Raw genomic sequence first — 71,807 nt, 5'->3', positions numbered from 1 at the left:
ATCTAGCGTTGAATTTCCCATTTCCTTGTTTGTTCCTGGGTAATCGCAACGGCCTAGGCACTGCAGTATTTGGGAAAAAGTCTCTCTCTCAGAAATACGCAGAGTCCACAACTTGGAATTAAAGGCGGCTCTGTATTAAACTGCTAGATCTGAAGACGACCTGACTTTAGGAGAGATCCAAATACATTTTTACTCCACATGCGGATTGGTTGACAAACCGTGCATTTCACCCTTATCTTTATTACAGGCTGCACCGTTGTGCACATTCTAAGCTTGAACTAAGCCTGAACTTTGAGTTATTCGACACACGAAAGCTAACTGCGTGACTAGGGCCTATCTGCGCTCCCAGGGCACAGAGCTGTTGACCATGGCACTAATAGCCTTCAGGGTAAAGGAGTTTATGCTGAAGCTACCTCCAACAAGATGCTTTTCAAGAAACTGTCAGCCTTTCTGTGTTGAACGCCCCCAGTGCTTACTGACTTTGCGCTGAGGTAAAACTAAGTTATCCAAACTATTCCTGCAACCTTTAACCAATCTGTTGGCCACATTGCTACATAAATCAGTTAAAAGTACATCCAGGGCACTAGGAACACTAACTGCCTGAAGAAGACGTTGCCTCACACCTACCTCAGCTAGGATCTGCCTATGCACAAGATCACATATCAGACATTCACTGCAGAGCATTTTTTTACGTCCTGCTGCCCAGTGCAAGGATCTTGAGCTAACTTAGGAATAAACCACTCTAAAGGCAACAAAAATACTTAGAACTAGTAAATGCTGACAACTTTTGAAGCTTCCATTCAATCTTCATAGATTCCTAGTGACTATGTATAGGATGGGCAGAGTTGTACAGTTTCTCATCACCTCAGGGATTTTGCCATGCCTTTGTGCTTAGGTCTGCTTAGGTACAAAATAGAGCTTTGGAAAGTTTGGATGATTTTGGCATAGTGTGTTTTATACTGTATGACTCTGCTCCATATCCAGAGATACTCAGAAATATTTGAGACACCACAGGTCTTGGGGATATATAATAGACACAATTACAACATTTAAAATGACTGATAACCTATGTTTAGAGTTGGAAGTTCAAACTATGCAAGTTAGTAAAGCATAACTTAGATCACATGGAATATTCAGACAGAGAAGGAATATTTATGAAAACATTCATGGCCCCTGCTAATTATGTTAATATCTTCCCAAACAGTTGCTTATCTATTAAAATTTGCAGCAAGAAAGACTGGTTAATTATTCTCGGTTTCTCTTTAAAAAAATCTGCAGGCTCCCTCCAGTCAGGGAGAAAGAAACTGTGCCATATGGTTTGAGCAACAACAGAGAAAGAAGAGCAAGTAGTAAATAACAGCGAGCAGTTTTTAGATTGCAAGGGATGTTATGATTTGGAAGTACAGTCAAATGATTCATCAGGAAAGAAAACATAACCAATGTTAGCTGGTTATGTATGACCAATTCTAATTAATATCCAGTGAGTAAAAAAAAAAAAAAAAAACACTAAGAGCTGCATTTGTGAGGGAATCAATGAATGGGTAAATGTATGGAAGGCTGGCATTAATCCTTGATGAACAGACTACTACATACTGATATTCAGGAAAAAAAAAAGGAAAAAAGAAGAAAAGAAAAAGCCACAGATATCACAGAAGTGAGAGCTTTTAGCTTTTAGCTAAAAATATATGAAGGGACACAAACAAAGTACTTTGAGAAGGTATATATGGCAATACTAAAATTGACTTCTGGTGTGAGAGAACAGGGACAACTAAAGAAAGGTTGTGCAGAACACAGCTCTGGATCTGGGTAGAATATAAGTCACTGTGAGCCTTCAACTTGGGAAGAGTAAATGACTCCGCAATTAGTAAACTTTCATCATGTCTGATTAGATAATTGAGAGCTACAAATTGCTACAGCATTACTCACATTGTTATATCAATTTTAACAAAAAAAAGCCATTAAATTAATTGCTTATAAGTTTGATTTCTTTAGCTACAAGCAATAACTATTTCAACAAAGGGGCACATCGTGCCATTCGACTTCTTTACAATACCAGTGCAATAACGTAACATTCTTTTTCTAAGAATTTCCTGGTAGTGTGACATTTGAAAGTCCTATTAATATGCAGAGAGGGCTGAACTAATATACTGAAGCACCATGGAAAGCCAGCTGGGATGCGAGTGCTGGCAGCAGAAAGAGTTTGTGCTCCTGAACTGATCATTCTCAGAATCATTAATTTTGGGGTGTTGTTTTAAAAAACAGCTTTTTTTCTGAAAGAAGGCAGCATGAAATTTCAATGCTAAATAACCTCCACTTACATATCAGTACATTTGAGTCATTTTTATATAAGAAGCTTTTTGTTTCCAAATAGAGGAATGAATGAGTAAGTCTCTAAGCTCATGCTGGAAAGCACAAGCTGACAACATGCCTCCAGTGCTTAATTATTCAGTACAACATTTGGTAATTTGGTCATGCCCAGTGCTAATATTCACTGTCACTTTGACAGGGAGAGATTGATGACATTAATAATACGGTGATCAAGGAGATAGTGTAAAATTTATCTTCACTAGGCAGTTCAGCTTTGAGTAGTTCTTTAAATTTCCCTCTTGTATTTTCTAATAGCACAGATACAGCACCAACCTACTGCAATAAATCAGAGTGCTATTTGGGCATTAACAGTGTGACAGCAGCCTTCCCCCCACCCTGCGCGCATGCACACACTCCCCCAAAATTTCCAACTAGGGAAAAACAAGTAAATAGGTTAGGATCTATAATAAAACCTTGCAAAAGCACAGCCTGGAACACTGCCACACTCCAGGACAGCCATACTATGAGAAATTGTGTCACCAATGGCAAATCAGAGGCAGTAGTAAAAATAGAACTTAATTCTGCTGTTGAACTTTTCGCACAAAAGCCTCCTGTCTTTTTCTAGGCCAGTGAAACCTTAACAGTTGAGCTGACAGCATCGAAGCAGCCAAGAGGAAACAGAAGCATCGTGCAAGGAGCACTGTGGGGTCTGCAGGGAGAAGGCTCCAAAGACCATCTGAGTGACCAGTGTGCTCTAATATGATTTAATCATCACATAGACCACCAAAATATCCACATAGACCCACACTGCCAGTCAAGCAGGGCTCCGAGGCCACGCTGAAGCTGTCCTGCCTGACATCGCAGTGGTTGCACGCAAACAGCTCAGCTATGCTGCCGGCTACCTGACAACTTACTGTGCAGAGTCACTTGAGAAAACTAGCGGAGGTTGATACCGAGTGTGGGGCAGCTCAGGAAACCCCAGCCAGCGCTTAACGAGTGGCCAAATGTCCCTGGGACATGCTCTGGGCAAATGCCCATCTCTCACGTATTCTGTGCAAACTGCACTCATCAGCTACCTCTTCCGTCGCCCTTGCAGTGTGCCTTTTCTCTAGCGGGGGGCTAAGCCTGCTACAGATTTCATGAAGGGGGTCACCATTACACCATTGTATTCCTATGGCATCACTGACTGAAAGGATTTAGGCCTGCCTAAACTATGAAGTTGATTTTGAAATCATTCAGTCATGTATGTGCTGCACGTCTGCCAAACATCGGATTATAGGGAAGTTACTCCTGGAAAAAAAAAAAAAAAAAAAAGTTCTGTAAAAAAATAGGCAGTCGCCCTCTCTGTCTTGCAATGTGTAATGAACAAAATTCCTGTATACATTTTGAACCTGAAAGTGCCTGGTGCAGAACAGGCGTTCGGTGGCACCCAGCGCATGTGCTCCGCAGTGCGAGCTGCACCTCTCCTGGTCAGCACGCCGAGCGCCTCCTTATTCAAGTGGCATCTTGTGCCCCTTCACAAAGTTGATTTTGATTCTGGGCTTGACTGAATAGTAACACTGTTGTCTGAATTCACATTGGCATAAAAAAAAAAAAAAAAAAAGGGGGCAAAAAGTTCTCGTTTATAGGTATTCCTTTGAAATTTAGTCTGCACAAGTAAACGCAATTGGATACACATGGGTTTCTTTAAAGAACAGCAATGTGAGGATGAAGTTAGGAAAATTCCAAAGAATGGTTTTCAGTGCACTTCATATAGGACGTAGGGACTATTGTTCCCCTTTCCAGAGATACGTAATGTGAGCCGTCACACTGGTTTGACCAAGTTCAGACAGTGAACCTTTACAAAATTTAGGGATATAGCAGAGCTGTCCTATTTTATGGGCTGTGCTGACCATGCTAAATTGGCTGCTGCTTGCCCGTTTTTGCAAGGCAATGATTTATTGTATTTAAGTTAGCCAAACTGCATGTGGATTTTGTGCATCAAACATCTGTAAAGCCTTCAGGGACACTGGGGCTACGAAGCAGCAACGTAATAGATTTGAGACATGCCAGCACTGGTTATGAGGTGGAAAAAAATAAACTATTTTTTAAAGCCTAATTTATAACAATTGTATAAAATCAGTGGTTACTCATGGGTCTACACATTCATAGGCTGTTCTGGGCAACGATGAGCAGAACGTGCCCCCTGCTCCATCGCCCTTCTGCAGGACCCTGCTGCTTGTACCAGGCGCGCCGCACAGGCCAGGACTGCGGGCAGCGCAGGGAACTGCTCCGTCCTGCTAGCAGGAGCTGCAGTTACACTCCTTTGCTTCGTGACAACTACTTAGTGATTGAAAACCTGTTATCAACACCAGCAGACAGTAAAATAGAACTTCACTAGCAGCTGCATTTTATGTGCCTAATAAGGAGTAAATACAGTTGAATTAGTGCCAGAGTTATCTCGATGCAATCACAGAGAAAGGGGTCACAGCTTAAAAAACAAGGAAAATAGTGTTTGATTCAGCATTTTGACTCTACAGGCACACACCGACACTCTTCTATATTATACAAGAGTAAGAGAAAGCTACGAATATAGAAGTACTACCTGAAACAAGTCAAATCAGAAAACACACAGAGAATAAAACCAGGAGGAATTAAGTAAAAGGTCTCATTAAAGAAATTACAGATTAAAGTCGAATAAAGTATGATTTTACAGCCCTTCTATGTGTTGGCATTATCCTGAAGTAAATCTTACAAAGGCATAAATAACAGAGACAGAGTGATCTCTTGATGATTAAAGTGATACAACTCTGAGTTCAGATACAGGGTGCTTTGGTTTGGGGAAAAGAGGTCAGTAATATCTGGGAGCACATGGAGAGTTCGTCCTCACCTGACGCAGGAAAGGTCACAGGATTAGGAGGATTAGGATTAAGATCATGCGTGAGCAAGACTGCAACCACGCTCTCCTAACAGCACATGAACGAGGGCACCTGAGCACCATGGTCTGAGCACTGCAGAACACTTCATCTGCTGACGGCTCATATGTGTCTTCTTCAGCACCTGCTTTATACACCCCTTACCTCTTCTGGCATTTCCAAGGCATGAGCATATCCGAGAAATGTAGAATATGTGTGAATATATGTAACAAATTGGAAACAACACTTATTTTTTACATGCAGTGGATATTTTTAAAGGATTAGTCCTCTAAACCCTCCACTGAGGAAACCAAAACACTATCACATTTGGAGAACATCATAACTCAGATAAGTGCTAGGTCCTGAAACTGAGATCCAGTTTAAAAATGAGCAGCATTTTCTCCTAAATTCCCCTTCATCCTGGACCTTTCTGGAGACAACCCATGCCGAGAAGTTCTCACCCCACTCCAAACATTCATCACCTTTGGCAAGAGGACAAGGAACACAACTGCATCCCTGTGTTGTGACTGTATGCCAACACACCTTTTGGGCTGGTCTTCACTAGCCGGTGAAGCACTGAAAGGACATAACATGCTCAGCACCAAGAAGAACTGCTGTGCCCCTGCACGGGCCCTTGTCCTCCTGGTAGTGCTCACAGGGACTGTCTGTAAAGAAAAAATGTGGGCTTAATATATTAAACTTCCATGCTTATGGCAACTTGGGGAAAACTAAACATTGTTTAGATCACCTTGGAAATCACTGTTCTCTGTGAAAAAAAAAAATATATCTGTACTTGGTTTACTGCATTTGGGTTGTTTTTAAAGGTGTTTTTTCACATCTGTGTCTCTAGTTTAGACAAAAGTCTGGAATTCTAAATCACCCACTATAATTGGCACCGCTTGTCAAGACCTCAAGGCTGTTTCCTCCTGGAAGATGAATCTAAAAGATTACAAAACCCAACTGCATAGTAGATTGAATCAACTCCTTTTTGAGAAAAAAAGAAAAAAAAAAAACACTGAGAATTAACATTTAAGAAACTTATTTTGATGATAGTAATAAAACATTAAATTCATATCTCCTTATTCTTTCCCATATGAGGAATACCAGATTTTATAGCAAGACTAAGTGTCCTGTGACTATGTTAAAGAACAAAGTTACTGAAGAAAAAAAAAGATACCCTGGTCTCTCTTTACTTCTGTCTGTCTGCAGTTTGCAACATCGATAGATGACACTCCTTAGAATTGTTCTACCCAGCCCGTTCTCAGTCCACAGCCCTGCAGGCAGCAGCCGCCAAGGCAGCGGTGATGCCATGGAGAGAGGGGTTGTTGTTAATCAAGGGAACACCCAGCTTTCAGCCCGAGCTTAGAGGCTGATCAGTGCTATTCTGCAAACATCCACAGACTCATGCAATGCGGTAGGGAGTACACCCCATCACCCTCGTTTAGCAGGTTTTAATATTGATATTCAATATTTGTGTTTAGTAAGTATCTTTCATCTGGAGGAATGCTAAACACCCAAGCGCCTCATCCTAAGACACTGCCTGATCTTCCAACGTGCTGAAAAGCAGGGCTTCCAAAGCACCACTGGGTGTCACAGGGAGCCTTGAGGGAACTGGTGGATGTCCTGACTTTTGTTTGCTAGTCAGGGGTAAAAGAAAAATTAGTTTTCACAAAAAAAAAAAAAAAAAAAAACCTAAGATTTCAGTGTTTGTTTTGTTCAAACGAAGTCTGAAAGATTTACAAGCTCAGATTCCAGAATGTAATCTTAGATTTACTACTAAAAATGGAGATTTTCCATGGTGCAACTAACAATTTCTTAAATTTTACACCAACACTGTGGCTTCCAAGAAATGCTTCTTGTCTACAGAACCCAGCCTTGCTTTAGGAAATACATATGTGCTCTAGGAACACGGGGACAGACTCGTGTGGGTGCAGAACAAGTAACCTTTGTGCCTGCCGTGGAGCAGCACGCGCACACGCGACACGGCGGGCTGGAGGAGGAACTGAGCATTCCGACACCTCCTTGAAAATCAGCCAGTGAAACCACAAACTGGCCATTTCAAGAAAGAGTTGCTGTATTTCAACAAGGTCTCTTTTAACAGAACACAGCAAAGCTGGTGCCAGGGAAGGGAGAGGCCAATTAGCAGGTGATTCTCCTGCTTAGCTAAACTTTTTGCATCCCCTGAAAATTCTGCTTCATCTCCTGCCAGTTGTCCCTCCCCTGTGAGGGCTGCAGTCCCAGTGAACAGCTTATCCATTCCCGGCCATTGCCAGCAGGTCACCCACACGCTCCGACGGAGCCGCCGCCGTAACCCCTGCACCCTGTCCCCTTTGCCTTCATCCCGTGTTGTGGCGCATGCAACGCAGACCTTGATCTTCGAACGGTTGCATCAGATTACGATCAAAGTTTAGAGGCATCAGAACCTCTAACCACAAGCAAGAGACCTTTTCATCCTTGAAAAGCTGCACGCCTGCTTGTGGTGCCATATAACTAAAGCATAGTTATGGTTGGACCTGTGATGATGACTAAGGGAGATGAAGGCCACCAGCGTGGCGGTGCCCATAGTGCCAGGGCTCCTCACCCGCGCCCAGTGACGCCTCCCGACCTGCTTTGTTTTTTCCATCGAGAACTAAGATTCCAAAATGTGACAGTACGAGTCAGCTGTGACAGCCGGCACCACCGAACAAGCGCGTGTCCATGGAAAGGGGATGGATATTTTAGTAACTGGGAGCTGGGGTGGCTCACCCCATGTCACGGACACTGGTCACGACGACTGCCCCTCTCCACAGCGGGCTCACGGATCACGTCCACGTGCCCGGTACATGTAGCCGGCGGCTCGCAGGCGGTGCTGGCCAGGACCGCTTCTCCTTGCCATTGGCGCTGTGTTCCAAAGCCAGTTATTTTAAGGCACATCTAAACAAGGAATTAGCTGCTTAACATCGGCCTTTCTCTCCTACAGCAAGTTCAATTATATGCAGCACATGTTAACTAGAAAGCAAAATTACATCCCTCTCACTTGAGCCGAACTCCTATTGGCTTTAGCAGGTGTCGGCTCCAGCTTAAGTGGCGAATTAAGAGCACGGTAGGGGATGAGTAAAACCTCGGGGGCGCTCGCAGGGCGCCTGTTTCTGCACGGCGACACAGCAGAGCTCCTGTCGAGCGCTGCTCTCGCCACTAATGACCAACAGCCCGGCCCAAAGGGAGATCCGTGACTCAGCACCGCGTTTTGTACCCTCGGCCCTGCAACGCGCTGCCGCTGCGGGGCATCTGCCCCAGCTCCAGGTCATCCCCTAAGCAAAACAAAGGCAATAGGACAACAAAATAACTCGTCACGGGACTCCTCTCACTCCACAGCGTGCCCCGATGCCAGTATCTCACACCTCCGATCCGCGTTTGCTGCCCGGCTCATCACGCACGTAATGGCAGCGTGTCGTACCAGCACCCGTGCCAGCGCCTTGCGTCAGCTGCATCGACACAATCAAAGCAGAGGCTAAAAACACCACTGCAGTCAAGGTCTTAGAAAGATGAGATTTTCAAATGAGAACAGAACAAAATGCTGTTAACATGGCTGCATTTTTTTCCGTGAAGCTAATTTATATATTTTTATCCATCACTAGGCTATAGACTGTTATTACACGTTAAATGAAAAGACTTACACATTGAAATAGAAAGATGTACCATCGTATTTTCTAACAGGCAAAGCTCAAATTTTCTTTTTCTCGGGCACAACTTGGGCAGACTTAATTGAATCAGTGGTTAGGGTGACAGGGAGCCGCCAACAAGCCTCTCTCCCGTAGATGCGGCCCGTGAAGGTCTGTTGGGCAGCGCGAGGCCGGGCCCTGCTCTCCGCAGCGCGAGCCGCGGCAGCGCGGGGCAGCCCTGTCCTCCCCCAGGCGCCGGGGTAGCTCTGTTCCCACCGGCCGGGTGCCAGCCCCACTCCGTACCCACATACCTGCCGAGTTCAGGCGAGCTGAGGTGATCCCACGCGTCCGATCCCATCCGCGGTCGCGCTCCAGGGCTCCGCGCCCTCCCGGCGGCCCCACATCCAAGGTGGTGGCGCCGCCGCGGCCTGCCCGGGCCCTAGTGCGGCCTGAGCCCCGGCTCTCCTCACGCTCCCGGAGAGATTTCTCAAGTGATTCAGGTTAGAAAAATAAACAAAATGCGCCTTGCCCTCAGGGAGGAGGCATGAGCAACAGGTTAGGAGGGAGAATACCAGGAGCCTGTAGTCACAGCCCAGGACCGTCATCACATTAGATTACTTATAATTAAGGCTGTCTGCAGTTAGGCATCTTTTAATTAATTTATTCAATCCCCACTCACTTGCTCTTATCAGAGGGGAAGGATCTGAAGGCAGCTCGAGTCGCAGCACTGGCTCAACACATTCAGCTGCACGTGGGCTCCAGACCGGCTCTCCTCGGTTCGGAGCGAAAGCTCCAGTGCAGGCTCCAGGCTAGTCCCTCATGCTTGTCCTTATGTGCCAAGGTTTATTTGAAACTGGTCATCAACATTTGAATCTTGTGAGGAATCTGACAGAAATCCAAGGGGTTTTGGGGGGTTGTGCATATTTACATTTCAAAAGACTTCACTTAATTGTATTAATATTGCTGTACTTAGCAAAACACCCTTGAGAGCCCAGGCATGCCCTGGAAAGTCAAGGAGGAGGTGGAGCAAAGCCACAATTAATTATAAGAAAGCTGATGGAATTAATTTAAATTTACAGCAGAAAGCCCTTCCCTTTAGTATTATTAAATTTGAACTGGGACTGAGCAGAACAACGGTCGCCCTTGGACTGCATTAAACAGCACCGAGCGAGTCGCTAACTGCCTTACAAGAGAACTAAGAAAGCCTAGAAAAATCCATCATTCAAAATCCCTAAGAGCTGAGCAGAAATTGGCTGGAGTTATATCACTTTACTCCATATGCACTTATGCATCCCTGTGCCGATAGCTACAATGCTTGGAGCCTCTCACCAAAACTTAGCGGATGCTGCACAGTCCTTGTGAAGCATGACCAGAACCTGATGTTCAAATCCTTTTTTATTTTAAATTTTTAGAATCTAATAAAAGATTCATACAACCCTGCTGTAGGCATATCATGTTTTAGCTGGGCTCAGATGCTGTTTCAATTATAACACTTAATATTTGATAAATTAAAACAATGTATTTGTAGTGAATACACAACTGAAAGCTATTGTTCTGTAAGAGATTTAATTGAAAGTTACCCAAATTAATAATGCCAAGGAAACAATAGCAGTATTGGCATTACATCAAAAGTCAGTCTTGGTATATTAAAAAGGGACATTTCGTGCTCATAGAAGATCAAGTTGTATGGAGGGCTGGCTGGGTGCTGCTTCTTTGCTGTTTGCTCAGTTTCTAACAAGCCGGGCAGCGGGGTTGCCGCTCCGGGTGGGAGCCGAGAGCTCCAGCCCCGCTCAGGACCGCGGCTCGGCGCAGAGGGGGAAGCGGAGCCGCGGCTGCGGCGCGGGCTGCTCGCGGACACGCGGCCCGGCCTGGCTGCACATCCAGCACCCACGGCCCATGGGTCCCTCTTACACTCCGATTCAGCTTCCTTTTTTTAAGGCAAGCGATCTACAGCAGAGCTGTCCACGCGCCCTTCCCGAGGACAGCGGGTTTGCCTTCAAATTAAGCCAAAGCCACTGGCCTGTAGCCCACGCAGACCCCTGCCCGCCAATGTCCACCCCTGGCTCAGCCCCGTTTTCACCCCAGCCGGTGCCTGGGCAGCAGGTGACTCCATGGGCACTCCGTCCCTCCCATGACAAGTGCCATGTGGACACCTTCCTGGGGAGGTCGAGCTGGGGTGGCAAAGGAGGCTGGAGACATCACACCCAACGGCTGCAGCTTTGAGGAGCACCCTCCTCTCAGCACAGAGCTCCCGTTACAGCCCCTGGCAAATGCCAGTTTGTGTCAGGCAGAGAAGCTGCTTTACATTAGAAGGCGTCGCGAGGGCCCTGTGACACATCCCTTCTCTGAAAGTAGAAGATTTTTTGATGCAACCATGCAAAAAATGCAGCAGAATATGAATAGCAACTTCAAACAGAACGAGACATCTTCATGCCATACTCCAGCTACTCCAGCTCTTACTGTCTTACTGTGCTATGAAATCCTACACACAAAGACAGGGATAAAGCCAAGCAATAGTAGAGTATCCTTATAAAACTGGAAAAGATGCATCGCATGGCAACTTTAACAAAACATTAGCAAAAAGTACCTTCTTTCCTTTTTTTGCCACTATTCTACCTTCTACCAGCCTTTTTAAAGATTGATTTTTAGATATGGGGATTTCCAGGTGCTGCAGGGTAACTGGGAAAACTGGCCTGTGCCACAGCTGGGCCAGGCAGCGGGAGCAGCAGGCCTAGGTACCCAGTGAGGCTTGTGGCAATTTGCAGCTGTGCAAGACTGGGAAGTGATAATAACACTGTGGCCAAAGAGGTCAACGGAAACACTGTGTGCGAGGGCCCCGTCCAAGTCCCAAGGCAATAAATTAATAAACTCTGATTTGCTTATTGCAAAATGATCAACCTTTAAACACATTTGTGAGTCCCAGGTTCCCGTATGACAACTCGCAGTCCTGACTGCTAGAGCATCATTCAGGCTACTACATCAGGCACTGTCTTACCTTGGTAGGAGGTCTAAAGTCAGCAGAAGATCTATTTTTCCATTTGTGTTTGTCTTTGAATGAATGAGGAAAGTTCTTGCATCTTCTGTGCTTTTAATTGCAGTTCTCTTGAGTGATTTTCTCAATAGTGACTTTTCCCAAGGTTATTACAACTTTTTAATACAGTGAATTAGAATGGCTTGAAGATCTGCATTCTCACTGGCTTTGCACCAAAACGTTCCAATCCACCATACCTAAGTTCTCGGTTTTCTTCAGTAGTATATATTTTCTCAACAGTTTCTAAAACATCTGGAGTCATACGGGACTACTGGAGTGATGTGAAATCTCCAAGCGCTTTGCTCCAAAACATGCAATCTGGTGACTGCTAAATTTTGCCTCACGTAAAAGTACAAAAAGCTTCGTGCATCAACCCCAGGATTTCATGCTCTAAACTGGGGGAGTAAAATCTTCTCAGGTTTTCCAAGCCCTTCCCCTTGGCATTACATGTTTTAAAAGTCAGATGCCTTTCAGCTTTCCCTGCTGTTCCTTTGATTCCAAGCAGATTTCAATTAGCTGAATTAGGTGTATTTAAGAGTCGCCATACAGCAATGGAAAAGACACACTGCTTTGCACTTATTTCTGCAATGTTTCTAAGGGTTGGTCCTTTAAATGCAGAGGGAGCTTGGTCACTGAGCACAATCCCAAACCTGAGGATAGCGGGTGAGGTAAATTTTGGACACATCATCTTTTTTCCCCCCTCCCCAGATTACATATGCACCAGGGTAAAAAATACTGAAAGTTACAATATGTGGTAAGTAAATACTATAAAACTGAAGAAGTAAATTCCCAGGTACCACTCCACTTCTCATTTAAGGATGATGCCTAATGTAGGGGGGCAAATGGAGATACTTCTTCCATAGCTGCTGTTCGGATTTGGTGAGAGGTGGGGTGCCAGTGCTCAGTATCCCACGCTGCCTTTTCAATGTACCTCGACACATTCAGCCCACATTAGCTCCTCAAAAGTACCAAGCAATATTTGGGTTTGGCTGTCATTACTGTTGCTTATGGCTATAACTTCAACGTGGCTTCCTTCTCCATAACTCCCAGCTGTCCTGTCCCCACATTATATGTCCCGACATCACCGTGTACAGGATATGCCGCAATTCAAGTGCCAAAAGTTGCTAAAGCGCTTATGCAAGTTAATTACTGTGCCGGCGTAATCCCGCGTAATGCAGATTAGCGCTGTCAAACACCGCCCGAGAGCGGCGGGTGCAGCGGGCAGGCTGCTCTCGTCGGGCCTGCGGGGAGGGAAGCCGCGGCCCCGAAGGACAGCGAGGGAGCAGGGAGCAGAACCCGGGCGCGCCGTTCCCTGCCGGGACCCTGCGGAGAGCCGGGCTTGAGGGAGGTGCTGGAGCCCTCGCTTCAAAACAAAAAGGGTGCTCGATTATTACCTGCCATCCCATGCCCCGCTTTTGAATGCCTGGATGAAAAACTTCTAGTTGAAGTTACAAAGAGTGGTCCTATGGATGATGTTCAGAACTTCAGAGTGACACCAGAGTGACAGTCAAATCTTTAGTCACCATTGTCATACTGAACAACTGCATATACACCCATTTCCATCAAAGTGAAAACACGAAGGCCAGTGAAAGCAGTTTAATTTCAAGGGCAAGTCATCCCTTACAGGATGGTGGAAAGGTAGAGGTCTGACTTGGAACCCCAGTTTCTCACACTTTGGTGAAATCTAATTAGTTTAATTTGCAATCATCATTCACATAAAATGCCCTTTTACACCATAGTATGTGTCACCATCATGCCTGCCCATTCCTCAAAAGTCTGCAGATACCATGTGAGGAGATGCATGACTTCAGAAATCAGCGAGATACAGTATGTCAGGACTTCCCCTGATGGTTTCCTGCTCTCGAAGGGCAAATACTACCAGTCATCTTGGGTTGTGCCCGGTAACCAGAACTGCAGCATTGCGTATGACAGCGCAGAAAACTCAGCTGCCATCAGCGCTGCCCATTTCCCCATCCCGTGTGCTGCAGGACAGCCAAGCAAACATCACCCCCACAGCTGACTTTTCTTACAGTCAAGTTATTATTAAGGTATAAACCTTTCCATCTCACAGCTGACAAAGCGTTGATGGAGGAAGTTAATGATGACCCAGTGCAACGATACACGCGATGGCTCTGCCACTGGGTGCAAATCAAGGCAGAGGGGAGCAAACCTCCGTACTTCTACAAGCATTTTTTGTTTCACATGGCTAAGTTACAGCTGCTAAGTAAAACTGACTTACTGCTAATAAAAAAAAAAAGTAACTACACCTGAATCATATAAATATACTGTTTGCGTTAGCAACCCAGGTTAAAAGATGAAACAGAGCCTAGAAATGTTTCTCTGCTCTAGGGGAGGCTTCACCAGCACGCGGGCACCCCAGCCCTGCACCAGGGATCTGCTGCCTGCCCCCTGCTCCCGCTCCAGCCCCACGGGAGGTCCCCTCTGACCTCGCTGGAAGCGCGGCACATGCCGGGAAGGAAAGCAAACCTATCAGCCAAGGGGTGGCAGGGCAGCTCAGCAGACCTGAAATCAAGAATGAGCAGAATAAAAATAATGGAACATAAGCAAGTTTTCAACTTGTAGTACTGAAGGATCTCAAATATTTTTCATAGTTTTTTTTTTTTCCTGAAGTTCAAAAAGCAGTGACTCATTTCAAATAGCTTGTGGAATAGCAGGAGTGGGGCTACCTCTTTTCTTCACCCCATCTCCTGCTCCCGGCCTTAGCACCCTCCCTCAGCAAGAAAGGAGTCAAGCTACAAAGTCAAGCTCAGCAACCTGGAATACTTGTTCGAACTCTAATGATAAGCACTAAAAAAAAAAAAAAAAAAAAAGGCAGCACCATTTTGAAAATTTATCCACAGACGTGGGAAGCCAAACAATGCCAGACTCTTAAAAAAGGCTGAATTCTAGGCCTTAATTTTCCCAGCTCCTGAAGAGTAACACCTTCCTTTGGTTTCAGATGCAGTTTTTACAGTCAGCACTTCTGAAAATCCACCTTGCACACACACCTCTAAAACACACACTGACAAAGAGGTGGCCAAAACATTGGGAACTTGCTCTGGAGCCTGGGATCTCAGTCCTTCACAACCACTTTGGTGTTGCACGTCTGCCCAGGTACCCAGCTGAGGGACCTGAAGCACATGCCACGTGATGCACCTCTGCCAGCAACGGTTATATGGCCATAACACACATTGCTTTACTGCATGCTGCAAGAGGTTGGACAAACATAGCTTGAAAATATTAAGCTTTCTTATAGGATACCAAACAAAAGAACCACCACCACGGATTTATACCTTTTGCACTCCTTGGGATGGATTAGGTGTGTAATTCCACTCACTTCCCCCACCCGCGGAACACAATGGCGTTATTTGCGTTTCTTCCAAGGCTGCAGGGCGCAGGGCAAACACCCCCCGAGCAGAGCCCGCGGGGCGGCCTCCCTCCCTCCCTCCCTCCCTCCCTCCGCGGCCCTCCCGTCCCCGCGGTGCCCACGCTCCCGGCTCTGCCCCTCCAAACGCCGTTTTTACGTTATTAGTGAGTAAATGAAGTCACGTGTTGGCGCGCGGCCCCGCGGGCCCGGCGCGGCGGCGCCACCTCGCGGCGCGGCCCTGCGCAGCAGCGTGGCCCCGCTCGGCTCGGCTCGGCCCCTGCCAGGCGCTTTCTAGACCTCCTGAAACCGCCTCAGAAGGCACCGCTGCCTCTCGGGGAAACTGCTCCTTATGTAGCACCCTGTGTCATGAGAGCACCTGCATGCTCGGAGGTGAAGGGCCCGCGCCAGCCCGCCCCTCCTCGCACATCACTTGGCTCGTCTGCTGCGAGGGAGGCAGGACACGGAGCTCTGCTTGGGGTACCTGGGCGTGTTGTTCAGACAGGCCCTTACGGGGCAGGAGCAGGGAGGACATGGTGCAGGAAGCTCTTGGTGTGCTTATCCCCTGGAAGGCTGCACTTTCTTCCCTTTATAAGCCATGCAAAATGCTTGCTTTTACTTGAAAAAATAGATTTTACGTATTCTTTATGCAAGAATAATTTAGAGGAACATCACAAATCTTACAAAACCATTAGGCTCTCTTTTAGCATAGACTTCTACTTCATGCATTCTAAAGCACATATGTCCACATTAGTATATCTAAAAATTAGTAAGATCTTTTTTTCTGGGCAGTCTTTGCTGTACAGATAGAGAATGCCGCGTTTCCACTCAATGAACTTACTCTTCCTATTCAATACTGGCTGTCGACTGCAGCAAGGAAACAACAGACCATTCCTGATTCATGTTAGCAGCAAAACAAAAGCTTACAAGCAACTTACAGGGCTTTGAGTTCCTTAGTCTGTCACAGTGGGTTATTAAATTTAAGCCTAACCATTCAAAAAGCAGGACTCCATTCACATCAGTAAGGCGTTTAACAGAAAATAATTTGTGCGAAAAGAAGGTCTTGGCTGTCATTTTTTGCTGTGACTGCTGTCCAAGGCCGAGAAGCCGTGGGGCTGCCTGGCAGCCTGCAGCTGAGCACCCACGGACAAGGGGCACTTCTGGAGCCCAGCACACGTCAGGGAGCACCTCTTCCTTTCTGCGCTGCAAAGGCCACCTCAGGAACACTTTCTGCTGGCATCCGCAGGTTCGATGACTAAATTGATACTCACCTGAAGAAACATCAGATGGAAATCCATGAACATCCCTCAGACCCTTCAGGCTCAACTCTCTTCTGCATGGAGCTAACAGCTTAGCTATCACAGACCCCGTGATCAGGATTAGTGTTTCGGAGCTCTTCAGAAAGTTAGCAGCTTCCGCTGTGCTCAGTTCCTAATTTTTCTGTTTCTGGCTTTACAGCTTTTCAGTATTTCAACAATGAAAAGAAGAACCACGAGCTGTGATACTCATCCATTGATAGACAACACACCTCCCCTTTACAGTATAGGTATAATGAGACTCCTTCAAAGCAATCCAAAGCCACTCTACTTTTTACTATTTTTTTCCTTTATAGAATACTAAAAGGCAAGGTGGATCCCTCCATAAAGAGGGTATTTAAACAGTAACCAAACACCATTAGCTTTTCCCAGGCCTCATAATTTATAACTGTAACTATTTATATATGACAGCGCAGCCATACTGAAGACAACCAATATCAGTTTTTAAGCATCCGGGTTTCGCCTTCCCAATACAGAAGGGCAACACATTTTTAATCCAAGAAGCTGTTAGGTTCCCAAGTCCCTGGAGTTTAGCAGAGCCTATGCTCTTAGCTGCTTTATATGCTATTCTAATACAACCTCTGAATTCAGTCACACTGTTAAGGCCATGAAGTCCCAAGCCCAATAGCAATGATGAAGATTTGAATTCCACACGCAACACAAACACACTTTGGTACAAACCTTTATTGTCTCACACCTCTTAGCTACAGCCATCATTGTAACAACCGAAATCGGTATTTTACAGGTACCACGAAAAGTCACAAAGATATCAAAGGCTGAAAAATAAGCTTTGCAGTCCAAGAAACCTGAGTTCCCAAGGGCTGCTGCTACGTGTAGGGTTTCTGCAGACACGCTCTGGTGAGGAGACGCCGGCCCGCAGGGCGCGGGGAGCTGTGGTGCTCGGCAGGGCCGTGCGGCCCGCGGAGGGGAAGGGCACCGGGCCTTCTGCTCGACGCCCTGCTGGCCTGGGGCCACCTCCGCAAAGTGGCCAAATCCCCACGCGGTGTGAGCACGTGGCAACTACTAATGCTGTTTGGGAGGGTAGAGGAATGCGTTTCACCCCCAGGGTCCCTCCTCAGGAAGGAGAGGTAAGGCAGCTTCCCAAGTCATAGGCCTTATCCGTGTTTGTGGCCGGTGGGAGGCACGCCACAAAGCAGGGCCCACAGGCGTGGGCATCGCGCCAGGAATGTGAGCAAGACCTGCTGCTTCTCCGCATGGGTTTGGGGAGGCAGGGGCTCGCCAGCCCTGCTGCTGACCACCCCGGCGTTGTGCAGCCCACGCCGCCGCGGGAGCTTGCGCGTTCCGGCAGGACACCGCCGGCCTCCTCGGTGCCGGTGCGCTCTGCAACAGCTCTACAGCTCCCGGGGCTCTGAAGCAGCCGTGGCCTTCAGCTCCGTATTGCACTTTTACAAATTCTGGTAGTCTAATTAAACATAATCCTGTCCTAGACACACTGAGCATAGCAAGTTTGTTTACAAATGTAAGGTGGCAGGACCAGCCTAGGCAACACAGTGCACTTACAGAGCAACTGCATATGCAGAGCAATAACACGTGTTTAGGTTGCCCAGAGACCTTAATTTCTTTTATCTATCTTCCTGTGTTACAAACCAATAAAAGTATTAGTAGCTGCTCCTACTTGCTCTAACTGTTCTGATTACGAATGGCATTTAGAGCCCTCAAACACTTTTCTCATGGATTTCAGAGGCAAACTTACACATATCCGGGTACATTCTGGACCAGGTTATGTCCACCTCCCCTGCAAATCAGTACCCTCAAGTTCCCTAGAATTTGGGGCTAATTTAATTAACAGCAATGCAAACAGTTCCAATCCTCAACCCACACTATGGCTTTAAAATTTACATCCTGAGCTTCTGTATCATTACAGTAATAGGATAAAACAGACTGAGTATGCGAGGAAGCATCTTATTAGATCAGGTGATGTAAGAGAGCAGTGTGACACAGTCTGCCTTTGGTGGCTGCATGAACACTGCTCATCAGGGCAAGCAGCAAGAGACAAGCTCAAATGGCAGCTTCACACAGCTGGATAAACAAAAATGGGTCAGCAACTACTCAGGGCTTCAGGACCCCAAATGCCCCTTCCAAGTATCAAACGTGGGATGTCTGACTCCCTAGGTATCTGCTATTCTAAAAGCTAAAATACTCTTGGATATAAAGCTCATGTCAAACATTAACGCTCACAGCACTTCCTCTTCTCAAGTCCTGCACCTAAACCCCTGCTTTTGGATCAGGACAGGAAGTGATTTAAAGCTTTGCACATGTACATAGTCATCACATGCAATCATCATTAGGCAGCAAAGCATTGGGAAGGAGAGGGCATTTGGCACCAAGAAAGCTGAACTGTGTAAGAGATGAGCTGTGGCCACGCTGACAGCAGCCTGCCAGGGAAGGATTGCTGCTTCTCGGCAGGTATCTAAAACTCCTGTTCTCTCATCCTGGCTCCTGAAGGCATCTTTAGTCCTAGGGAAAGTGAGAGTGCTGGAGGATTTTTGGAACAAGTTAGACTAACATCCATGAGTCCTGTCTGGCAAATACTTGCTCAACACTGGGGCCCGGGTTCATGAGCAGTCCATTCCCTAGGAGTCACGCTGCTTCCACCCTTTTCTTTGAAGCCCTTCATCTTGTTAAAGATCTTTTTTCCTCAGACTTCTAATGCTTCTCCAAACCACAGCCACGCTTCTGCTAGGAAGACTCCAAGTGCACAATGAGCCCAATGCCTCTGTGGGGCCACCAGTGCTATTCCTAGAGCCTATTGCTGCAGAACTGTCGAGCTGCAGGTGCCCCAGGCTGCCTAACAAGGCTGTGCACGTCCCGTCACGGCACCTGATAAAACATTCAGGAAGCAAAACTGCTGAAACCAAAACATGCAGTTCTTAGTAAAACCAGATTTGCAGAGCCCAAGTGCAGACAGAAAACATTCACAAATATAGTAATTTATCTTATATAAAAATATAAGAATACATTATAATTCTTTTCACAAATCACCATCTTGGAGGCCCAGGCATTTTAACTGAAAAAGTTTGGCCAAGATTTCAATTTTTTTTTACATATCCATACTTAAGCAAAACCGTCTCTCGAGCGCTAGTGCTCACATTGCCTTGGCAGCTACAGCTGTGCCACACTGATAGGCAGCTTTCCAGATCAGGAAACCACAGGTTAGAATTTGAGTCGTTCAAACTAGTGGGAAAGAAGAATAAAACCTCACAGTCTGCCTCCCCATCCATTGGTCTTCAGAGAACTGGGATTCACTTGTATAGTGAAGGGAGGTTAGGAGGGGGGGGGAAAAAACAACAACAAAAAAGGAATAACAAGGACCGTTTCCTCAATGAAGCTTCAGAACCAGACTGAACAAAGCAGGCTTCATTTCCTCCTGTGGAAGTGCCCAGCGTAAGAGTAATTCTGAATATGCATAACATGCAAAATTCACATGACTGCCCCAGCAGCTTCACTGCTCAACCCCTAGTGCACGGTGCCTGCCACTCGTGTGAGACTCGAGCTACCAAACCTATCACCAAAAGCACAGCATGTCCAAGGAAAGAAAGATGTCACGTTATTCAGTGCTTCCCACCACGCAGCAAATGAATGAATGTAGAGCAACTCACACTGCTTTTCCTTCCAGCAGAGCTTAGTCTGCTCCATAGGTTGGATAAACCACTTGGTGGTATCTTCTTTAAGGCAGAAAGCACACAATATTCTTGAAATCCTATGTAAATGGTTAATAATAGCCATCAGCTGAAAACAAACTTCATTTTTATGGAAGAGCAGTAGGGTTTTTTGATATGCAAAAAACAACTTGATTTTTCATACATGCTAGTAAGTCCTAATTATGTGCTTCAGGGGGTTATACTTCTCCTGCTCTTAATCTCATGCTAGGGCAATTTCCTCTGCCCAAGATATGGTACATACCATGGTGGTAGGAACATCTACACCGAGTCTCTCACTAGCATTTCTAGTATAAAAGAATTGAAAAAGACAATTTAGGCCAGCAGTGGCTTCCCTCATCACACCCTAAGGATTTCTTTTTTTCCATGAGATTAAAAAATAAAAATCAAACAATCCATTCTTAAAATTATTTCTTACACAAGAAGAAATTAAAGGTAACAAAACACAGATTGCAAGAATGACATTTTTCAGCCAAGACATATTTAACCAATATTTTTTTTCTCAAGCTGATTCTTGTAATCACAAATTGTAATTCACTACTCAAAGATAAGAGATCTCTGCTCAGGGATCCCATAATTTCTTTTGTGGTCTTCAAATAATTTATTTAGTTTCTGTAGATAGAGCTCATGTAGCTGTTCAATCTCTTCATTGGTAGGATTCAAGTTCTGTTTCACAGGGATGGGGCTTCCCACTGTAAATTAAACACAACAGCAAAGTTAGCTCCATTGACATCTCTTTTAAAGCGCAATTATCCTCCCTCACCCCTGTACTAGCTCCATCACAGCTTCCCATGAGGTGGCAGAATCACAGCACAGCTCTCTCCCAAACCCACCTTTCACAGACCTAAGCCCTGGGTCTGTTTTTCACTTTCTTTGACTTGAGTTCAGACAGAATGGGTTAAAAAAAAGTCAAAAACCTCACTCATCAGTTTGGCAGCAAAGGAACCAACGAGGAGTGTTGGCTCTAACCTGAAGGTACAGTTTACAATTCAGTTTACCCTGGCATGGGCTATTGGCCATCGAGGAAGCATCTGCACAGCAAGTTCAAAATAGGTGTAAAATTAAACAGGCAGAGTAAATGCCCAGGCCTGCTGGTGCTGGCCAGCCTAGGCAATACCCTTCTGAGCTGGAAGACATCTCAATGCTCAAGTATTTTTACAGATGCTTAGCGAGTTGGACTAGTTAGAGTTAGTGAGTTCCAGGCTGGACTGCTCTGGTTGGTCTGTGCTCAGAAAAATAATTCAGAGCTTTTTGCAGCTCTTCCCACCTCTAGCAGTAACAGTGAGGAGCAAAAACCTGCAAGCTGCCTTGCTACCCTGGGTCACAACCTGTCAGTCAGCTGCAGCCTTCTCTTCTAGCTCTCTTTTTGTCCAGGCCCATTGGAGGCAGTGGCTTCTACTCAGGTGAGTAACAGAAATCAAGAGTTTGCTGGAAGATGCTTCTCATTGCAAAGGTGAGCTGTCATCTGCCATCCCTCAGGGCAAGCCAACTTTGCACCCAGGTGTTGTTGGGTTTGAAAAAACAAATCCTGTTACAAATCCTTACAGGCTCTGGATGTGCTTAAGGTGGAGAAAAAGGAGAACTCGAAACCCTATGGGTGAAGTTTTATACATGCAAGAGCACATGCCAACTGAGATGACCCTGTGCGTGCAGGGGGTTCGACTAGATGATCTCTAGAGGTCCCTCCCAACCTCAACCATTCTGGGATTCTGGGAAATGTCTGCTTCTCACTGTGCTCCTTTCTGATCTGAATACCAAAGCTGCCCACTGTGGAAGAGGCTGAGAAGACAGTGGTATCAGTCACTAACATTTTTGACAGCTGTTCATCTTTCACTGGAAAGAAAAAGAGGCTCTGGGAGCTTAATGGACTTGGCCAAGATCACACAGTATAGGTCTATCGAAAGGATGACTTGAACAGATGTTCAGGTGCCTTTGCCAAGCACTGGAAATCCCTTTCAGCAGATATTTCACCTGAGATGGAAGATGTTGACAAAAGGCAGGGCAGGTATAGCTGACTGCAAAGGGGCTGATCCTGCACATTCCTGCTGCAGCTGCTGCTGCCAGGAGCTCCCTGGCTCCGCAGTGCTGAAATTCAGTCTTTACGTGACCACGAGCAGAAAGCAGCCCTGCATTCAGTAAGACATTGGGAGTATGAAAGCACTGAAGCTCAAATAAGGAATTTCCAGGAACCTGCACGAAGCTGTGCTGCTCTCCCTAATTTGCTCCTGAAGGCAGCAATAATTTCCAGCCAAACCAAATTGCTCGCAGTCCCGCAGCCCAAAACACGCTGACTCCGAGATCCTGGCGCGGGCGAGCTGCACTCCTGGCTTTGGAAAAGGAGGCTTCTGGATCAGAGGAGCCCTCGTGGCCAGCGCGGGAGCGAGCAGAGCTCCAGGAGCTGAGCCAGCACTTCCAGAGCCCGACCGAGCCCTTCGGAGGAGCCCTCCAGAACACGCAGGCACGATAAGGGCTTTCAAACATAAGGTAACGCACGCTAGAGATAAGGGATTTCATATAACAGGTTCTGTTGCAAGCCTCAGCTCTTGCTGATTTGCAGTACTGCTGTGTTTTAGCCATGAACATGCTCTGGCTCTTGTAGTAAATACGTGTTGAAGTTTTGCTTCAAAGTAGAAGACATTTTAATGTCAGAAGAGTCTCGATGTCATCCGCCCAATGAAAAAGTGCCCAAAATGCCCAAAACATTTTCATTCCTATGTTTTGAAAGTATTTTGGCTTTCAAGTAAGCAACATTTTTGACCTGCCTAGGCACAATGTGGTGTTTAAAAAAATAAAACTTTTCCAAAACAATTAAATATACACCCTAGTAAAAATACAGGTCTACATGAAATTTAACATAAATTACTACTGCTCCATCTTGCATATTTTGATTTGCTCCATACTAAAACCACATCATCCCTCCTCTGGAAGGAAGGATGTCCAGTGTGGAATACAAGAGCAGCTTTATTCTTCTGGACAATCAGATTCAGTCACTCAGAACCTGGCTAAAAATTGGTCTATGCAAAATACACAAGCAGCCTTTGCAGGATACCCCTCTGATCTCCTGGAGGATTCCCAAGGAATTAAGAATGAGATTAGGCATAGGACAGAAAGGGAGAAGGGAGAAAGAAAGCCCCTTTCTCAGCTGGGGTGAAGATGACATTAAAAAAAAATAAAGATTCATTTTAAATCTCACATCCTTGTTTTAGATGCTCAGTAGCCAACTGTTTTTGTTGGAACAGATTTACAAATCGACACAGATACTAGAGGCACATTTTCACATTTTAAAACCAAAAGGCATTGGAAATGGCCCAAGGAGCTCACCGATAGTATGAATAGGTTGCCTGTAAGGTATTAGGCCAAAAGTGTATTGGAATACGCCCCGAGCATGGAACAGCGGCAGGGCGAAGCCCATGATCTTCTGCAGCTTCTCTTGGATATTCCTGAGCCGGGAACCTCTGGGGTTTGCAACTTGCTTGAAGAGCTCGTTTTCGCCGAAGGAAAACACTGGGACCAGATGAGCCCTGGAAAACAGTCGGAACGGCGGTGAGCAGCAAGAACTGCAGCAGTGGGCAGGCTGCTGCCCAGCAGGGCAGGGGCTCCGAGCTGCAGCAGCAGCAGGAGACATCTCTCCAAAGTTGAATGTGTTTGGGGTCTTTTTAAGTCATTCACACACAACTAGCCGCTGGCTTTTAAGGAAGTATTTAGCTGGTTCTGCAAGTTTTATTGATTAGTTGTAGTCGTAAAAATACATGATTATGCACATATCTTAATCTTATCCATCAGTATTTCAGCAAGTCCACCCAGGTTTTCCCTGCATTTTCTCTGCAGGCAAGCAAAGAAGCCCTGTTGCTAACCTGGTAATGCTCCTGGCTGATGGGATCAGACCTTGGCCTTCCCCTGCCTTTTGACCCGAGTACTGCACGCACCTGACTTCAGCACAAACAACATGATGAAGAGCAGACCTTCTCACAGACATGAGTCCAATGCCGAATTCCCCCGCTGACCAACTCCTGGTGAAATCCTGCTTCCTCCAGGCTTCTTCTGAAACACTAACCTTAATCTGTTACTATCAAAGGTCAAATCATACCCACAGAAATTATACTAGTTCACTTTGGCTCCCACACAGCTTAATGAATTTTGGTTCAGTTCATGAGTTGGTTGGGAGGAAAAGCACTGATTCCCACCTGGACAAACTCCTGAATCTGATGGAATCGGTGCTAGTGTCTCCAATAAGGGAAAAAAAAAAAAAGTATTTCATATCATGATTGCTTTTTTTTTTTTTTTTTGCAACAGTTTAAGCTCTAAAAAAAACATTAAAGGCCAGAAAGATTCTGATCACTCTCTGGAGGCCACTGAGGTGTTTTATTTGCTGTACTCGAGTCTTAAGTTCTATATTTCAGCTCTATTCAGTTTATACCATCTTTGAGGAAAGCCTAACTGTATATCAGCAGCACTACTACTATTTTTGTTAGGATGACAAAATTCCTGGAGAAGGGTGAATGCCCGAGGTGGAGGTGCTGAGGACAGAGCCGGCTGGACGGTCCCATGGACAGTCACAGCCACCGGCACGGAAAAGACCAAGAGCTTTTGTAGCTCCCAAAACCTCAGACGTCCCGAGTGTCTCCAACTGCCACTCTGCTCTCGCTGCAAAGGAAACATTGGAAAGCCCAGAAAACAGCGTGGCTCTGTATATACTCCATTTTTTACTATGACTCTAAAACGAACAGGAAGATCTTGTGGTGCAATAGCATTTTGTATACACCCCGAGTGTGGGATTTATTTTAATCTGCACACCAAAGACTTTTGCAAGACACTGTAGGAGGTTGCGACAAAGAAAGGAGTCTCTTTTGATTATGAAACTAAGGATAAGTTAGCTGATTCATCATTTCTGTCTTTGGAATTTCTTCACGTTGTACCAGGTATTGTGTTACCTTGGACCAAAATGTCCTTTCCAGAAGTCCCGCGGACTCTGCGTGCACGTTGCGGGGACACTGGAGGACAGCACTGCAGGATCAGCCCCTACGTCCCTGCACGGGCAGCCAGGGCAGCCCCTTCCTCCTGTGATACTCGATGCTGCAGACCAAGAGCACCAGGAGATGCCCAGATCCAGGATCAGCTGCAGCCATGAAGACTTGGGGAGCTGGGCCAGGGGACCTCCTGGTGCCCATTTCAGGCTGCTGAGAGGTGCAGACGCTGAGCTGCTTTATTAAGGACAAGGAGCAGCCCTTGCAAGGCAGGACCTCACGAAAGCAGAGGCCACCGCGCGCCCTGTGAGGAGCCCCAACTCGTCAACCTGCATTAGGGCTGTTTTTGAAATCAAGGCCAGGAGGGATGGGAGTATCTTGTTTCTCAATCCAAATCAGCTGATACGGGATGAACACCAGTCTTGGTGATCTCTCAGATCTGTGGATGTGCTCACAAAGCAGATAGATATTTTTTTTTTTGTAAACTTTTTGGTAAAATAAAGAATAAACTACTAATGGTGTTTTTGATCCTATTGGATTAATCAGCAGTCAAACAGAGATTGAGTAAAGACTCGTTTAGGCACTGAAGGCCCAGTTTAAATATACTAAGCCTTATTTCTGTGTAAAAATTGAACTAAAATGTTACAGTCCATGGGAGAACAGGTCCTTTATGAGATTCCTAAGGAAATGCATAAAAGAAATCTCTTGGCATCTTCTACACAGAATAGTTTATAGAATAAAAAAATAATACATTAGCAGCCTACCTGAAAATGGAGAGCTGCTCTTCTGCATTTTTTCCTCTGATTAATAGCTAAAAAAAACTCTTACAGAATTGGTCAAATATTGTGGGTTTTTTGTCCCCTCATTGCTTAACACACCAATGTATATTCCTGGAGCTATCTAGAAAGCTCATCAAGAGTAAGGCATTGGTTCCAACAGTTCTAGTGCACAAGGCATCTGGAATAGTCTGTCACAGAAACAATAGCTCATATTATGCAAATCACTCAAAAGATATTAATGTCATCTCTGTTCCGTAACAACCTAATGGATATTTGATCGTTTAAAAAAAAAAAAAAAAAAAAACTTTTATTTGAGACTCACACCCCAAATTCTGAGAAATTTACATTTGTAATTAACAGCTTTCCCCCAAAATTCTTTAGAATAAGGATTAAAAGTCTTCCTGGACTGTACTTCTAAGTGATTTAGTAAAATAACGTCTAGCTTTCTAACCTTTTTGCTTAGAATGATATGGAAACAATATTTCAATGTAGCTTCAATTTACAGAACAGAGTAACAGCCGAGTCTACCAGCAATGACAGCCATAGTTTACTAATATTGTTTCACAATTATTACTTTTTTGCTACTGCAATAACACAACAGAAACAAATAACCAAGATATGTTAATATTTCCACCTACTGCTTACAAATTATGTAAGGCAAGAAGCTTTCAACATTCCCAGATGGGATCTAAATGCCCAGACTGGCTCCCGTTTCAGACATTTGCACATTCATACACAAATTACTTTCAGATTCTACTTATGAGTTTACCATATACAATAAGTACTGTATTTATGAACCAGGCTACATTCAAGTACGCTTGTTGGAACAGTCTTAATGCGACACCTACCCGTGTTTCAAGGCCATTTTAATGAAACCTTTCCTCTTGAGGATGTTCAGCGTTAGGCTCCCAGGATGCGCGTTCAGGGACTCCTCTGCTCCTCCGATGACAATGACGGACGCGTGGCCGCCTCCGTCCTTGTTCAGCACGTACGAGACGCTCTCTTTGGCCGCGGAAACCATTCCTTTAGGAACAAACATTTTAAGAGTGATTCTGTAGCACCTCATAGAGAAGCACAGTGGAATTTATGAAATATTTGTAAGTGATACCTAAATGATATTTCTGATATTTATAAATAATTATAGCACAGGACAGAGTTAAAGATTGGGGTTTAACCTCTAAATGCAGCGGTAGTCTCTGGCACGTCCTTTGATTTCCCACTGATGAGGCTACCACGAGCCTACCCTCTCTCCTGCCTACCACACAGGTTACCTGCTATCTTCAGGGAAGAGACGGCTCTTCTGCCAACACGGCTCCTTACTGGAGAGGCTCCTATGCCTAAGAGAATCACAGCAGATACTGTGCAGAGGTCACAGCTAACGTAACAGAAGCAGGTGCTTACAAACAAATTCACAGAGCCTTCAACAGAATAAGCAGAGGACTTACTAATTAAGCACAGATCTGCACTGCAAGTCAATCCCTTGTGTTCCTTCCTCAGGTGTAGCACAACAGTCCCAATGACTGTATCGGCTTTTCCTCTAGCAACCAGGACCTGATGCTCACAAATCTATTTAGGCTAGAACACCATGAAGCTTTCCCAATATTCCAGCACTCTCATGGAAGGACATTCTGCTGGGATATTGAATACATGGATTTGCAATTCTGATATCAATCTGAAGTGCATCTAGGCATATCTGTAAGCCTGCAGTGGCTGAATAGCTGCTCTAAAATCACAGCATTCATGCAGAAGCCAGGCATGAAAACCAGACCTGGCCTTACCCAGATTTGTCTTGACTGTACTTACTCAACTGCTGTAGTTTAATGCATTTAAGCAAAATAATTGAATTAAACTGTTCTGAAGGAACACTCGTCCTAATTTCATTATATATTCTTCTCTTCCCCATAGTTTATTACTTGTTATCTTTCATTATTACTGCAGTATCAGCCATGAATATTACCCCTTTTTGACAAGTGCTATAGAGACAGAAGAGCTTTAGAGCTTTCTTTAGAGCTTTCATCACTGTTACAATTGCACAAGCTTGAAATACGGGACCTCAGTCAGAAGTAGGTAATTAATTTCTGACTAAAGAGATACCTGTACTGAGCAGGACTTTAAACTTCTCAGGTAAGAGATTATCTTCAATTTGTTTTTCAAGTGCCATTGTGCAAGGACTAGTGTTCTACTTCAAACATCCCCTTCTGCGAGGGGAAAATACGAGCGTTAGTGCAGAAATGCAGCTTCAAACACTCCTAATTGCCATGTGGACAGCATGTGCACTGGAATTTTGGGGGGGAAAAAAAAAACCACCACTCCGGAGGAGCCTACGCCATATCCCTTCCTCACCTCCCAAATGGGGAGCCTTCCATAAGCCCAGGCTGTTTCTGTGCCTGCTCACAGCTTAGTGGTGCCAGGAAACACAGCCTGGGCCAACATCAGAACCCAGAAGCCCCAAAGCCTCTATCATTTCCCCTGTGTGGGCAGAACCACTGAAAGGGCCCCTGCCCATAGCACATTCAGAGGAGGGGAGGGAATGGGGATTGCCCCACAAACACTGAAGCAAGAGGGCTGAGGCAGAGCAGGTTTGGGGAGTCAGCCAGGCGGGGACGGGAGATGGAGCTATGGAAAAAGGCACTCGAACACTGAAACGGCTGCTGGAGGCTACCTGCTTCCCACTGCCTTTCCTACCTGCTTACCATAGCTAGAAGCAGTATTCAAAAAAAGTGACAGAAGTATCTGTAATGATCAGTCATTATATGACTTGTTAATGTTAGCTAAAACAGGTACATTTTAAACAGTAGAAATATGTAGTTTGATCCTGACATCCAAGATTTAATAATTAGCACTTATTCTCATAGAAACTAAGCTTTAGATGCAATAGACCTTATTCTCAGAATAGTCTTGTTAGAGGAACAGAATCACTGTGGCTCTTTGCTGCAGTAAAGCTCCTACCACCAGTTGATCTAACTGTATTGTAACTGCAATTATGAAGCAATAGAACTGTGCACTGCAATCAGTTTTAAATGACACATAATCATATCGTTCAGTAAAATTAACAAGATCTTCCAAGTTATTTTGCAATAGTTCATCGCAAAACAGTGGTTTAACTTAAGGCCAGTGTTGAACCAAATGAAGAGAAATTACAAATCACCACTGATTTGTGTAGTAGACACAGCACTTTAAGCAAGAGCTATAACATGAAGCAATAAGCTGAGACAATCTGTTTTTACCTACCAGCACTCATTATATATTCTCTGAAGAAGGGACAGCGGAACCAGATGGGAGTGATATGAAGGTATGGAGTAATCCCAGGAAATAGAGTCTTGAAACTTGACCCAGTGCAAAAGTTTCCAAAGGCTCCAGCTACCAACACCCCATGAGGGTGAAAGCCAAGCAAGTAGTTGTGTTTTGGACTCAATTCTGAAGTTTTTATAAGCTGAAATTTTGAGACAGTAGAAGAGATTATGATACTTCTATATCACAGGGACTTTAAACACAGAATAACAAAACATAAGGATTGCACATTGACAGGACACAGAACTGACAACACTTCATTTATGTCTTCTGAGGGCTTTAAAATGTTCTATTTTACACCAGAACAAAGTAATTTTAAATATATTTATCCTGAATGATCATCTCTGTATCATTTATGGAGCACTATCTTCAGACCAAGTAGTCTAAGTGAAAAACCAACCTGCATTCCCCACTCCTGTTGCTAAATCTCAGATTCCCAGTGTTTTAAGAAGTTCAGTACACTCTGAAGTAACTATTTGAGTTTTACCAAAGACGACTCTTAGACATCTGATAGTGTTCATGAAAGCTTTAGGTGTCCCGCCTCAAGAGTTTACAGTTGGCCGAGACACCTTTTACTCACCTTGATGGGAAAGTATTCCCTGAAGTACTTCCAGATTGTCCAGTTTCTGATACACTGGAACCTTCTCCCTCCAGCACACGGCGTGTCCCAGTCGTGGTAGAGCCACAGCAAGTACAGGACGCCGAGGAACCAGAAGTTGCTCAGAATCAAGATTACAAAGAACCCACAGCAAAACTCCGCTGTAAAAGATGAAAAAGGAAACCAGGAGGAGCATTAATCACAACCATCTCCTTGCAAGATTTTGAATTCTCAACCCTGCTGTTTTTATTACGGATGTTGTTCATACTGCAGACTAACTGAAGTTTGCTTATTCCGTGTTGTGTGAATGCGCAAAAGAGGGCACCACCTCTGTCCCTCTTTCTCACTGTACCGTGTAACTTGATGAATTAGCTCAAGATGATGCTGGTTTACTTCAATAGAAGAAAAGCAGGAACCGACAACCAACCTGCTCAGCTTTTCCCCGTGGTGAACACGTACGGCCTGGCAGAGAGCAGCTGTTTTCCCTAAGAGGGTGCCCAGGATGACAGCAATGCTAACAAGGATACAATGCTGCAATGGGAGAGGAGAGGGGAGCTGGGCTGGGAAAGGAAAGGGGGAGAGGAGGCAGCAGTGAGACCTTTTTTCTAATGGAATGGTATTTGGCAGATCCTTTCCCTTTTTTTGCTTAGTCTATCAAATAGGGATGACAGTTCTGGCCGCTTACAAGAAGCAGCTGAGCAGGGACACGCACTAGGCTAGACCAAAACATCAGCAGGTTCCAGTTCAGTCTCTAAATACGCCGCTCTAAGTGGAAACCGACCGTTTCTTTGGGAGCCTGACAGCAGGTTGAACTCCTGCTACTTTCAGACCTGCGTCAACGAGAACTGTAACACGCTACCACAAGAGCAATGCACAGGAAGTGCATTATACACAGTGCAAAACAAAACAAGGGAAAAAAAAGTGTTTGATTAAGCAGAACGTGTTACTGGGGGGCCCGATCCTAGGACACCTCCCAGGGAGCCTGGGCTTTGACGGGTATGTGCGGTACGCACAGCGAGCAAGCCCAGAGCTAGGCTTTGCTGGGACACTGAGGAGGCAGAGGTGTGTTAGGCAGGCCTTATTCTGCGAGATTTTACAACCAGCTGCTATGAAATATTTTGTATGTCCCACAACTGACTGGCTTTCATGAGGACAACACCTTGTTGCATCCTAAAAGGAAATATATCAGTGAAGAATTTCAGGCTTAATACATCTGCAAAGAAAGGGGAATAAAGAATAACAGGAGTACAACAGTCACTATCTTGGCTAACACAATGTAAACTTTGGCAGAAAATGTGAAAATAAGCAGATGGACTAAGAGTAAGGACAACCCAGCCTACTTAAGTCGAGCTCCATGCAAGATTTTTCCTAGCAGAAATTAGTTGGGAGTGGAAAACTCACAGCAGGTTGGCTGTTTTAAGCAGTTTCTACCTGATGAAAAACAGCTCAACTGGACCTATTTGCATCTTGCATTTCCTCCAATGTGAATACTTACTTATTCTGAATTTCTTCTAACATGTTCTTGCCCAGAATAAAAATCAATAATCCTGGGGTCAGTAAGAACTACCTGAATCCAGCAGCAGGAGATAAAGCAGGGAAAGCTGTTGATTTGATCAAGCAGGAGAGAGATGAATGTTCCCATTACTAGCAGAGAATGAGCAGGAAAAAATCAATCTCACTCCAGAGAAGGGAAGAGAAGTCAACGACCACAGCAAAATCAGGAATGGGATCAATGCTCAACTCTGCTGTTTTAAAAGACACCTCATTCTTCGGTACCATCACTATGGGTGCACTTTGCTTCACGCTTAAGCAGGCAACACCAGCCTCGCCTGAGCTAGCACCTCAGGAAGAGCTCTAGAAAAACACTACAGCTAACTGAGGCCCAAAGCCCTTTGAAATCAGTGGGGAAAAATCCCATGAACTGCAGCACCAAGTGCTAGGGAATGTTTTAAAACGCAGAATGTGTGACACGGGTGAAGGATCTGATGCTGACTTTCATTTCTCCTCAGGCAGAATTGACTTCGAAGCCCACACCAGCACCAGTTCACAATAGAGAACAGAAATATTTTTAGCAAAAGTCTTAACATCTGTTATTTGAAGAAGAGATCCAGAACTTAAAGAAATTTCTCAGTATTGTTATCTCAACAGGATGCCAAGGTTAACACTCTAAATTTGAGTAGGTACAAGTTCTTGAATGCATTAAGAGATGAATACCTAGTTCTCACACAGAAGTTGATATGCAGAAATATTCCCCAGTGTCCCTGCTGGAAGGGCTTTTATCTCAGTGAAGACTCACATCCTTTTTAGTATTAGTTACCTAGGCAAATATCTGGAAGATGTTTTGCACCAAAGCACCATTGATACAGAAGCCAATTAAAGCAGTATGCTAAGTGCTAGACAGCACTATTTGACACTACACAGACAAACATACAAAGGAACTCCCTGCTTTGCTTTGCCAAAGCAGAGCCAGACTCCACATGCCTGAGTGTGCGCGAGGCGCTGGGCAAGTCAAGCTGCTGTCGGCAGCACTTCCCGAGAGGAGCTCGGCATCCTGCAGGACAAGGCCCATTTATTACTGCATTTGCAAGGAGACATGTGAAACAAACACCTATTATCATACCTCCTCATTATTTCAGTGTATTATTAGTTTGCAAGATGAGTTAAACATAGATGACTCAAAACCAGTGAGCCTATGAACAAAAAAATAGTATTTTCTCCTTCGAGGAAGTCAGCGAGTAAATAAGTGACAAACACTCTAGCTAAATTCATTAGAAAATTCCAGGCAAATGAGGAATGCCTTATTGTATCCTTGCCTGTTTGGATGCACTTCCAGTACATAAGCATCATCTAAGCATCATCTTTGTGCTTGAGCCCAAATTAAAGCCTTAAATATCTCTGTGGTGCATTGGAACAACGGGGAAAAAGGGAAACAGTAAGGGTCAGAAGAGAACACATAACCACAGGACTCTGAACACCAGGTTTGCCAGTCTGCATTAAGCAAGTTAGTTTATATTCCTATTTCCTACATTTTCCTCATTGTAAAATGGGAGTACTAATCTGTTGCAAAAAATATATATTTTTAAAGGATGAAAAATGCTATATAGTGTCTGTAGCAGCACCAGAAGCATCGTGTCCAATGGTGTTTGAATGGCTAAGGCTTCGCTCATTAAGTAGGCTCCAAGATTTCAGCCATAGGCACTAAATTCATAAAATAGTTTAATACCACAGTAAGAGGAAGTAGAAAACGAGCTCATTCAGTAGGAAAATAAGGATGAATTTCAGGTTACACGCTAACTAAGGAGTTAAAAAATGCCTGAGCAATATGCATGGCGAAGCCACGCTGTCCAAGACAGCCTGTCCCCTACGCTCAGGGCAGGGACCACGTCCCGCGCCGGTGCTGAGCTGAGCGCTGTCAGCACCCGGCAAGGGCAGTCAGGCAGCAGCGAGCCCGGGCCGTGCTCCTTAGCGGGGCCTTCTGGAAACGCATCGTGCTGCTGCCGCGGGCACCGGCCCAGGAACGCCGGCGTCCAGGGATTTGAAACCAGCCCCACAAAGGAAGCAAACTGCAAACTGACTTTCCAGTGAAAACCCAGGGAGAGGTGTGGTTGCAAGTATCTGTACTTCTCTTGGCATTCTGAACAGAGGAAAACACACAAAGCAAGCCTGGGGCAGAAAATAAGCTGAAAAATCTCATTTCTAACCCTCCAGCCACAGGGGGAAAAATGAAAAGTGTATCTTCAATAACCACCGAGATGCACCTACCACAGAGCTGTTCCTTCCTCGGTTCTAGGCTTCGGAGCAGCAGTACTTCTGAAGGCAGACACTTGGGAAACAATATTGGGGGAGCACAGAAGAAGAACTGCACAGTGAAGGTTTAGTCCCCGATTAACATTTTTTCTATAATCCCTCAAGGTAACATAGTAGATTTTGTCAGGTCTTCAGAACAACATGCAGATCTGATTGGCCCTGCTTACTAGATACTTTCATGAGATACAAAATAATTTTATAAACTATTTATAAATGGTAAAGAGCAGAACAGAATTGTACATGGAGGCGGGGGCTCAGAGGGTCATTTACTCTGGAATTTGGTCCCAGTTCGCAGCAAGGCAAACCTTCCATTGACAAACACTGATTAACTAGAGATAGAGAGAACTGCGCCACAAAGGTCTGCACAAAGCAAAGCTCCACGTTGCTGATAACCGGATGCTGAGACAGCATGCCAGGGAACACCAGCAGTCTTTATTTCCCATCTTTTTGATTCCTCTTTAAGCATCCGCTACCATTTATGCTCAGTCACAGAGTGCCAAGCTAGGGCTCCGCTGGCCTGGCTCAGCACGGCCATTCTTCTGTCTTGCCCTTTTGAGGACCAAACAAAATACATACAGAAACATGGATAAAGTTCCTCCCGGAGACTTAGGTAAGCGATCCAGCATTCCTAGAGTACTCATCAGGCAAGCACCAGTAAATGCTGTTACTCTGTGATCATACAAGAGTTCCTGCCCAAGGGCCAGGAATAACTATCAGAGACAGGAGCATAGACAGGTAAAAACAAGGTAGCTGAATCAGTCAGCTTGCCAGGAGAGGTTACAGCAGCTTGGCTGAGTTTCTTTAGGCAAGGAGAGAGAACTTTTTAAAGCAAGGCTTTGAAGAGGAATAAGATGGCAATTTTAGCCAGTTACAGCTGAAGACTTAAATCAGCACCAGATAAACGAAGAACTGCACTAAGCTGGGGGTGAGGAAAGGCAGTGCTTTTTTGTTTAACACGTTATGCTGCACACTTGCTTTTTTTTTTTTTTTTGGTTTCCAGTAGCATCACCCCACTCCTTGACAAACATTTCATCATTTCTATTCTTTTCTGGAAGCCAGAGCCACAACTCAAAACTGACTCCAACAAAATTCAGTTAGCAGCATTTCATCCTACAAGATAAGACGTAGGGAAGTTTTGTTGCTAGAGAACAGGATGCACTTCATCATACACCACTGCATTTAGCATCTCACTTCACAGATGTGCAAAGCACACAGCTGTTATTATGCAATGATTTTGCATTAAGTATTTTACAAGTCAATGCAGAATCTCATGAGGCTGTAACTAAGCTCCTTGGACACACGGTGAACGCACACTAAAAACAACCCCCCTGTGCTCACACACACGAGTCACCTCGCAGGTCCCCGGTGAGGAGGGGACTGGCCCCACCGCTGCTCAGCTGCAGGGGATGCCACACGGGAGGCACCAGCCCTCATCAGGAAACCGAACCCTGGGATTCCTGTCGGAGGGTTCAACTTCCTCACATTGCACTCGATCCTGTACATGCTGAATTCTGGCATTCCTTTTTACGTGAAATTCATAGGAGCTGGCAAAGAAGAAACTCCTGTGCACTGATCACAGCATTTCAAAATCAACTTTTACTTCTGGTGATACATACCCGATCTTCACAGATAACTAACCGAAGAACCACTGCTACAATAAAAGCTTGGGGTTTTTTCCATGCTTGAGAGCAAACTTTGGCAGCTTTTTAAAGCAGAGAACAGGAAGCACAGCAACTTACATGCAGAATTTTAAAGAGCTCCCTTTTGTGTTTAATGAAATTCTGTGTACATCCATACGGCTTTCTAGGGGAGATGCATGTTTATTCTGCCTGCCTTCTGAAGCAGCAGCACTGCAGCACCATGCTCATACACAGCACAGACCCAGCAAGCTGTGCAAGCAGCAGCCCCTATTTGCCCGTGCGGCGCTATCGCAGCCATCTCCTGGGCTTCAGGTGACTGAGGAGCTATTACTACAGACAGAGATAAGCACCTACAGCTGCTCAATAGCTATTGCATGTGTGTATTTCAGAGTCACTCGTGGGTAATGTTCAGGCCCCCAAGCAAGACAGCATCACATGACACTTCCCAAATTTAATTAATTTTACTTGATTCAGCTTTCTTCTTTCCAGGCACTCATTTTTAAGAGATCTTTTACTTTAACTGCTAGTCCATATTATTAGGGTATAGCACCTCATTGCATCGACACATGAATTATTTCAGGAACTAAGTCAGTATCCTACTTACTGCTTATTTGGGATGATGACATCTGTAATGCAAATTGTTAGTAACCACGATATTATCTATTCATTTTTTTTCCACATGCAGATACTTCTATGTAACAAAGGCTGAAGCTACAGAAGATGTTGCTTGGTATAATATAGTTCCAGCCATATATTTGTGAAATAAATAAAAATAATAACCCAACCATGCAATCTCTCCTGTGACAAATTCACATGGTACTTGAGTTGTACAAGGTTAACCCTCACATGATTCGAGAGCATCTTTTTTGAATTCAAGAGCTTACAAACGAGCTTCTTTCTATAACTGTTAGCTATTGGACAAATGCTAAGAGACATCCACACAGACCAGCACTCCAGGATATTAGGCATTAACCCATCTTTCACTACTTAACGATACTTAGAATTCAACCAGGTGGGTTTTCCTGCTACTAGGTGACATATTTGGACCTGACAATTCCTACTGACCTGTGATCAATACATACAACTATGAAGAGGTCACCTCAGCTGTAAAGGTGAGCAGCCCTGTGAAAGCATGAGCAGATCAGTTTATATTCAAGCAACTAGAGCATTTTTGGAAAAATATTCCCCCACTCCCCAACCCATGCACATTCACTATGTTTAACCAGCCTTAAGGAAACCTCCTTGCCAACTTCTTGACATTCACTCACAAGCAATGCCAGCTGCAGAGACAGCTGCCTGCTTTTCCTTTTGAACTGCAGCAACGGTGAATTTTCTGCAGGCCATGTGTTTCTAGGGAGCACATGACACGATTTTCTGTACTTCTTGAGGACGTAGCAGCATTGTTACCAACTAGGCTAAGATAAAAATTGTTTTATTATTATTAGACTGGAGTGATGGGAGATGCCAAGATTTAATTCAATAGTAAAGAATAAAAAGCACAGGCTGTTTGCAATGTGGTCATAAACATCAACTGTTTATATTCCAGTCGCAAGCAATTTAGAGGCAACAAAGTGGTCAAAGGCTAAGAACACAGTGCTTCATACCTTCCCTGCTTCCCTCACGTTTACATGTCCTTCAGTCACCCAAAATTAGACCAACATCTAATGACAACATATTTGCAAGAAGATGCAAGATACATGCACTTTCCTCTCTTTGTAAATCCCAAAGCACAATCATAAAACACTGTAAGCATGTCCTGTAACATGCAAGATGGTTACTCTACATCTGAGAGGTGTGTTCTGTAAGAGCATATTGAATAATGTCGTGCCAATTTAACACAATGTATGGACCTGCTCACAAAGGATTAAGGCTCAGCTCACCTTATCAAGTGACTCATTATATCAAGTTCAACATAACTACCCAAGAAAATAAGATTTGCTGCTGTGATTAAAGGCTTAGTGATAAGAGTCTATCATTAGAATAATTCACTCTATATAAAAAAGTGAAATTATATTACTTAGTAACATTTAGGGCCACTTAAAGCAAGAACATTTTTCAAAAATTTACTGAAGCTGCTGAATTTAACCCTTTGGCTATCAGTCTTTATTAAACACTTATTTACCTTTATCACCTATTTAGATGATAAAATTACAGAATTACAGGATATAAGATTATTTTACAAAATCAGTAAGAAAGCTCAAATGTTAGTTATCAGAAGCCTGAGGGATATTTTAATAATACAGTCACGGGCAGCTCAAGAACAGGTTGCAAAGAGACCATATAGCAAGAGTGAAGGCAGCAGGAGAGAAGGGAGAACAGAGGCTGTGGGAGCAGCCTCCGTGCGGCACCTTCCCACAGAGCTGGGAGGGCAGCGCAGCCAGGGCAGCTCTCTGGGGGCAGAAGCAGCGGCAGCTGTTACCGAGCAGCAGGAAGGAGAAGATCCACTGGAGCACCGCCGCCGTCTGCAGCCTCCTCTCGAGCGGGATGTTGATGGGGGCGAATTCGATCTTCATGCTGAGCGCGGGCGGAGCGCGGAGCAGCGCGGAGAGGCGCGGACGCCGGCGCTGTCCGCACCGCTCTGCGCGGCCGCGGGGCGGAGCGGGGCGCGGGGCCGCCCCGGGGAGGGGCCGCGCCCCGCGAGTCCCCGCGCCCCGCGAGTCCCCGCGCCCCGCGAGTCCCCGCGGCAGGTGCCGCCACGCCGGCCCCGGCCAGGGCGCCTCGGGCCGCGCCAGCCCCCAGCGAGGCCCCACGGCGACCGCCCCTGCACGGCGCACACGGGCCTCGGCCTCGCCCCACGCGCGCCACGGCTGTCCCGCGTTGAACAAGTCACAGCAGACCACAAGGGTTCCAGTGAAGGTGGCTTTACTGGCCCATTCACGGAGGCGCGAGTTACCAGGTGCAGCTCTGCCCACGCGGAGCCTCTAGAGCAACCCCAGAAGGCAGCGCTTGCACCGGAGCCCATCTCCTGTTGAGGGCTTGCAACAGCAAACGCCACGGCTGCTCTGCAACCACTGCTCAAAGAGCCTACTCAGAGCTGACCGTAACCTCCAAAGGGCACAAAGCACTGCGGTTTAACTCCCGTTTCTGGTTAAACCAGGCGGCTCAGCCCCCACCCACCCGTGCCGCGTACCCGGGGGTGCCGTGAGAACCCCCCGCAGAAGAGCGCGGCGAGCAGCGGCAGCCCGGGGGCGCGGGGCTGGCTGCAGCCATCGCGCGCACGGGCGCGAGGGAAGCGCCGCCGCCTCGTCCCGCAGCTTCCCGCGGACGCCACCTCGGTGTCGCCTAGCAAAGCCCAACGCGCTCCCCAGGGCCGCGGCCTCCGCGCTCGCGGCGGCGCCCGAGCCCTGCAGGCGACAACGCGCCGGACGAGCGGCCACCCCTGCTCCGCCGGCTGCCGCCCTGCCGCCCCGCGCCGCCATTAACCACTCCCGCTAGCACCGGCCTGGGCCCCCACCGACACGCACCGGCGCCCGCGGCCGTTACTCGTCAGCTACCCCCGGGGCCAGATCTTCGGCCGCTACCGTTACCCGCACCCCGGCCAGCCCCCCGGCCGCTACCGTTACCCGCACCCCGGCCAGTCCCCCGGCCGCTACCGTTACCCGCACCCCGGCCAGCCCCGCGGCCGTTACCCGTTACCCGCGCTCCGGCCGCTACCCGCACCCCACCCGGTAGTGCCCCGCTCCGCCGGAAGTCACGGGGTCCACCACCGGTCCGCCCGAGGCCCCCGAGCCTGCCGGCTGATGCAACGCGGCTTTAGCCGCCCGGCGCTCTGCCCGCACACACAACGCACCTTCTCCGCCCTCCGCTGGCTCAGATGCTTCGCAGCCCCGCTTCATCGGCGGAGATCTGCCATCCTCCGCGCCGCCGTGCCTGGAAGGCGGCGCCGGGGGCCGGCGGAGGCGCAGGCACCCTCAGGCATCGCGGCGGGCAGCCCCGGCCGCGGGCGGCGGCGGGGCAAGGGCGGCCGCGCAGGCGCGTTGGCGGCGGGCGCCATGCCGACCGTGAGCGTGAAGCGCGACGCGCTCTTCGCGGCGCTGGGCAGGACCTACAGTGAGTGCGGGCGGGGGGCAGCGCGCCCGGCCCGGCCCCGCCCGGCCCCGCCCGGCCCCGGGCTCCGGCCACGCGGGACGCGAGGACCACGCGGGGCCGAGCTGCGGTGTCTGCGGGGAGGGCTCGGCGGGATGGGAAAAGGCGTTTCAGCGACGCGCAGCGTTAAGCTGGCGCCTGGCTCGCGGCAGGCTCTTAGGGCGGGGGTGCGAGGCGCAGGTTTGCAGGCCAGAGTTGTGCTGCTGTGGCTCGTTCAGCCTCTGCAGGGGACTGATGGGCAGGTTGGGGGCTGGCAGCCGAACCGGCCCAGCTCTCCCCTCGTGCTCTCCTCTCGTAGCCTCTCAGCTAAGGAGCTCCTTGGCAAGCCAGGGCGAAGAGGCAGGAGCAAGGGCACGAACCCACCTTTGGAAGCCTTTGCTATAATGGCAAGAACATGTCAATGAACAAAGTGGTAGAATTTTGGAAAATATCATGGAGCTTTTCATTTGAGAACATTCACAATAAGCTTAAAGTTGCATTTTTAGATACTGAGGCCTGCTAATCTTTTTTTTTTTTCTTTTTTTTTTTGTTTTAATTCTAGCTGATGAAGAATTTGATGAGCTTTGCTTTGAGTTCGGTTTGGAGCTTGATGAAGTTGTAAGTAACATTTTTTTGATTTACATGTTTAAATAGTTTGTCTGTTTGTTTTATTTTCTTACTAGCATACTGCTGGCAGCTTTAGTATTTCAAGTTTAAAGCCCTTTTTTTTTGCTTAATTCCAGACATCTGAAAAAACTATTATAAGTAAAGAACGAGGCGATGAAAAGGCTGAGGGGGCATCTGACACCATTCTCTATAAAATTGACGTTCCTGCCAACCGTTATGATCTCCTTTGCCTTGAAGGACTGGTCCGAGGACTGCAAGTCTTTAAAGAAAGGTAACAGAGCTGTGAGATTTTTCTGTGTTTTCTCATTTGCTTAAATATGAGTCCATTTTTTTCATCAATAAATAATCTAGCTGCTTGTTAGGCTTTTGAGGATTTGTCAATACATATGTCAATACATGTCTATATACTTTACAATTATTTCTCTGGAGAGACTCTATTATATAATTTTAAAAGACTAGACTAGTTTTTTTTTTTTCATTTGCTATTCCCTTTGAGACCTATCACCTGTAAAGAACTTCTGTACAGGAGCCTCCCTCTACTCTAGTAAACATCAATATAAATTAATTTCATTTCTCTGCTGTGACATTATCATTTTAAAGGCTTCTTTCCTATTTCAGTTATCTATTTACCATATACTCATTGTGTACCACACTTAAAAACATACTGTAGAAAACTGCATTTTTGAAACTTTCAATTATAGACTTATTTCCATTTTTATTCCAGGATAAGTATCCCTAGGTACAGAAAGATCGTGCCAGCTAAGGGTGAAGGTCAAAGGCTGATTATCACTGAAGAGGTAAAAGTGTTTATTGCAGCTTTGCAAGATTATTTAAAATTTCTCAGCCACCAAGTATGAACTATCAGTACCAATTTTATAAGAGCAGTGAGATAAGAAATCTAGTTTGTAGAACAACAGCTAAAGTAACATTTTCTACTCAGCATGATTTATTTTTGTGAAAGAGGAGGGGAAAGAATTATACAAATTATTTTGCATACAGCTGGCAGCAGATGAAGTTTAATTTTCAGATGCTTGCATTCTATTGGCTTTCTGAGCCAGTACACAGTATGCTGAAAACCTCCCTACCTTTACCAGAACTTGCAGTGTATTTCTGTGAATTTTCCTTTCTATTACTGCCTTACAAAACTAAAACTAAAGAGTAAGCTCTTGTTCTGTATGTTCTGTGCATTTGAAGTTTATAATGTGTTGCTTTTGTAAATTACAGACTGCCAGAATCCGTCCTCATGCTGTTGCTGCAGTCCTGCGTAACATAACCTTTACCAAAGAACGTTACGATAGTTTCATTGATCTCCAAGAAAAACTCCACCAAAATATTTGCAGGTTAGTTTTTAAATTTGTACTAGTGTATGGTGTCCATGTGTATAATGTGTTCACTGTGGTAAAACCATGCTAAGACTGCCCTTCCATATTAGAGAGTGTTATTATATTCATGCTAAGGGGAGTTCTTTATAGCAGCATTCTTGACCCTTCTGATTTACCATGTCTGTTTCTGCCTCCTCTTTCTCTATTTCAATAGAAGTAGCTGTTATGATTGGTGTTACTAGTGAGAAAGAAGCTTTTTTTGTCACAGACCCCATAGATTTCAGTTTGACTGTTATGTCTATTGTCAATATTTATATCTCATCACTAGAGTAGAAGTAATTGTAGGCTTATCAAAGTTGATGTTACACTTCTTTGCTAAGTTTCATAAATACATAGGAAATACAGAGTATTATGAGATACCATTTCAAAGGAACCCCAAATCCTACTATTATTATTACTGATTACTATTATTTTGCTTGCTTTCTTTGTAGGAAAAGAGCATTAGTAGCAATTGGTACTCATGACTTGGACACTATCACTGGTCCATTTACTTACACAGCTAAGGCACCTTCTGAAATTAAATTCAGGCCCTTGAATCAATCTCAGGAATACACAGCTTCACAACTTATGGATCTGTACAGGGTAAGTGTGATTTTTCAGACTTCCATTCTGGATGCACAAGGCTACATTTTCAAGGCTTAACATTTTTGAGCATCCCTGGTATTAATAGAAGATGTCAGTAATAAACCACAGTTATCTTCTGTGGCTTCAGCCAGGGAACATTTCACATTTTGATTATTCATGAGAAAGCCATGGTAATATTTAAATTCTATTGTCCATGAAAGACATACCGTGATTTTTTTGTGGCTAAACACAACTCTTAGAATATTAGTTTTGATTTCAACCCAGCAATTTGTCAACTCAAAGCTTGATTTTCATTCTTATTTCCTGTACAAGGATTATGAATTTATCTACACTGCTAAGAAAAAAAAAGCTATATACAAAGCTGAAAAAATGAGCTAAATATATATTTTTTTATGTCTTGAATTTGATCAACTTACTTGTAGAAGATTTCAGTTATGTACCCAACTATACATTAAGCAAGCATAGCTATGCACAAGGCTCAAGTTAGGCTCCATTCTTGGCCTAGCATCGCAATGAAACCAGGTAGATATTAGTTAAAAATCAAGATGGTTTAATTTCACAGTGTTTTCACTGACCTCTTTAAATGTCAGCATTTGAAATTGATGCTGTTATTACCATCATTTCACTATGCAGCTCTGTTGCAACACACATACTGGTTTTAAAGAGATCCTCAAACACCTCTGACTAAATTGCAGACAAGTGAGAGTGCCTGGAAACCAGGAGTATCAGAGAGAATAAAAGTAAACTGTGTTATGGAAGTCCGTGTAAATTTTGCATCAAATTTAAGTACAATCACGCTAATATTCAGCAACTAATAATTGTAAGTATTGTAGTGTAATTTTTATCACTTCTAAGGAAAGTTCCTATGAACTAATAATATGTGTCCTTAGGTTTGGCAGTATGGTATCTGCTGTGGTACACAGCATGCCATGGCAGCATAGCTTCTGCATCTGTGGGAGATCCCTTAACAATATTGTATTCTTCAGAAATGTTAAAAACTCAGAATCCTATTCTCTCATTTTAAAGTTTTGCTTCTGAGAGCAAAAAGCTTTAGCTAGTGAAGCACCTCACTCTAAGCCACCTCCCGCCCTCTAGCAAAACTCTGTATATTCTGTATCCTAGAAGAGGGAAGTTCACCCACAAACTCATAGGACATTCAGGTTATGCTCTGTTTTTCCAGACTGACAGCCACCTTCGACACTATTTGCACCTAATTGAAGACCTGCCACTTTATCCTGTCATTTATGACAGCAATGGTGTTGTTCTGTCCATGCCACCAATCATCAATGGTAAGTTTATTTATGACTAACTTATATTGTTGCTTCAATCTAGTGCGAGTTGGAGAGTCTGAGAGAAATGCTGATGTATATTGTGGATTATTCTTTTTTTTCCTAAAAAATATTTCACTTAGAATTTCATACAGTCTTCTTTCTTTCCTTCAGGTTAAACACAGTTCCCCCCCACACTTTTTTTTTTTTTTTTCTCCCCCAGGCTGCTGGTGTTCCTCTTTTCTCAGTGGAGAGAATACAGAACTCCCACTGTAAAACTCTGCATTTAGTTTTTCTTATTCTTCTGTGTCTTTGTGGTATAAACTCAGGAAGGGATCCTGGTGATAGGGCTCTTCATTAGAAACATTTTATTTGCCCAGAAGAGGAACAGTAGATATATTGTTCAGCAGTCATTTAGCTAAAAGGAGGGTGTAAGAATTATTTTTTTAAGCTCGTAACTAACCTTCCATTTGTACTTTTAGACAGTCACACAACTTCTAGGACCGTATATCCACAGTGCATGGTTGCTCACAGTGCAGTTCATCCAAAGCATGCACAGCACATTTGTAACCTGTAGACAGCACAAAGCAGACGTCTGTGCAGCCACTCAGGATTGCCTATCCTTGCTAATACAGCTCCCCAGGTAGAAGGGGACTGGGGGACTTTGTGTCCAGTTTGCCAGTGGGCTGCTTTTGGTGATGTTCCTAAGTGCATCTCCCACCTTGCCTCCCTTAGCACAGGGGCAGTTCCAAGTGCATACCTGTTGGCTCAGGTACAGGCACACAGAAAATTCATACCTAAAAAGAGCCCTTCCTATGCACTAAAGCAGTAGTGCAGACAAACTTAGAATGTCTAAGGAGGTAGCGTCAAGTTGTCTTAATTCTTCAGGAAAGTAACTTTGGATATTTGTCGGTCTAACTCACTTTTTTTGAAAACAATTTCATTCATTCCTGACCAAGACTGCTTTTCCATGCTTCCTTATCAAAAGCAGATGTGATACTTATTAAAGCCAGAAAAGATGAAATCCCCTGGAAGTGCAACTGCACAAGCAGTGTGTAACCAGCAGGTGGCTGTTGCTTTGCTCCTTTGCTTTTCTCAAAAGCATTATCTTTAAATGTGCAGATATAACCACTTCACTCAGTCTGGCATGCCTTACCTAGACAAAATGCTCTACCATGCAGACTCTTTTTACTTTTTTATTTACAAATTTTAAAATAAAGAGCTGCTGGTAGGAATTGTGAACATCAGTTCAACAGAAATAATGGCTTTTAAGTAGAGAAGACGGTTGTCTTGCTGAATCATACATGGAGTCAATACCAGTGTCATTTCAAGAAAAGTAATAACATTTCTTAACATGTTGCTGTCTTTACATGTTTTAGGAGATCATACAAAAATAGGTCTAAACACCAAAAATGTCTTCATTGAATGCACAGGCACCGATATTACAAAGGTAAATTAATCTTTCCTACTTTCCTGCTTTTTATATTATGCTGTGATAGTGTTGTTTTCTATCTGGGTAATAGAACTTGAGTAAAAAGAGCTACAATAAACGGGCATTTACCTTAAGGAACACACTCAATTTTTTGAAAGAGCAGGGTAAGTTGTGGGATTGTTTAAAATTCTCCCAGAACAGCTCTAGTCTTGCTCTGTGCAGACTGTGGTGTTTTCTTTGTGTTTTATTTTCATTACATCTCTGCGCTGACACTAAGTGTTCAGTCAGTACAAAAAAGGGAATGTAAATAAACTAGGTTTTCTTGCTGTTGAACACTTTCCTAAATCTGAATGGCTGTGAAAAAGGTATTTTTTGAAGAAAAAAAAAAAAAGTTTTGCCAAGAATCATTTCGTCTCCTTAAATTTAGAATGAGGGAAGGAAAAAGACTCTTTCCACTTGGTTATCTTTTTCAAGCAGGGATGCTTGACAAATAATGGTGAAACAGAAGTCTTTCATCTGCACATTCAGTAACTCAGAGCTGAAGCATGAAAGCCAAGCAGCTATAATTGCCCGTTCCTGAAAATATGTTGTGCATTCTTTGATAATTTCCCTGAAGTGGGTATCTTGACATTTAAGAGCAAAACCTCTTTTAACTTACCCAGCTACACAATGATATGTTAATGACTGATAAGTAAGTTTGCATGCTGAGGATTGGCTTCTAAGCAAGCTAATGAGTCAGCTTTTTGCTGCTGCTTGCTTTAATAGCAAAAAAAAAAAATATCCATCTATTTAGGTGAAAGAAATTATACTCCAACTGGAAGACTGTTTTGATGCCTTGTGGATATTGATCTGAATCTCATGATTGTGTTGTTATTCTAACCCCTTAAAATAACCCTCAAAGAAAAGAGTTTGCAAAGGAAGTTAAATTGACAGTATATTCTTAAGCATTTGAACCTCAGTGAAATGCCCAGTTAGACAAAAGGTTGGGAAGGTTCAATACCAATGGGTAGTAAAGACCTTATCTTGGGAACGCAGTTTAGCAAAAACACAAAAATGTTTCAGAGCCTTGAAAACCAAAATACAACACTTCTTAAAATTCAAACAATTCTAGACTACTAGTATTTGGTTACTGTTAAATTACTAGAGTAGAATGAACAGTCGCTGAGAACTTTTTTTCCTCTTTTTCGTCAGTTGTGATATTTTGTATAATTTAACACAAATAGCTGACAGATTTCAATGTGGTTATTATTTTTATAGGCAAAAACTGTCCTTGATATTCTAGTCACAATGTTCAGTGAATATTGTGAGAAGCCATTCAGGTGAGTTTAAATCTCTAGTAAGAAATACATTATATTTTGTACATGCTTAAAAAACATTTTCAGTCCTCCTTTTCTATCTCTCACAGTGTTGAGGCAGCAGAAGTGGTTTATCCTAATGGGAAGGCCCACATATATCCAGTAAGTATAGTGAGAGGATATCTCACTGTCCTTGGAAAAAAGGATTTTAATTTCACAAAGTTTGATTAGGGTGACATTGTCTACTTTTTCTCTATGTAACTAGTATGTGCAGATTCTGAAGTACAATATAAGAGGTTTGTTTGTGAATGTTTAGGTATTAGTGAGTCAGGCTCTTCTCTAGCAGAAGAAAACACAGTGCCCCATACTTTTTTTGTTCTCTTAATAAGTAATTGATAATGTGAATAAGTAAAGAAACAATCCTCCCTATTTCCCATAAGCGACAACATAAATACAAATAGAGATGTAGCTACATTCATAAAATCAAATATATTAAAGAAGTGCAACCTGATTATAGGAAAGTGACTCACTGAAATTTTTCCTAGTCGTGGTTCAGCTTTTTCTTTTCGTAATATCTGCATGCCCCAGGGCCTGAATGAATCCTAAAAAGAAAAAAAATTCTTCTTAGCTTTCACTTCTATCATTATGAGAGAAAAGATAAAGAATCCTGAGCACATGTGCAACTAGGAAAAAATTCCTGTAATAACTGATGTAGTTTCCTTAAATAAAATAGAGGAAAAAAAATCCACTGAGGTTTTCAAGCATTTGTGCATCTAGAAGGAAGCACCTTCTTCAAGTACTTACATAGCAAATAATTTTCTTAAAATTATTATGACCTTCCTCAAGAAAACACTGGTAAAGGATTTATGTGTGAATTTGGAGAGAGAAAAGAAAGTTTTCTTCTTCTTCCTAGAAGTCATTTGATCTGTACTAAAGCATGAGGTCTCATGCATGACCACACTGCTTTAGGGCTTTCTCTTAGGATAAACTGGTGACTAAAAACTTTCAGGAAGTTTTAGAAACTCAGTTACTTGTGTATATGTTATCATGCCACATTCAAACTTCTAGTTTAGCTGAGAACAACTTTCACATCACATGCTACAATGTTATTTTCAAGATTCCTGTTATCTTGAAATACTAGGTTTAATGTACCACGCTTGTCTTCTGCGAATGCCATTTTGGTATCATAATTAGAAGCCAGAGTAGCAAAATGTCTAAATTAAATTATTTTAGGCAGAAATGACAAGTGTTGTGTATTCTGTAAATCTTATCTTTTCTTTTTAGGAACTGGCTTACCGAAAAGAGAAGGTGAAACCTGAGTACATTAACAAAAAAATTGGAATCAGGTTTGTTCTTGCAAACAGAAACATAGTTTCTATTGATAAACATGAATCATGATAAAACTAACTGAAAACATTAATTACTGCATTATTTTAAAGAGATTTACACTTTATAATTTTGCTTATGAAAATAAATTTAAAAGTTATTGTGGATAATTGGATCATCTTTTCAAGTCTTCTTCCCATATTTTCATAAAAGGTGAGTGATTCTTTGCAGCCTCTCTCCATCCTTGCAAAGGAAAAGGGGAAAAAAGACTGTCATGTTTCCTGTGATAGTTGGTTCTGATGGACTCCTAAGTCTATATGCACTCCATAAAGTACTTGAAGATCCTTCTGAATATAAGGCAATGTAGCAGATACGTTGATTACTTAAAAAAAAAAATCAATACAGTAAGTTCTGTAAATTACTACTCTTGTTTTGTTTCAGTGAAACTCCATCAAACCTTGCAAAGCTGCTGACTAGGATGTGCCTCAAGTCACACGTCATAGGGAATGGGAGCCATATCGAGGTTGAAATCCCTCCCACCAGAGCGGACGTTATCCACGCATGTGATATCATGGAAGATGCAGCAATAGCTTATGGTTATAACAACATTCAGATGACTATTCCAAAAATGTACACCATAGCTAATCAAGTAAGATTGCCCCTTCAAATAAATGCTCTGTTGTCAGTAAATGACTAGTGCGCGCCAGAAAGGCTTTGGGGAAAACAGAACCTAGGAATTAAATATTTTGACATGCTTTGCCTTGAGAAGTATTTACCATGGGTAGGATACAAAACAGATGCCCCTCTGATTTGAATAAGTCCAAGATCAGCGGTTGCTGGTACTCAAAAAAGAAAAAACAGGATTTAAATAGGGAGCCCATATTAAAATCTCTAATTGGGAGATTCTTTTCCTCCGGCAAGCCTGAAGGCAGCTGGCTGATGCTTTCAAAAATATTAAGTGCACAAGCATAGTACTTCCCTAGTGACTTCGCTGTAATGTAAGAGGCAGAAACACTTTGGAAAAGAATAGAAAAGTGTTTTTTAGATGGAAGTTGTAAACTAACTTTTGTTTCATTTTAGCTCCCTCTCAATAAGCTGACAGAACTTCTCAGACTGGACTTGGCAGCTGCTGGATTCACTGAAGTTCTCACTTTTGCCCTGGTATATTATATTGATTTCATGTTTTTTAGTTGCATGTTAGAACAGGGATGCAGTCAAAACTAGAAAATAGTCATGTATTCCAGTATTAGCTGATACTATTTGGGCAGGTGATTGTTGCTAGTGCTTTGATATTACATCATCATATCGAGTCGTGGGTCAGAGAAATCGACTGACTGACTCTTAATTTGGCCTGTAGTTCTGTGTGTAGAAGTGCAAATAGTTGAAGTATGTTTTTTAGTTTATGTTTTTTTAGTTTAGCTTACTACTGAGAGTATGGAGTGTTATAAAGCAACATGCATTTTTCTCAAGAAAGTCTTAACAATTCCTGGAAAAAAGACATAATGCGCACTAGTGGAACACAAATGCCTCCCTAAATTTTGTGAGTTTTTCTTCTCATGGGAGAGCAATTACAAAATGTTACTCATTATCAACAGTGATTGCAGTGGTGGTATTATCACATTATTGGTTGCAGCAGTGTGAATAGGCTTTACCAAGAGTTAGGTCTCCCCAGCAGCATGTGCCATCTGAACAGCTAGTATAATTTCTAATACAGCAATTTAGCAGCAGGGTTATTTGATGAACTTTCAGTAGTGAATGCCATCTTTGTTACTCCCACTTTTTCTTACCTCTTCACCGTATCTGTGAACTGTATCAGAGACTTGATCTACCATTAAAAAAAAAAAAAAGGAGTTAAATTCCTTCCTTCCATCCCAAAAGGGTACAATAGCTGTCAGTATGGTGATATCGGCATAGTCAGCTATTGGGGATAGAAAAATATGAGAACGTATTATTGTATTTCAAGGACTGAAAGCCTTTGCCTCAAAGGGCAACTTGTGACCATTTTAGCATACATGGAGCCACCATCACATCCGTGCTTTATTCAAACTTCTGTTAAGTTTCTCCATCATTTTCTGAAATTCAGACATGATGATGATGATTACATCATCACAACGGAAGGACCTTTTTTGAACTGCAACACTAGAATTTTGTAAGGTTACACAACATGCCCTGTTATTACATCACCTTTTTGTATTTCTGCTGTCCCACAGTCTACTGAGTCAGTCACTTTACTAAAACACAGCTGTTAGTCCTGTGTCTATGACCAGTATCGTTTACACAACAACATTCTGTAGCCTGTTGTTACATAGCAAGCACTGTTACGGTATTTGTGCACTCAATCCATCTTTTGGTTGACCCTAAATAATCACCCTTACAGAACAGCACCCTTTTCTGGGAGAGGCCCTAATTTAGCCAAAATGTGTTTAATTGCATCATAGCAATATATTATAGTTTAGCTACCCACTTGAAAATTGTTGAACACATTTTTCTGCTCCTAAGGTCATTAAGTCAAAAACCTTATTTATGTAAGGTTTCTGTTCTATTCAAAAAAATCCTCCTTTTTCAGATGGTATCATCTGCTCATTTTCTTCACATTTGGTCTGTCCACACTTCGGTAGGTTCCAAATTCCAGCTTAAAAAAATGAAAACAACGGTGACCTATGAGAATCTTAGGCTGCCATGACTATTGAGGGCATGGCCATATGACCTGTTTTCACGCATGGTCCTTTACTTTCCGCACGGAGACCCAGGGAATTGTTTTCTTTGTGAGGATGTTGGATATCATTCCTTTTATATACACTATTTTCAGAATAAAATATTGTAGCCAATGCAAGTCAGAGGACAAAACCTGAGCTTTTGTTTTTAAAACAGATGGCAGCAATCCCTTAGAAGCCTCAGCAAGCTTTTTTTTATTTTTTTTTAAGTAGCATTATTTTACTTAATGATTCACATTTGTAGATAAACCAGTTTGCCCACTTATTCTTAAGGCGGGGGCTTAATTTATGACTTCAGTTTTGCATATGAGAGAGCTTATTATGGGGCCCCAGAACCACTGCTGTGTTTGCATTGTTCATTCTTGATATCAGGTTTCATCTTTGGCTCGCTGTCTATTTTAACTGCTTGACTTTGATGTTTGTTTGTTTTTTCCATCTCTTCTTAGTGTTCTCAAGAAGATATTGCAGATAAACTTGGCATGGATATCTCTGCAACAAAAGCAGTAAAGATAGCAAACCCCAAAACTGCAGAATTTCAGGTGAGACGACAACTGAAGTCCAATTCTGAGACAGTAATGGTGTTACAGATCCTGTATCTAAGACAGAATGGAACTAGCCGAAGATAATATTTATAACATCTACAACTTTTTTTTTTTTTTTAAATGAAAAGAATATAGATATTCCTATGCCATACTTGTTAGGCGTCATTTTGCTGGTTACTGCTGCACTCAGTAGTACTGTGTTCAGTGTGTCATTAACTTTTCAGTGAAGTGAGGTACCATACAGATTATGACAGCCTGGGGCCAAATTGAGTTGTTTTATTAAAGAAAATCCCACCCAGATGATTGATCAGTTCCCACATTTAGAAATGCTAGTTGGCATAAATGGAGTTACCTGACCTGGCAATCTGTAACCTGACTTCTGCAGAGGGTATGCTTTCTGAAAAATGGTTAACTATTATTACTCTTTTTTTTCCTGGGAAATATATTGTTCTTCAGTTCTTAACATCCATTTTTAATCATTTTATATTTGCTAGGACAGAGAGAGCTTAAACAAAGTATCATCAGATATTCTGAGCTTAAGTTTGTCCGTATTAGTGATTTATATCCAGAAGTGTCAATATTTCAGCATGTAATGCTTACAAATTATCACTTAGTATTTACCATTTACATAAGTAGGATTATATTCTAAGGAAACTTGCTTTGCAATTTTTTTGAGTATTGTTCATTATCCTACTCTGCACTGTAGGTCTAGCACCTGCAAAATGCTTTAAGTCATGTATATGTTCAGAAAATACAGTATACAGTCTGTAAGGAAAATATACTTGGGGGGTTAATAATCATAACAAAGATGCTCAAGCAGAAGAGATTACTACCATATTTGCACATTCCTGCTTTTAAATTCTGTCACAAATGAGCAAAACTAGAAATTGGGAAATGTTGTCTTTGTTATGCTGGAAAGCTTCATTGCAGCATCTGAGTTTGTCCTGCAGGTGGCACGGACAAGCCTCCTTCCTGGACTGCTGAAAACTATTGCTGCCAATCGGAAGATGCCCTTGCCCCTGAAACTCTTTGAGATTTCTGACATTGTAGTAAAAGATGACACTGCAGGTAAGAGGTGGTTCCTTAGCTTTCACAGGAAGTGTCAATGATAGCTGCAGACTGGTTTTATGATGGAGATCTATAGCTCAGAAAAAAGCAGGGGTTGGCATGATTACCTGCCTCGACATGAATCCCTTGCCCACCATTCCATCACAGAATGGTTCAGGTTGGCAGGGACCTCTAGAGATGATCTAGTCCAACCCCCTGCTCCAGCAAGGCCTTAAAACAGGATTGCTTGTTCTGTTCTCCAGAATTATCTTCTGAAGAATTGACAACCAATGTTAAGAGTTAGATGTGTACCACAAATATTAAATAAAGACTAGATCAAATCTATGTGTAAAACTGTATAAGGAAGTGAAGTTTTCCTTATCTTTCCACTTGACCCAGCTGTGCTAAGGGCACATACCTGCCTTTCCATCATGCTGTAACCTTAATTGTTTTGCATGAAGCAGCTACACTTTTCAAAAGCTTCAGTGAAATTCTTCCTAGGTGATGAGGCCTTTTCCTATTTCTTTCACTGTATAGTCTAAAAGTTTTAGACAGTCTTTTTATCTAGATAAAATGTGTCAAAGTAAAATGAACTGTATACGTGGACTTTTTAAATATTAACAAAATGCCTTCTAAAGAACTTTACTGATTCAGTTCTTTCTATATGGCACCTTAGTGGAAAAGGAGTGCACGGGTACAACTGTTGGGGATGACAGCTGGGGTATGACTCTGGATCAGTTTTTGCCTCTCAATGAGAAAGGCTGACACTGCTTTAAATTCAGCAGCAAAAAATGGTTCTGTTCTGTTATCTGGTTTCAGATTTTAGTGGTTATGCTCAAGGTATTTGGGATCTGCAAAACAAAGATTTATATAAGGCATAAACAAAATGGCAAGTAAATTGCTCTGTTGATTAATTTAATTTGTAGATTACTTCAAAAAAGCCTTGCCAAGGAAAATAAGTGGTTTTAGCAAAGCATGTAGACTTTTTTATTAAATACAGACAGTTTAGTGGTACAGCTCATTTCTCCTTGGGCATGAGTTAGCTAGTATGGAAAAAACTTGGTAGGCATGGCAGAATAGCATTAGCATTCTTCAGGACTGAGAGTGGAGCTATTTATCTTGGAATATGGAGAATGTTTATTCTGGCTTCATAAAATTTGCAAGTTAAATAATTGATTAATTTTGTATGTGTTAACTGTAGCTCTGCTAAGCTTTCATTTTATATGAATGGCTGCCTAACAGTCTTATGAAGTCTGGTTCTGTAGTGCCCTTCATTTTGATCAGAACCACTGCAGCAGATGAAAGATAAGACTTGAGCCAGCAGCTTTGTATCCTGCCCTCCAGGGCAGCCCTTTCATTGGGTGGACATTTGCAGACTGAGCCATAATTGAAATTGTTTAGGGGTGTATTTAGAATAAATAGTGCTTTTCCCAAATTTACTTCCAAAGTTAAAAATGCCTAATAAATAGTTTGAAAGGGGTGGGGAGAAAAAAACAACAGGTAATTCTGCAAACACCAAAGAATGCGGGGTTGTCCTCTCACATACGGAATGAGATTTCCTGCAGAAGGCTTATGTCAGACTAATTTAATTTTATTATTTCATGATTGTGGCATGTACAATTTCCAATTAATAATTTAAAAAGTATGGGTCAGAGTATGGACTTTAACTGCATTTGAAATGGCATCTTGTAGTCATTCATGTATGAATGAATCTAGCTCTTAAATGCCCTTTTTTTGAATACCTTCTTACACAGAACTCATGCTTACCAAGGTGAACAGCATGAACAGAACATTTTTCTTTCTGGACATATCTGGCAGAAAGGTTTGATGTAATAAATAAGCGAAATGTGTGCCAGATTTAATATAATTAAATAGAACCAAATCTGAACATAAATGTTTCTTCTCAGGGCAGAAGGAAATACAGCAGTGAATATTTTTTTCTTTTGTTTGGTTTAGCTTGTAACATTATATAGGCTCTTCTAGAAGCATAGTTAGTAACGCTAGTTCAACATATAAATTATCACTTTTACACCACTAGTTAAAGCAGAGAATTCCCTTTCACTCCTCTACCATAATGAAAGAAATGAATAAAAAAAAAAAAAAAAAAAAAAAAAAAAACCACACAGACCTTTCACCAGTGACCTAATTGAATCTGAGAAGCCCTCGGTAACCTTTAACATAACTTGCATCAATTGTGAGGATAGCTGGTGATATTTTAAAGCATTTTTTCCAAAAAGTCTGTCTGCAATCTTTATACAGAAAATAGTTTTGTATTTTTATTAAGCTATTTAAAGGAACAGGTGCCCCTTTCAGCTCACCACATCATTTCTCCGAAGCATCTCTAATTTGCTAGGGCCAACAGATGACACCACTTTATCTTCCACTGCGCTCTTTGGCTTACATATTCCTACCCAGCTACCCATCCTTGGGATTGTTTTACAGCAGCATCTCCAGGAAGTGCTTTGAAGTCTCAGATACATATATATGTATAATTTAGGTTGACATACTTGGCAGACTCATTTAAAAACCAGAATTGTTTCATGGCATGACCCAGGAGATCTCTTAAGTGAGTTACAAACAACTGAAGCATTTCTAACATCTGCCAGCTTTTTGCATACAGTTCCCTAATACTTTCTTCTTTCTTCCTGTGGTATGTAGTGAATGAACTTCTTGTGTTTTGATATAACTCTGTACAAGAGTATGTTTCATAACACATAGCCTTTTGGAATACTTGAAAAGGCATCCTTTACCAAGAATTTTTACAGTTGGTTGCAAATCTTGAAGTAAAAAAAATGCTGTGTATGTCTCTAAGTTAAAAATAGTGATCTTAAGGCACTACTGACTAAATTAAAGGAAATTAAGATAATCACTGCAGATTTTTCTAATGTAATGAATCACCAAAATAAAGTAGAGCATCAAATCTTAAAACTTGTTTTTTTAGAGGCAAACAAACATATTTATGATAGCAATTAGTGATAGTCGAAGTAGTGACTGGTCTTGGCAGAACTAGGAAAGAGAGACAATGTTGGGATCAAAAGACAAGTGTGCACAGAGAGGACAGGGATCAAATGCTGCAGTTATTGATATATTCCCTGTTGATATATTCTGGCTTGCCATTTCCACATAAACTTCACAGTTGGACACTCCATCATTATTGAAAACTACAAGTTACTATTGTAACAGTAAAAAGTTCTTAAGTGACACTATGCAGCACCCATTGCTCCAGCAGGAAGTTCAGCTTTCATGACCTGTTGAGAAAACTTTTGACTGTATTTCCTCCCTATATCTAACCACCATCAGGTAAAAGAGAAGGAAATGAGAATACTCATCTAGCTATCCCCACTATTAGACCAGCTAGTAGACTGTAGATGCTGTAGGAAGCCTGGAAAAGAAGAAATCTATGTATGTTACATCATCCTGTCCAAGTAATAAATCTGTCTAACTTGTTAGGCCAGATGTATCTGCATTACAAAGCAGTGCAGTGCAAAAGGCTGATGATTTGAAGTCCATGTTATATGTGTTTAAGCTCTATTTTGGACTAGCTCTAGTCAAATCATGTGTGCTGAATGCCCTTTAGTGGTTAAAGGTAGTTATGTTCCTGTCTGGAACACTGCTTTGGATTTAATTGCAGCTGAAAGGAATCCAGTTTATATGCTCTAGGTTTTCTTTACAATATGAATAGAAGCATGGTTAAGTGTGGATAATCAGAATATTTACTTCACAAATTCAGTTCTGGTCCAAAATGAGATGTAATACACCTTTATACTGAATATGCTTTAAAAGCATATGAATTTCTGGAGGATGACTGTCACAGAAAAAATGCCTTCCCTGATTTCAAAAGAATTTACTCTATGGATAAGTCAGTCTGGCTGAATACATATACAGTTGAACCTTGAAAAGGAAAAGGCCTGGAGGCAACAGTTTACCATGTTAATCAGTATTTTGAATTTCATTGCAACTGAATTGGCAGCTTTGTGACAACAGGTTTGTTATTCCTTTCCTAGATCATTTCTCTCAAAAAAGGGGAAAGGTTAGAATCAGCAACAAGTAAAGCTTCTTAGCAGACCTCAGCAGTGCTAAACAGTGTGTGGCAATGGTGCAGCCTAAAGACATTACTACAAGTTCATTTTAAAAGTACCTGCACAGTATAAAAAAGAAAAATATATTTTGATGAAGTGTGTAGTGTAAGATGACTTCACAGCAGAGGCAAGGTTTCTGAATCAAGGCAGACACAGTGCTTTGGAGTTAAGTGCTTGAGTTACAATAAACATAGCAATACATGAGAGGTGCAACCTATCTGCATCTTCCACAGGCACTAGATTCAACAGCCCGAGGGGGCAAAATCTGCAAAATCAGTTCAGCAGAGTCACAGCAATAAGAGCTGTCCTAAGTGTGACATTTGTCACAGTCCTGAATTGGTGAAATTTTTCCTAGTAATTTGGATTTGGGGATTTCCACGATGATCATGAAAAGCATCAGTTGCAATCTAGAAGCCTACATGATTTCAGATCTTTTCACAGATCACCATGCTAACACAATCTTTCAAGTTGTGGGCTGCTCTGAGACCAAATTTTATAAAAATATATTTTTTTTTAGTGTCACAAGCTTTTTGATGCTTGCCAAATATTTCTATTTTAGCTGGTCTGCTCAGAATTTCTCTAGCATGTAAATGTATGCTTGGTATGTATCACTGGTTAGAAGATGTTTGTATTTAGCAACTGTTTCCTGCCCAACATATAGTATGCTTTAAACCCATATTTCTGATTGTGAGAGTCCCTTGAGTTAAAAGGAATCCAATTGTTTCCTCAGATTCTGCTGGGTGTCAGAGGGGGTATTTTGCACATCGTTTCTTTTAAGCACTAACCGCCTCACTATATCACAGAAGGAAACTGATGCAAAAGGCAAAATTTAAAGTGTGATAAAATTTCTCAGAAAATAACTTATGCCGCTGCTTCTTCAGACGTAGGGGCAAGAAACCACCGGCACCTCTGTGCCCTTTATTACAACAAGAACCCAGGGTTTGAGATCATCCATGGTTTGCTGGACAGACTCATGCAGCTTCTGGATGTACCGAACGAAGAGAACGGATACGTGATCAAGGCAGCAGAAGGTAAGGAGCACACAGCTGCAGCCTGCAGCAGAGAGGGCTCTGGAGCTCAAACATTTCATTGCAATCTGAAAAGAAGGTGCTGCTGTTCACAGGAGTAGCCACTAAGAAGAATAGTGCTATATATGCTATCTCACTGCAGTGTGAATGAAACAGTACTCACTCATCATTTAATGACTTAATGGGATTGGTGGCTTCCCATGAACTGTTCTCAGTAGTTTAACATAAATTGAGATGACCACTTTTTAAGGAGACTAAGAGTACATGGCATGAACTTCAAGGACTATTTGTAATGAATTAATTCAGCAATTGGTGGAATAGATAAGAAGTCACTGAATGAGTTGATGAATATCACAGATACCCACTGCATTCTTTGACTAACCATAAGTGGATATGCTAATTTCTTATTTTAAATTTACAGCTTTGTTATGCTGTCTTTGAGACTACTCCTACTGCTTACACAAGCAGTTTGTAGTCTTATAAGAAGCCCCTTGTTCATTCATACAGGATGAGCTGCCCATAAGTTGAAATAATTAAGTGCAAAGTCTCCTTTGTGCATCTATATGCACACACATAGAGTGGCCATACTGCATGATTGAGAGCGCATAGGTTAATGCAAGACAGCAACTAACAACTAATCTATTCTAATACCTAACATAGAAATGTAATAAATACACTCAAGAAAAGCAAGACTCTGGGCATAGCAGCAGCAGTTACTTGTGCCTCATGCATTGGCATTCCAAGATATGGGAAACATGGAAATCCTGCTAAGCAAAGAACAGATAAGGGCAGAGCTGCTTATTCTGTGGGTCTTGGAACATCCCTAGGAGCTGGGTACTCAACTCTCATTGACATGACTGTCAAGCCTTTCACATTCCTTCTCAAAACACATCTGTAGTTTGTTTTTCAATAGACATATCAAGAGTTCGGTTTAGTATTTGGAAATAATTGCACATGTTTTGTATTCTCTACTACAGTGTTTCAGTAATGTCTGACTATTTTAAAAAGAACAAGAAAAAAATACCAAAGCACATAAGTCACTTCTAAATCCTAGTGCTGTTGATATTCCTGATGCTACGGGACTTTAATGTCCTTTTAAAATCCCTGCATTCTCATGTTATTCCACAATGTTTTTCAAATAAAGTATGAATTTGTCATATGTAATATGTTATAAGGAGATTCTGACTTTTGGCTGTAGACAAAGAATGGTGTCTGTACCTTCCTGTTTCACCAGGGCAGCAGCAGCTCTACCAGATGATTCTAGCTTCCCTGCAGATCTCCTGACATTGGAGTTTAACCTTGGGCACAATGCAGATGGCTGATAGTCAAGTGCCATAGTTAATGCAGTATCACTGCACCAATTTATTTAAAAGACCTTGACTGCAGAGATAGTTGGAAATCAAAGGAGTTTGGGATTGGGTTTTCCCTTTTCCTCCCTCCCCCCTTTTTTCACCAACTTGCTTTGCACTCTGCTATTAAAGAACACATGAGAGAGAATGTCAGCAGATGATGGAGCAAGGTCAACTGGCGAGTGAAGAAAAGGTATCCTGTAACATCGTAGCAGACTGCAGCATACTGAAATATTCAGTAGAGGAACAGTGCTAGTCACTTCAGAGGTTCTAAATCAGGATAAGACAGGCTATGGATTTTTTTAGAGGTATTTTTGGGGAATACACTTTTCTATTGCCTATGCAAATTCTAATTTTGAATAGGCAATAGAAAAGTTTAAGAAAGAGATTTGTCCTATGAAACTGATTATGATTTAGAAAGATTCCAGGTAAGTTTTGAAGATCACATACGGAAAGACTGAGACTAGTATACAGCACAGTGTAAAAAGCCTTGGGCTTGGTTGTTTTTATTCTTTAGGTAACCAATTAAAATATTCCAGTGATTATTAGAAAACATGGATAAAAAAATGTTTTGAATAAACAACAATGATTGAGGAGATGTACTGGGCACATATTTGCCTCTTCCAAAATCATTTTGAAAAATGAGATGCCTGTACTGTATTCGTGTTTGGTCCATATGTGCAAATCATGGGTTTTTAAGCCCCTTCTGTTCCACCAACACCTAACTGCCCTGTGATTTGACCTTAGGTCAGAGCCTCCTTGCCCTTACAGCAGCACCTGTGAGCAGTACAGATGCTAGAAAATATGGGTGAAATTGTGATGTTCCCCTGGCCTTTGCACTACTCTTTGGTGTAATTTGAGCTCAGTAATAAGCAGAGAAGGGATGTTTTGAGCAGCCTAAAGAGGGCATTTTGAGTGACTGAATTTAAGAGTTTCAACATATATTTAGCTTTGGGTGCTTTCAGTTTCCTAGAAGAAACTAGGAAAGGGAAGAGGAAATCCCACTGCACTCCTGCAATCCCACAGTGCACACTCACCCTGATGCACGCCTGGGAACAGCCATGTCACATTCCCTCCTGGCACCGTGGGTAAAGGGATTGCACCTTTGCTTTTACAGTAATAATTATGCAACAAATCACAACCTAAATCTTAGTCTGGGACTAATTCAGAGTTATGCACAGAATTGCACGCCTGCAGCTATCTCCTGTGAAGAGTTTAAGTTGGGAGGATAGTAATATGCAGAGATGTTGAGTGCCTGCATTAAATGTGGCACCCCTAATACTAATGAACTCTAACTTGGTTGCTGTCAGTGGCAATTCTGGCCTTTTAGTTTTGTGTCTTGGCAACCACTAAATCATTCATGAGTGTCAATTACATATTTATTCTTAGATAACCATAGGAAATGGGCTTAGTATGAACCTTCAAAACATCATTTGTGACATTTTAGAAAATATCCTATTCCAGTTTTTAAACCAGTGGGCATTCAAAAATAGATACTTCATAGATGCCCTTACATCCTTGCAATTTCATTTATATAAGACTTGTAATTTGAAAAGGTAGGATCAAATCTGACATCTGTTTTCCATAAAATGTAAGCTGCTAATTGATTGAATTTAAATCTTCTGCATTTCATATTTGCCAGTTCACAAATTATTTTCTTGGTCACTGAGGTTCAGTGTCATAGTCACTAGTTTATGGTTATCTTCATTATCCATCTTGGAATACTGGCACAACGTTAACATTTTGCTATGGAATTACGGAATTCCCCAGTTCTGTTATTGTTAATTAACATCAGGACGCAGGATATTTGCTTTGAGAATTTACAGCTCTGGGGGCCTAAGACCTCTAGAATATCTCAAAGACATCATATTTCTGGTAGATGTAATGAAATTTCAATTTGTCAGTGGACTGAGACACCTCATTGTGTTCAAAAATACCTTATACTTTTCCTTATACTTTTCCAGATGAAGAAAATACTTAAAACATGTCTTTCCTATCTCCCTTTAAGTTTAATCAATCTTGTCAATAAATGAAAATGTCAGCCTATTTGTTTCTGATACTCTAAAAATTTAACACTGTCCTTATTGCTGCCAGTAAATCTTCCCCATTTCTTCAGTTTTCCTTGAAGAATGTTCAGCCACTGATACTGATTATATGAAGTGCAATTTATTTTTCATTTTTAAGCTTTTTTTTGTAATTTTGTATTTTTTGGCTGTATTTCACCATTGAATATAGGTGGGGACTATTATTCAGTTCTAAGTTTTTTTTTTTTCTTCTTCTTCTCTTCTCTCCCCCTTTTTCCCCCCCAGAATTGATCCTGATGCTTATCCAGTAAGTTTTCTTGTGGAATTCAGTCTTCCATTCCTACACTTTCTGAAAAGATTTAGTTTGTTTTCACTTAACAGCTCTAAAATAGGACCCTTTTTAAAAACTGAATGATTTTAGTGCAAGTTACTGACCAAACACTTTTAAACATATTACCCTAATTCTGCACAGCTTTTTAGGAGTTCCAACACTGATCACTTATCACCATGCCTTAACTGAATGTCTATGAAGAGAACAGGAGTTGAGGTGCAGGATGTCACATCAGCTTGTGGGGAGCTGCCAGAGTTCCCCCATCTTCCCCTTTTTGCATCCTGCAAAATTAGGCATATGTCACTGGTCCTCATGGCTTTCCCATGAATTGGCCACTTAAGTAAGACCTTGTAAATTTCCAATTAACTTCTCATTTTCTCTTAAGCAGTTCCCCCTGCAGCATCAAGACAGCTTAGTTAAATGAAGAAATACCACTCTAAATTCAAAATGACATGCACTAATAAGACAGGTGTGGCTGCTCATTTAAAGTCCATTTAATTGTCTATTATATCTGCTCTTTATTTCTCTCCTTCAGATACAAGGCTTCCAATTTATAGGCATTAAGTCCCTGCAAACTGAGGCTGGATTTTTCAGCCCTACCAACCATCATCTAACACCAGTTTTATTTCTTCAAATGGGACTAATTAAATCATCACTCAAGGAGATACCTGACAAAAATACGGTGCAGAAGAGTAGCTTATATTGCTTAGTTAGCCAAATTGGCTAATTTTCTTAGAAAATGTCTGGAGTTTCACCAGATAAAGCAGATGCATCAGGACTGGACAACCAGCTGGGACATCTCAGGGGCGCTGGGAAGCAGTGGCCAAGCAGCACTGAAACAGCTTGTGCCAAACACAGAGTCCAAGGACTGTCCTGAGGGAGGGCACTGCCAAAGTATACAGGAGCGTACTGAGCTGTAGTCGTTTCTGGAAATAAGGCCCTTTTTCATTAGCTTTGTTACACTTACTATGGAAAAATAAATGAATAAGAGGGGGGAATATCAGAAGTAACTTAATTTGATGAGGGCTTTTTCCATTCCTGTGGTTATTTTAACTCCTCTTTTGAAATTTTTGAAGAAACCATCCCAATATACTTGAAGTATAATCCAGTGGCACAAAGCTTATTCCCAAATAAGACTTACCAGGTAGACAGAAAAGTATCTTATTTCAGCACAGTATGGGATAGCTAAGGGTTCAGGCTTAGCCTCTTTTGTCTTTTAAATTTTTAATCAACAATTTATGATGGACACTTTCCCCCCCAACATGTGGGGGAGGGACAGGAAGGGGGGGAAGAGGGGAAAAAAGGGTTTGAGAAAAACAATATTTTTCCCCTCCCTCCCATGAATTTAGGCTATTATTTCAGATGAGACACTATGATTTGGCCCTTGTGTTTCTGAGCTCAATATGCTAATATCCTCTTCCTGCCATTTAGGTTGTGCTTTTCTGCTCTTCCTTAATTATGGAGGCCTCTTGAGTTTAATTCCTTCCCGCCCCCCACCCCCCAAAGGCAACTATCTTTTTAATCAAACATCACAGCAAGTCTAATAGATAAAAATCTGCCTTGCATCCAGAGTTTAAAAAAAAAAAAATCTATCACAGCTCACATTGTACTATATAGGTCACTACTGTTTTATTGTCTGTCCTCTTACATTTTGAAATAGAAAATTACTTTTTAGAAATCTTATTTTTAATATAGCTGTTCATAGCCATGTCTAGAAGAGATCGTTCATTCAAGTTCATAAGTAGGAAAAATGTTAATTTTTAAGCGAAGGGGTTTGGCATTTTTTAGGAACCTTTTTCCCCACATATGCATCAGTTTCCACAGAAATCAGAGATGCTGCAGGTTGGCTGTGTTGTGGAATTGGTGACACCAGCCCTAAGTTTGGTGGCTGATAACAGAACCCCACGTCACACATCAAGTTAATCCGTTCTCATCACGGAGACCCACAGGAATGCAGAGGGCTTGAGAGGAAACGCTCAGCATAACATTGCTGCAAGATTCAAGAGTTAAGCAGTTCTCTGATTTGCTTTGGTTTTTGAACTGTGATGCAGCAAGAGCCCAAGATTCCTTTAAACTTACTGTGACAAATACTTTCAGTTATTCATATAATGAATGTTTAAACAGGAGTTTGCAAGTTTTTAGCTCAAACTTCTACATCAGCATGCACACAGAATCCCAAGACTGGCATTTCTTATGCCCTGGGTGGAAAAATGGGCTTTACCTTTTCTTGTGGCACATGCATTACAAGCAGAAGGAATCAGAAATGCTGAGCTAATGCAGCTAGTCTAGAACTTCCTTAGCTGCACTGAAAAGCAGAATAGCCACATTTGTTACAGACTCTGTTGCTCCTGGTTATGAACTGGCTCACACTTAACCACTTTGAGCATTTGCATTCCTAGTGGTGTAGCCAACGTTCTTAAAGCCACGAGGCTGTGATGTGTGAAATTCTAGTTGCTAGCAACTAAATGACTAACAGTTTTAGTAACTGCAGCAATTCTTAGTTTAATTATGTATATTCCATGCTAGTTTGTTAAGCCATTTCCTAAAAGGTATGAAATGTGGTAGCCACGAGAGGTGACTGTAGCCATCTCCAAGCAAGTAGTGGCAGGGCACTGGGCAGGAAGGGTGGCTCAGTCTAGGGCATGAAGTGAATAAACATCTACACTGTAAACATGACATACTAAAGGAGACTTACGGATGGACCTCGTGTTTTTTTCTTGTTATTCTCTAATGGCCTGTGTGAAATTAGAGCCTTAAAGCCAAAGCCTGCTGGAATTACTATGCATATATAGAGTATGTTATGCTGACTACCATAAAGAATACAGCTTATTCTTTGTTCCCTAGTTTGACAGATTCTGATTTTTTTAAAGGTGATTTAAGCTTTTAGATATGTAAAGAGGGACAAAAACAGTCGTGGAAGAGAAAGAATTTAAGTTTACTAATATTCAAAGCATTATGTTCTCTAACTCAAGTGAACTATGAGGACATCTGAGAAAATAGAGCTTTATTTGGTATTAGAAATTCTCTAGTTTTATAAATAGCTGTAACACAATATCAGCATAGGTCCAGGATTGCTAGAAAGGACAAACTATAGCACTCCAGAAACCCAGATTTCAAAACTAGCCTAAAAACAAAGATTCACTATGTAGTCATAGGCACACCTAAAATCCAGTGTAAAATTGCCATTTCTTACATCTGCTACACAAATGCAGATTTACTGAGCTCAATGAATTTGTTTCACAAATACTGTTTTCTAACAAAATACAGAGAATTTGGGAGAATTCTCTGTAGGTTTTCCATTCAAGACAGGCTTTTCTATACACATCATTTTAAGCAGTCACTGTGATACCCCGGGGCAGATGCAGATCAGCATTCCGAGATGCCTGCTCTCCTTACCCTCGGCGTGCACACCAATACCACCTTCCTCCAGGAGAGGCACAGACAGGGCTTTTACCCACGTAATGCCCTTCACAGGGCTGTAATCCTAGGTACAGCACAGGCCCATGAACTGCAGCTGTAAACCCGTCACCTTCCTTAAGCCACCTCCTGCTGCAGTTACAGCATCCGGCAACAGCCACGCATTCCCTCTTACTCCTCTTGGGGAGCTTTACTGCAAGAATTAGAAATAAAGCTAGGCTTAAAAAAAGTAATCAGTGTCTGTCTATTCAGAAGGAAAAACTGGATAGACCAGTCCCCAGTCCATTGCACACACTTACTTGATTAAGAACTGATTTTTTTCCCAAGCAGTATTATGGTTACTTCACCCTGATTACCATTAGAAGCTACTGCAGGCACTGTAAAAGTAATAATATGAACAGGATGGTCTGCTAAGTGCTACTTGTTTTGTCAATTAAAGTATCTTCAAGGCAGCAGCATTTTGTTCATGCTTTTTCATTGCAGACATACTCTGGTTTCTCTTCAGACCGTATACCAGAAAGAGAGAGGATATTTTCTCAAAGATTATTCTCTTACAAATACAAATTTACAATAATGTTGAACCTAAATATTCTTAAATATAGTCAATTACAGAGTAGAATATATTTAATTGTAGAATTATATATATGAGTTTTTGCAAAATATAAAGATGACTCAGTTTGCCTCATGCCCAACTTCAGGCACAAATTAATAACAGTGTAGCCCTTGACTTGGCTGCAGTGTGAAAGATGGCTAATTCACTGATCACTTCAGGTTTGTGGATGATTCTGTATAGCTCCTGACCTCCTTGTGGCAGCAAGAGCCCTATTACCTAACTCCAATTTTGGATATACCATGTTTATCTTTTTTACAGGTAAAGAATTGATCATCACTTTGCCCTTTTCCACTATGTCCTTTATAAGGAGGCTTATTAAAAAAATGAAAAATGAAAGATGTCCTTTAAAGAAAGCATTAGTAGTCTCTCAACCTATTCACTCATTTCATACAGCTGTTTATTACATTTTCAAGTGTTAATTATCTTATTTCCTGCCATATCATTACCATTAGGTATGATTTGGGAGGGGGAAGAGGTTCTGGCTGGGCTTTCCTCTAGAGTTCCAAACCAAAAACTGTAACTAATGAATATCACACTCAGCCCCAAAAATGTTTTCTCTGGATGTGAGAGCGTGTATGAGGAAATAACTGCTGGCAACATGGAAAACAATTGCTATCTCACAGTGTGTTCCAAAAATCATGCAGGAGTTGGTATCTCCACAGTTTAAAGAGTACCTTAAGGTGAATCATCCCATAAAATAGGATTTAGGTGTCTGTGCAGCTCACATTGCATAAGGTTTGGGGAGTCTGAGTGTCCTGCATGGGTGCCCAGGAGAAGGTGGTTGCCTTTACAATACACACGCCAATACAAAGTCACACTGTGCTACCCTAAGTGTCAGTCTATTTAAAATGTGAACAACCTAAAAAGAAAGACAACCACTAGCTTCACAAAGCTGAATTCCATAGGGCATACCACAGGTAAAACAGTTGAGCAGGTGAGTCGGGACGAGGAAGTGAAAGGGCAGCTGGAGTGACTAGGGGAATGGGAATTAAGATGAAAGACTTGAGAGGCCACATGAGCTCCACTGTTACCTTCTTAAGCTGCAGCTTCCGATGTTCCCTCAAATTATGGGAACGAATGGGGAGGTTTTAAGGCTTAGTGCAACTGTAGGCCTATAATACTACTTTAATCTATTTCTTTTTGAAAAGGAGGGAGCATAGACTAAAGAAACTGTGCAAGGTGTTTGACAACAAAGAGTGCAAGGAACGCTGAGGTTTTTGAGGGTCAATTAGCCAGAAAATGTGCTAAAGACTACATACTCTATTGGATTACTGGCCAAAGAATTACCCCAAAGCAATCAAAGTGGCCCCGTTGCCTGAATTCAGAAAGGCAATTACAGATTTTGAAGACGTGCTACAGAAGCTGTAATTAAAGGTATTACTTCTACATCACTGAGCACTGGAAATTAAATTTTTACTTGCAGCTACAAAAAGTGGCTTTTGTCTCTTGCTTGTGTGTCAGCCCAAGACACGACTGGCTTTGGAATCCCTTCTCCAGGAATGTATATTGTGTTTCACCCTGCCCCTTTTGTAACTACCAATTATGATCCTGAAAGGTGGATTTCCACCACCAAACCATCTGGCTTCCTCTGATATTGTATAGGACTGTCAGCAGGGACTATATGATCTCCGACTGGATTTCAAGGTGAAGTTTACAGAAGTACTATTCAGACCTCATCTTTTGAGGCTATCCTAGCAAAATAGGTTTGTGTGCATTAACTATATCAAGAGCATGATGAGTGTGTTTAACGTGATTAAAGTGAAGCAATACTTTGGAATTGGTAGTATCATAAAGTTAGGAGTGCTGTGCTTCAGCTTAGAGTGCAGTTTATTCAAACAGGAGACCAGCCCATGCATTTTTTCCTGGCTGCCCATACACACCAGTAATGTATTCATTACCATACATGATTCATGGCACCTTGGATCTCATTCCAAGGCTTTATACTTCAGTGCCAGAGGTCCCAGCATAGCCCAGTCCCCAGCACCCTGCACCACTCTGCCAGAAGCATAAACATCATTGCTATTTGCTTGATAATGCAAGAAACTCCCCGAGCAGGAACACGCTTCCTTACCTTCATTTCGTGGTTATTTTGATGCAGTTGCTGGTTTGCAGAGCTGTCCTGGGGGGCCATCCAGGCTCCCCTCTAACTCCCACCCTGCATTCCCTGGAGCCAGCAAGGATCTTCCCCCTCCCTTCCTCTTTTCTACCCCTCCTTGGTCCCTCAGGCAAAGCGCTCCCCTGTGCCACGGAAAACTTGCACCTCTTCTGTCCTCTTCTGCTTGATGGCCTTCCCTCTGCCTGAGTTCTGTTTCTTTAAGTGGTTTCCTTGCAATATGTGCGGGTTTTATCTGAAAATTTCCTTTACTCCAGATCCTGGTGCCTTTGCAGAGATACGTGGACCAGCATTTGAGGCTTAGGACGGTCTCCTTCACTTGCCACGTGCTTGGTCAAAGGGAGAGTTACTGAGAGTGGGAGCCCCAGGTGCACTGCCTGTGGTCTGGAGGCCGTTTCGACATGGATAAACCCAGCAGCGTTCCCTAGTGCTGCAATTATTCTAATAACAGTTTCGTTATTAACCACTCTTCATTAATTATCTGTAAGGCCATTCCTCAGCTTACATTCCTTTGGTGCAAGAACCAGGCGTTAGCCAAACAGGCGAGGATGCCAAAGCTTTTAACAGGTTCTTTCTTTTCTATTTGCTTATTGTCTGATTTCTTCCAGTCACAGAGCAATACTGTGCAAGTGCCATGACTGCAAAGCACCTCGCAGACGAGCGATTGCACTGCGAAACTCAGACAGTTCAGGATAGGGTAACTAACGCAAAAAGGTGATTTGGGAGTCCTGTTTCCTGCACGGGGTGGAGCTATGTGTTCCGCTTTGAAATTAATGATATCTTTGCATATCCACTCTGCAAGGACTCTCAAAGTAAGATAAATGACATCAGAGTCCTTCTGCAGCATGGATTGCTGCATCTGAACCGGAGAACATGGCTGAGTACCTGGTGCATGGCCTGGAGGGCCACTCTCCTGGCCTCTCCCAGCCACACTCTGCGGTCACTACCCTGCGCTGGCCCCGATCTGTGCATGCCCCAGGCCACCTCGTCACGCAGAAAGGGCAGGAAAGTAACTGTGCACAAAGAGAGGGCTCGGAGGCGGCCCTGCACAAAGTGAGGGCCCCGAGGAGCGCTCGGGTGTTTGGGAGCAGTCACCTCATCACGAGGTGGTGCAGCTTGGGAGCAGTCACCTCATCACAAGGTGATGCAGGTCACCTGGCTGCAGCTGCACAGCAGGACAGGCCAGCAGGGAGTGCAGAGCCTGTCACCACCTTGTGTTGGTGGGAAGCCAACAAAATTATGAAGCTCTACCATATTCCCTGCTCTGTCCATGTTCCGATGGGATCAGTTTCTGTCAGTGTTCAGGTTCCAGTTAAATTAGCATTTCACCTGATAGTGTTACCACATAGCACGTTCATGGCTTCCAGTGTAACGTGTTGAATTGCCAGCATCTGTAGCACCTGGAGTCATTGCGTCATTTTTATCTCCTTGGAGCCCACCGTTTTAGAACCAAAATAAATAGACAGGTTTGGCTGCTGGGTGACTAACCTTGGAGCCTGCACTCCCTGCCGGCAAGCCCGGTAATCGCTGCTGACACCGATTACTTCAGCAAGGCTGCTGTTGTGAGGCGCAGCTGGGAGCTGTCGGATGTGCAGCAGCTCTTCCTCACCGTCGTGACTGCCCGGAACCAGCCCTTGCTCTGGGAGCAGCAGGTTGGTGCTGCTGAAGGTTGTCCCTTGTAACCTCATCCGGCCTCCGCGAGCACCTCAGGGCTCCCTGTTAACTCGCTGAGCACTGCAGTTCAAACTTGTTGTAAGGATACAGGGATAAGAACTGCTTTTGCAACAGAGTGACTCCATGGAGAATTATTCTAGACCCTCATCGAGAGGTCTAAAATCAGGCTAAAAACGGTTAAGCTATGATGTATTTGGAACTGGATGTGCAAGAGGATAAATTAGCTTTCCCCGGGTTACACACGAAGCAGCTCAGAAGAACAGACAATTCAGACTCAGTTTTCTCACTGACCATGTTGTTAAAGCCCTTTTTTTCTTTTTCCCTATAATTTTATGGTGGGCTTCCATGACAACATTAACGTTTGCTTGCTTCTTGCTCTTGTTCCAGTTTAAGTTTACTTTCAAGCTTCTGAAAGAATGTCACTGCATCCTGCTCACATGAATGGTACAATACAAGCTTTATTCGCAGATAGGAAAACTTTAACCACTAACTACAAGGGCACTTTATTTTTAGGTTATGTTTTCAGCAATAATCTGCAGTGCGATCTGTATGTGCGGCACTCACTCCTTTTCTAAATTTGTTTTGTCAAGTTTTATTTTAATGCTTATTTTGAATACTGCTGCTTGGCTAGACTCATATGTTAGCAAAATTTCAGTGTCTAGATCGTTTTATTTTTGAATGTCCGATGTAAGTAGTTGGTTGGCACTCATAGCTAAGATTTGGACCAGATGATCTAAAAAGATACCAGTTCAAAAGATTTTTTAAAACATCTGCGATGTTACTTTGATCATTCACTAATGCCAAAGGCTGAATCGTTGAAGCAGCTCCCAGCGCATGGTTGTCCTCATCCTGTTGCAGAAACAGAGCGCAGGGCGTTTCTTATCTGCACCGATGCAACGATTCACACCCAGTAACTCACTCTTTCTGCAGAAAATGCTCTGTCAGATTTTAGGATATTAGGAAATGATGAAAGGGGGTAAAGGAAGGGGTGTTGACTCACCTCTGATACTGTCCCTCCTAGTCAGACTTTTGAGTGGTAATATCGTAAAGAATCCTCCCTCTGTGCAAGGGCAGACCCATAAAATACACAGCTAGGGCAGCTTTGGGGATGCAGGAGCATCTGTAGGATCCAGAGTCCTCCTTTAATCCTGTCCCTTGAGGGGACGGTTCACAGCAGTCCCTGCAGCACCGCTAGCCAGAGGTCCCAAGCAGGGCGCCTTAATTCGATGGCATCCAGGCCTCCTCTCATTTCCAGGATGAAAATAATTGAAGGAAGCAAAGAAAAAATACAAGCTTCACATTTCATCTTAGACCGCAGAAGCTTACCCCATTCCTTCCAGTTTAATGCAATTTCTGCGGGAGCATCACAGTACTCTAATCATGCTGGAACGGACCGAAAAAAGAGAAGGGAGGGGTTGTTTTTCCCATGAGGCGATCCCTGGCCAGAGAACATATGTGTGCCATGATTTTCTTCTAGGAAAAGGCATTCGAAACATCCTAAATCTTAGTAAGATTGAGCTAAAGTAAAATAGTATCTGCCTAGAGCTGCTGGGATGAAGAGGAGCAGTACACGGGAGTATCCCTTGTAGCCTCTGTGCCATTACAGAGATGTTTGTGCTGTGCACATCATTAGAGAGGCTGCAAGAACGTGTTTCTCAAGCAACATGATTGTAAGGAGAGGAAAGCCATGTGCCTGCACAGAGCCTGGCAGGAAGGGCAGCCTGGGCCGCCCTTGCCCGGCTCCGATCCCAGGTGGACACACGAGCTCCAAGGAGGCGGGCTCGGAAGAGGGAGGTTGCTGCTTCTGGGCCTGGGGTTTGTTTTATCTTTTGAAGGGCTGGCAGAGAAAAATGTCACTCACGAGAACAGAAACAAAAAGAATGCACTGTGGCTGCTATAGGCAAGCTGGAACACGTTGCTGGTTTAACCTGCACGCAGGCAGCGGGGTTCACAGACAGGAAAGGCTCTCAGTGAAAGAGTCCCCATGGTTCCTCTGAGTCTTCCCTGGTCAATTCTTTTTTTGTTGCTGTTGGGTTTTTTTTTAATAATATTTAAAATAATATTTTAAAACTTGCATCTAGGTTTGAAGTAAGAGGATGTGGGGGTTTCTCTGGGTCGTGCGTTGTTTCAGTTTTACAGTATATATGAAACTGTTTAAAAGCTCTTCTGCGGATGAGGAATGTAGGTTAAGTTTCTAATTATGGGACATGCAGTCAAGCATGACATTCCTGCCTAGCACTCGGATCACAGGATGCTTTATTTCCCCAAACAGAAAGGTGGCAAACGCTCAGGTGTTGAAGTACCCAAAGGCTGCAAAGTTCTTAATTTCAGTATCCCTCTGACTTTACTGATCTCTGCTACTTTCTATTACAAGAGACCCTTTGACAGAACAACTGGAGTGTGAAAAATGCCCGTGCTCCGGGCTTCACATTTTATTTTTAGCTCAAAGTGTTTCCTCGTTCGCCATCAATCATGACAACTGTTAATGCAAGAAAGTGGGAGCCCATTCTTAGCGTCTTAGCAAAGAGAACTGTTTAATACTGACAGCTTTGTTCTCCATGTTAAATGCCTATTGACTTCTTTGGCCTGGAGAAATATTGATTTTTCTCTCACTTTCTTTACAGGCTCTGCTTTCTTTCCTGGTCGCTGTGCTGAGGTCATTGCCAAAGGTCAGAGCATTGGGAAACTTGGAGTCCTACACCCTGATGTTATCACCAAATTTGAGCTCACCATGCCGTGCTCTGCCCTGGAGATCACTATTGAACCTTTCGTGTGAAGGCAGGGTTTTTATCGCCCTACCCTTGACCACTGTCGCATGCAGCACCCTCAGCTCTTCTGTCTTTCTCTGCAGGGAACCTCTGCTTGGGCTTTTATGTTTTAATAAACTAGAAAAACACAGCCTGGCTCCTTGGGTAAATATGTTCCTTACTCTGCAGTTAGGCTTGCTTCTGCAACATGAGCATGTGGTATCTGGGACTAGACTGCACTAGTCAGTGTTTTTAAAGGCGCGGGGCAGGGGACAAAAGAAACAAGTTGGGTAAAAGCCCAGTGTTTTACAAGAAATGTAATGGCAGAGCACATGATTAGTTTTCAAAATCAGAAATGTTCCACAGACACAGCTTCATACTGTAACCGATTATGGCTGCATAACAGGAATCTCATTCTTTTCTTATTGCATGAAATAAGATAATTGATTAGAGCAAATGTTGAGCGAATGTGAGCAGAACTAAGGAGCTGAGCTTTTATTCTGTACGGTTGTCATGTGCTCATCATTGGCTGGGGGAGGAAAATAAACTTGTTTCATGAAAACCAGAGCTATTTTGTAAGCAAGATGTGTGTAATATCTGCTTCCCTACTCCAGACATAACTGTTGATCCTTAATCATTCAAAATTCAGACAGGGAGGGGCTTGGGGGAAATTAATTTTTTTCATGCTTGAGGTAAGTCTAGTGGTTTTGAAGCTTCAAACCAAATTGGGGAAATGAATTTAAGAGCATGTGCCAGTGGTCTTTTGCAGGAGGCGCTGAAAAATAAGAAAACTTTGGCATGAGTGAGGCTGGGATGTTTTTTCTGCAGAAGTTGGCC

The 71,807-nt window shown here is 43.0% G+C and overlaps 2 protein-coding genes across 2 annotated transcripts; one reads left to right on the top strand and one right to left on the bottom strand.

Moving 5' to 3' along the window:
* Positions 1-20,683: 20,683 nt before the first annotated feature.
* Positions 20,684-37,873, bottom strand: MOGAT1 (monoacylglycerol O-acyltransferase 1). The gene is made up of 6 exons (XM_010215953.2): positions 37,732-37,873; positions 29,848-30,026; positions 29,208-29,409; positions 26,825-26,999; positions 23,555-23,754; positions 20,684-20,925 (listed from the first exon to the last, which is right to left on the bottom strand). Exons 1-6 carry the CDS (start codon positions 37,823-37,825, stop codon positions 20,771-20,773), a joined length of 1,005 nt encoding a protein of 334 aa, XP_010214255.2. The 5' UTR covers positions 37,826-37,873; the 3' UTR covers positions 20,684-20,770.
* Positions 37,874-39,278: 1,405 nt separating this feature from the next.
* On the top strand, positions 39,279-71,537 carry FARSB (phenylalanyl-tRNA synthetase subunit beta). The gene is made up of 17 exons (XM_010215949.2): positions 39,279-39,362; positions 39,940-39,995; positions 40,121-40,275; positions 40,729-40,801; positions 41,229-41,344; positions 41,818-41,968; positions 43,152-43,260; positions 44,619-44,689; positions 45,929-45,990; positions 46,077-46,128; positions 47,251-47,312; positions 47,734-47,941; positions 48,373-48,453; positions 50,453-50,545; positions 51,499-51,616; positions 56,556-56,705; positions 70,848-71,537. The coding sequence occupies exons 1-17, from the start codon at positions 39,305-39,307 to the stop codon at positions 70,997-70,999; spliced, it is 1,767 nt and encodes a 588-aa protein (XP_010214251.2). The 5' UTR covers positions 39,279-39,304; the 3' UTR covers positions 71,000-71,537.
* Positions 71,538-71,807: the final 270 nt, after the last annotated feature.

Source organism: Tinamus guttatus, unplaced genomic scaffold (genome assembly GCF_059628265.1).
Source record: "Tinamus guttatus ecotype Peru unplaced genomic scaffold, ASM5962826v1 Tinamus_guttatus_pri_ptg000311l, whole genome shotgun sequence".
NCBI lineage: Eukaryota > Metazoa > Chordata > Aves > Tinamiformes > Tinamidae > Tinamus > Tinamus guttatus.
The sequence above is the reverse complement of the archived record's forward strand: the minus strand, read 5'-3'. Positions and strand labels throughout refer to the sequence as shown.

Excerpts from the sequence above, each read along its gene's own strand:
- MOGAT1 (XM_010215953.2), bottom strand. The coding sequence starts at position 37,825 with ATGAAGATCGAATTCGCCCCCATCAACATCCCGCTCGAGAGGAGGCTG. Across the intron at positions 30,027-37,731 it reads CTTCTCCTTCCTGCTGCTCG|CGGAGTTTTGCTGTGGGTTC; the intron begins GTAACAGCTGCC and ends CATCTTTTACAG. Across the intron at positions 23,755-26,824 it reads AAAATGGCCTTGAAACACGG|GGCTCATCTGGTCCCAGTGT; the intron begins GTAGGTGTCGCA and ends ACTGTTTTCCAG.
- FARSB (XM_010215949.2), top strand. The coding sequence starts at position 39,305 with ATGCCGACCGTGAGCGTGAAGCGCGACGCGCTCTTCGCGGCGCTGGGC. Across the intron at positions 43,261-44,618 it reads CATGCCACCAATCATCAATG|GAGATCATACAAAAATAGGT; the intron begins GTAAGTTTATTT and ends TACATGTTTTAG. Across the intron at positions 50,546-51,498 it reads CCAAAACTGCAGAATTTCAG|GTGGCACGGACAAGCCTCCT; the intron begins GTGAGACGACAA and ends TTTGTCCTGCAG.